Source organism: Sphaerodactylus townsendi, linkage group LG04, assembly GCF_021028975.2.
Source record: "Sphaerodactylus townsendi isolate TG3544 linkage group LG04, MPM_Stown_v2.3, whole genome shotgun sequence".
In the NCBI taxonomy this organism is placed as follows: domain Eukaryota; kingdom Metazoa; phylum Chordata; class Lepidosauria; order Squamata; family Sphaerodactylidae; genus Sphaerodactylus; species Sphaerodactylus townsendi.
The window spans coordinates 6,016,758-6,088,254 of record NC_059428.1 but is presented as its reverse complement, the minus strand read 5'-3'; the positions used below and the strand labels follow the sequence as shown (position 1 = coordinate 6,088,254).

At 48.6% G+C, this 71,497-nt stretch overlaps 1 protein-coding gene across 4 annotated transcripts; it reads right to left on the bottom strand.

Annotated features, from left to right (window-relative positions):
• Window positions 1-21,418: 21,418 nt before the first annotated feature.
• Window positions 21,419-47,592, bottom strand: TSKU (tsukushi, small leucine rich proteoglycan). Of its 4 annotated transcripts, XM_048493236.1 has the most exons (3): window positions 47,226-47,592; window positions 38,166-38,368; window positions 21,419-22,636 (listed from the first exon to the last, which is right to left on the bottom strand). In XM_048493236.1, the coding sequence occupies exon 3, from the start codon at window positions 22,625-22,627 to the stop codon at window positions 21,563-21,565; it is 1,065 nt and encodes a 354-aa protein (XP_048349193.1). In that variant the 5' UTR covers window positions 22,628-22,636; window positions 38,166-38,368; window positions 47,226-47,592; the 3' UTR covers window positions 21,419-21,562. The 4 variants fall into 4 exon arrangements, with proteins under 4 accessions (XP_048349193.1, XP_048349191.1, XP_048349192.1 ...); XM_048493234.1 differs by lacking the exon at window positions 38,166-38,368; XM_048493235.1 differs by lacking the exons at window positions 38,166-38,368; window positions 47,226-47,592 and adding an exon at window positions 44,308-44,425.
• Between the last annotated feature and the right edge of the window lie 23,905 nt (window positions 47,593-71,497).

Here is a 71,497-nt window from a genome sequence, read left to right as displayed (position 1 = left end):
AGCTGTTTGTCAAATCCTTGAATGAGGGGAACAAATTCACCACCCTGCTGTAATGTTGTTCAACTAAGGTAATAATTCATTTTGTCTATAGCTGCCAACTCCTGTCCTGGACCGGTAGCCAAAGAATAGAACAGGGTCCTATCTTTAGACAGACACCAAAAGAGAATCTTCTTTTCAGCTGATGGGACAGCAGAGCATTTAAAAATCTTAAAGTGCCTTACACTTTTGTCAATTAAAAATAACGATGTCTTGGCTAAAACTGTTAATAACGTGACTATGAAAGCGTCTCCGTATCGTAGCTGGTACTGCAATCCGACACCTTAACTGTAGGTTTCCACAGTGGATCTTTGTTGCCTTAATTTGCTATACTTATTCAGATTTCTGAAATCCTACTCCTAGTAAGAACATAAGAACATGCCTGCTGGATCAGACCAGAGTCCATCTAGTCCAGCACTCTGCTACTCGCAGTGGCCCACCAGGTGCCTTTGGGAGCTCACGTGCAGGATGTGAAAGCAATGGCCTGCTGCTGCTGCTGCTCCTGAGCACCTGGTCGGTTTAGGCATTTGCAATCTCAGATCAAGTGGGATCAAGATTGGTAGCCATAGATCGACTTCTCCTCCATAAATCTGTCCAAGCCCTTTTTAAAGCTATCCAGGTTAGTGGCCATCACCACCTCCTGTGGCAGCATATTCCAAACACCCATCACACGTTGCGTGAAGAAGTGTTTCCTTTTATTAGTCCTAATTCTTCCCCCCAGCATTTTCAATGAATGCCCCCTGGTTCTAGTATTGGGAGAAAGAGAGAAAAATGTCTTTCTGTCAACATTTTCTACCCCATGCATAATTTTATAGACTTCAATCATATCCCCCCTCAGATGTCTCCTCTCCAAACTAAAGAGTCCCAAACGCTGCAGCCTCTCCTCATAAGGAAGGTGCTCCAGTCCTTCAATCATCCTCGTTGCCCTTCTCTGCACTTTTTCTATCTCTTTGATATCCTTTTTGAGATGTGGCGACCAGAACTGAACACAGTACTCCAAGTGCGGTCGCACCACGGCTTTATATAAGAGCATGACAATCCTTGCAGTTTTATTATCAACTCCTTTCCTAATTATCCCCAGCATAGAGTTTGCCTTTTTCACATTGCTACATTGCTTATTAAATGACTTTTGGTATTGGCTGTACTGTGGGTTTGAATCTCAGGTCAAAAAGGCAGGCTATAAATATGATCTCGACCCTGGCAAGTATTTTGATGGGAGACCTCCGAGGGATACCAGGGGCCTGGCATAGCGGCAAACCATCTCTGAATGCCTCTTCCCTTGAAAATCCTACGGGGTTATAAACATCTATAAAGACAACAGAAGAACAGCTTACAAAGTTATTGGAACTTGCAGAGATGTCTAAAGTTGCTTGTTCAGAGAAAAGAACTCATTTCAATTTATTGATAATTGGAAACTCCTGATAAAGAGGTTTTTTTGGAAATTTTTAAAAAATTGATCGATGATTTGTACATGTGAGTAATAGAAGAATAAACAAATAGTTATAATAGGGAAAAGTGTGAAGTTGATTAGTAATCATCGTTGAGGATTAATTTTATAATTATAACTAGAGAACAAGCAGTAAACTTTGAAATGTGTTAATGCGTGGTGCAGAAGAAATCGGGACTCCTTTAGCCTTGGACGCCACCTTGGAATCCCACATAAAGAAAGGAAATGCCCGTGTGGCATGGGTTCTGTGGAAACAGTATCTCATATGCTGTTGGATTGTCCCTTTTATGAGATAGGTAGGAAGAAGCACATAATCCCCTTCCTGCATGGAAGTGAAGGCATTACAGATAAACAGAAGGTTATATATCTTTTAAACAGCCACAACTACGAGCTGTTGGAAGCGGTGGCTAAATTTTTAAATGGTGTTATTTTAACTCGTCAGAAATTGTAAAGTTGTAAAGGCTGTTATTATCTTGCTAAGCTAATCTTAAACAATCTATATGCCATTAAAGGTATTCGAAATCGAAATCGAAGAAATCGGGAGCGCTCTCTTTCCTCTTTGTCTTTTCTCTCTCTCTCTTTGTTTAATCTTTAAAGTCTTAATAGTAAAAAAGTTCCATAGCAAAAGAAAAGAAAACCCGGCAAGAGTTGCCATTAGTCAGCCGTGACTTGATAGCAAAGAATATAATAAAAGTAGCATGGGAAACAATAAATAAGGAGGACTCATCAGGTTTGGGGGACTGATGTTTCTTGCGGTGTGGTTTATTAATTTTCTCCCTAGCCAGTCATCTCTTCCAGATGGGAGCAATGCAGGGTCCTGTTATTCATAGAATCATAGAGTTGAAAGAGACTCCAAGGGCCATCAAGTCCAACCCCCTGCCATGCAGGAACACACAATCAAAGCACTCCTGGCAGGTGGCCATCCAGCCTCTGTTTCAAAACCTCCAAAGAAGGAGACTCCACCACACTCCGAGGTAGTTCATTCCACTGTCGAACAGCCTTTACAAAAACAGCAGAGTGCAGTTGGTATAAACGAAAATGGTGCAGCCGCAGGATGTTCGCATGGCGGGGCGTCCTGTGGACAGCACACGAATTGGCCGAGCCACAGGTCTTCGCATGGAGGCGCGGTGTGGGTTTTTTTGTTGCTGTTGGTCACCCATGCACACATGAGCCCCCACAGCCATGCTGACATCCTGCGAGATCGCGATACAACCCTGTGCACCTGTGTGGCTACGCAGACGTGAGCCGGAAATTTTTTAAAAACTGCAAGCACAGCCAAAGCAGAAGCGCCTCCTGCCCGGCCGTTCACTCGGCACCAGTTGACATTTTTGAAAATACTGGCTTGTTTAGCCATTCACAAAGGCGCCGGTTTGGGGGGAATAGGATGTTGCAGCTTCGTTTCAGCAGCAGTAGCTGTGTGAAGTCCCCCTCCCCCCCCAAAAAAACCCCCCCCAGTATTTTTACTGTCCTTACACCGCTGTTTTTGGCCCATGCGGAATCCACCTTGAATGAGAGGCCACAAAAGAATGCTCTGCAGAGGAAGGTAACGGCAAACCACCTGCTTCTCACTCGCCTTGCGGGGGTCACTGCAAATAAGTTATGCCAGTGGCCCTTTACACACACAAGAGGGTTTACCATAACAAAATGGTTCAGAAAGACGCTTTGGAAACTGTATAGGGCAGTGATAGCGAACCTTTTCGAGACCGAGTGCCCAAACTGCAACCCAAAACCCGCTTATTTATCGCAAAGTGCCAACACGGCAATTTAACCTGAATACTGAGGTTTTAGTTTAGAAAAAACGGTTGACTCCAAGGCGTGCGTTACTCAGGAGTAAGCTTGGTGGTAGCCAGTGGCTTTGATTTGAAGCAACCATGCAACTCTTCCAACGGGTGAATCACGCCCCTAGGAGGGTTTACTCAGAAGCAAGCCCCATTGCCAGCAACCGAGCTTACTCCCAGGTAAAGGATCGCGCTTTAGTTCTTTGCATGAAAACCAGTGGGGTTTAACAGCGCTTAACAGGGTTACCTACACTGCTTCCCCAAAACTAGGTCTTAGATTTAATGCTAATAATCGAGCCCAGTTGCCCAGGCCGGCCTAGATGTGTCGGGGAGGGGAGGGGGCACTCTGCGCGTGCCCACAGAGAGGACTCTGAGTGCCACCTCTGGCACCCGTGCCATAGGTTCGCCACCACTGGTATTGGGGCTGTAGACTCTACTACTCTATATCATACATGCCATCTGTTGCTGTGTATGTCCCTATGATGTAATTTCTGTGTCGTTTAACACGTCATGCTTAAATGCCTGTGTTTTGTTTCAGTGCTGTTTTCGATTTCAGCACAAGTTCAGGTTTGTTTGTTTGTTTGTTTGTTACATTTTTATCCCACCAAATCTCCTAGAGGACTCAGGGCGGCTTACAGTAAAAGCATAAGATGCGATATAGTACAGTAAATAATACAAAAATGTATACATTAAAAGGCTTTAAAACAAGTTGCAAGAAATAACATAAGAACATATGTGGAGACATAAAAAAACATATGTGCACATCGCATTCCCAACTTTCTTTTCTTTAAAGTAAATCTGTTGTGGAGGTACACATTTCTCCTCATATCTCTGCAGCAAGAGATACTAAAGTTCTACTTTTTAAAAAAAAAGCAAGCTGGGAACCTGATAACACATTAACCTGACCTAACATTCAGCTGCCAATTTCAAAGCACAAAACAAATCTTCTGATGTTTGGGGGAGGAAATTGTTCCTGTGGGGAAATCAGCCTCACAGGTTGTAGATATAATTAATATTGGCTTCATATGGGTACTTTTCTCTCAGTCTGAGTTGAAATATTTCAACTCAGATTGAGAGAAAAGTACCCATATGAAGCCAATATAAATTATATCTACAACCTGTTAATGATGACTCTTTATCGAAAAGCAGCAGATTAGAGCAATGCGTTTTCCTCCTTGTGTTTAAAAAAAAGAAGTGGACTTACGCCTGTGCACAATTTTGGACTTATTATTGAATACGTACAGAATACTTCTGCAATTGAGTGGATTCATATAAAATGTTGATGAACCAAGATGGACTGAATATATATTTATGTATATACATGTTTTCGCATTGATTGAATACTTACCTTAAGGATGTTGAACTGATGGGAGAGTATGAACTAAACACTTACCTGAATTAATACGGATGACCCTGAATCTATTTGTTATAATTGTTAAAAAATAAGTTGAACTTACCTGTTGGATGGAGTCGACAAGAAATGATTGTATTTATAACGAATGAAATATAAAAAATATGAACAATGATATAAACTCATGTATATAGATATACGTATTTGAAAAATTAGTTATAGCCAGAGTGCAACAGTAGCGGTAGTTCTATTATTAATATTTACTTTTGCACCCCTTTTCTTATGTGAGTCCTGTGGGGAAATGTCAGCCATATGGATAGAATGGGAATCTCAGAACTGCTGGGTACGTTTAGTTTGGTGAAGAGAAGATTAAGAGGTGACGTGATAGCCCTGTTTAGAGATTTGAAGGGATGTCATGTTAGTAAGGGAGAGACCTTGTTTTCTGCTACTGCAGAAATTAGGACCAGGAGTCATGGGTTCAAGGGGAAGGAAAAGAGATTCCACCTAAACATCAGGAAAAACTTCCTGACAGTCAGAGCTGTTCGACAGTGGAATGCACTACCTCAGAGTGTGATGGAATCTCCTCCTTTGGAGGTTTTTAAAGAGAGGCTGGATGGGCATCTGACAGGAGTGCTTTGATTGTGTGTTCCTGCATTGCAGGGGATTGGACTTGATGGCCCTTGGGGGGTCTCTTCCAATTCTATGATTCTTTGATTCCCAGCAGCTATCCAGACTTTGCCAGCATCTTTCCTGAAAATATTGGATAAAGCGTGTTTGGGAAAGATTGAGGAAAAGCCAGGGAAACCCCAGGAGATGCGTGAATGTACCATGATGCTGTGGGGCAGCAAGAAAAAAACACACACTGCTTCCTAAGAGCATTGAACTTGGAGCAAATGACTGGTGCAGAGGAGCCCAGAATCTTATAAATCTCCCAACATCACAGTAGCTGGTGAGGACAGATTCCAGTTGATCCAAGGAGAAACCAGTAGGGGGCAGCATGCTAACACCAATGAGATTTACCTCTGGAGAGGCTTTTTGGAACAAGCGTTCCAGGGGACGGGCAGGCAGCTCAAAGAAAGTCTGACTCAAAACCACCCTAATATCAGCGTTGGGAAAACAGGTGAACCTATTAGCCCTTGCCAGTTCCCGATGAATGAAATTTCTGCACGACGGCATAAAAACGAATCCCGCTTTCCTCTTTTACCAGAATGGAAGAAGCAAACGTTTATCTGGAGAACTGGATTGGTTTCCCTGCTCCCCCACATGAAGACTGCTGGTTGACCTTGGGCTAGTCACAGTTCTCTCCAAACTCTCTCAGCCCCACCAACATCTGTGGGGAGAAGGAAAGGAGTTTGTAAGCCGCTTGGCACTCCTTACAAGTAAGAAAAATGGGGTATGAATCCAAATACCACCTCCTCTTCATCCTGCATGTGCTTCTTCAAGCACTAACCAGTTTTTTTTAAAAACCCTGTACGTTTGTTTTCTTAAAAGATTTATATCCCATGTTCTGCAGAATGTTCCCAAGGCAGCTAACGATGAAAGTAAACCAATAAAAGTACAATTTACAATTAAAATGGTAACAACTTTTTGTTTAGTTACCTAAACAGCCTCAATAAAACCCATCATTGGTATTTTAAAGTGGCATCCCACAGTTTAAAATCCTCAGAAAAGCAGGGAGGGAACAGGGCACGGAGACTGAATCCACATAAAAACTTGAGCCAACAAAACCAATTTGACCTGACTCCTTAAAGCCAGCAACGTGGGCACCAACTGAGTGTCCTTTAAAAGCTGATTCCCGGTGTTGCTGTTTTCCTTTGTCAAAGAAAAGAAAAAGCACAGCTGAAGAAATGTTCTGTGGATGGGAGGTGAATTCATGATGGAACAGGCACCAGCCAATCAGTGCTGTGCAAAACCGGTTTTTGCTTCACACTCAACAATGCTACTTTAATCCTGAAAAGACAATGGTGCATTTCAACAGAACATGATTGTAGATCCAAAAACACTCCACCGGCCCCTGGTGGGGGTTCCAATGAAAGTACATCTTTACACCCCCTTCTTGATCTTCCTATCAGCTCTGTGGGAGCCATTCTCTTAGTTTTCTCGAATTCTCTGTGTCTTCCAGCTCTTTTGACTGTTTGCTGGAGTTGGCAGCTGCCAGAACCTTTGCATCTTCTGTTTCAGGGCACAAAAGAGGCCTAGTGTACTTTGGACATGCAAGATCTGTCTCTTTTCCAAGGCCAACCAGAAAGCTGAAAAACAAACAGAGATTGGGACCCCGACCAAGTTCAACATCTCTTACTCCCCACCTTTGGGGGGAAAAAAGTAAAAGAGAAGAAGAAGAGTTGGATTTATATCCCCCCCTTTCTCTCCTGTAGGAGACTCAAAGGGGTTTACAATCTCCTTTCTCTTCCCCCCTCACAACAAACACCCTGTGAGGTGGGTGGGGCTGAGAGATCTCCGAAGAACTGTGACTAGCCCAAGGTCACCCAGCTGGCATGTGTTGGAGTGCACAAGCTAATCTGGTTCACCAGACAAGTCTCCACAGCTTAATGTGGCAGAGCGGGGAATCAAACCCGGTTCCTCCAGATTAGAGTGCACCTGCTCTTAACCACTACACCACACTGGCTCTAAAAGAGGAATTCCTTCACCAGTCTTTGTCTAGATTCCTACGTTCACATGGTTGTCATCTTCTGCTGGTGATACCAGGGGACTGAATCGGGGCTGGCGGACAAGTTGGTGATCCAGTAGGCCCCGCATAGTCCTCAGAAGTACCCTGTTACAACTCATTCTGCATGCATTTGTGGGCATTTATTTATTTATTTATATCCTTTATTATATTTATAGTACCAACATATCAGCAACCGGCTCATTCAGTTGATCTAGTATTGGACTCTTGGCAAAGATGGCCTCTAACTCGAGCTAGGTGCAGTCTGTTTCCATCAGCAGTAGAAGAAGGACAGCAACTATCTATACAATTCAATGAAAGATTCTGTTCATACTGTTTAAATCAAGCAGAGACTGTTACTCATATGATCTTCTGTCCTAAATATGCAAGCGTCAAATATTTGCTGCCACAAGCTACATTTAATAAAGCACTAATTCGCTCAGCCAATTCCGGAATTGCCCTACTTCTAAACAGTAGAAAAACAGAGGTATTGGAAATGACTGCAAAATTTCTTCTGCGAGTGATTGCCATATTTATTTATGTATTATTTATTAATTTTATCGAATTTATATACCGTCCGAGCCCAAAGGGCTTAGGGCGGTGTCCAACATCATTCATAACATTGAAATCAATTGAAACAATTCCTACCCATAATTAAAAGAACCATATATTCCGGATCATCTTCAAGGTATGGGTATTGACCTTTAAGGCCTTACGCGGTCTCGTACCTTCGGAACCGCATTACCCCATAAGTCCCTTCTAGGCCTCTGCGTTCAGCAGAGGCCAATTTACTGCTAGTTCCCGGCCCCTCCATGATGCGGCTGGCCTCCACTCGGGCCAGGACTTTTACGGCCCTGGCCCCTGCCTGGTGGAACACTCTACCTCCAGCTATCCGGGCCCTGCAGGATCTCAGTGAGTTCCGCAGGGCCTGTAAGACGGAGTTGTTCCACCGGGCTTTTGGAGTGTCCGGCCGCTGATGTGCCCCCCTTCCCCTTCCCTCCCCTTTCCCCTCCCTCTACTTTAGTTTCCTGTGTTGAGGTCCCGTACCACCTATGGGACCCCCTTCTCCCCTTTTTGGGAGGGTTTTAATAAGGATTTTGTTACGGACGCTGTTTTTATATGCTGATTGTTCTGTTTTAAATGGTTTTAATGTTGTTTTAATCTGAGCCCTTCAGGAATAGGGTGGTATACTAAATTTAATAAATAAATAAAATAAAATAAAAAATAATCTGTTGTTCACTGCCCAAAGCCCTTCGGGGTGGGGCGGTATAAAAAACTCAAAAATAAATAAAAATATAAATGGCAGACGGCTTCAAACTCCCACCCCCTCCCCTTTCTTGCACTCACAGGAGGCCAGATGTTCACTATATAGCAGATTTTCAATGTTACCCCGGCTGGCCAAATGCCTGGTGGAACAGGTCCGTTTTACAGGCCCTGCGGAAACTCTGTATGTCCCGCAGGGCCCTGATCTGACCTGGGAGCTTGTTCCACCTAGTAGGGGCCAGGACTGTAAAAGCCCTGGCCGTTGTAGAGGCCAGCCAGACTGTTTTGGGGGCAGGGATCACCAGCAGGTCCGCCTCCGAAGAGCAGAGGGGCCTAGAGGGGTGATACAGGGAGAGAAGGTCCCTTAGATATACAAGTCCGAGACCGCGATATGTACTCAAGAACAACACAAGAGAACTTGATCCTGTTTTAATATCTGTCTATATTTGTCCTTGTTTTTATGCCCAGTAAAGGTTAGATGATGATATATCCTGCTCTTCTCCCCATTCGGGACTCAAATTGGCTTGGAACAGCTCCGTTTTCGCCCAACAACAACCCTGTGAGGTCAGCCAGGCCGACAGTTCGCAATGGACCCCAAGTCACCAGTGAACTCAGGAATCTGATACTCTATCCACTGTGCCATGCTGCCGCCCGAGTCCATCCAGAATCTGCAGTTAGAGACTACCCGCCAAAATAGAGTTCTCTGATTGCAAATCCAGATGTGTGATTTGTCTTCCAAAGCAGCTGTGAAAAAATCAGTCTGGATTGTTCTGGAACAGTCTGTTTCGTCCTACTTCTGCTCAAAAATGCCTTCCTGGGCATTTCTCCGTCTAGCTCTTGTAGTGCTACAAATTCTCTGTCTAGCCCTCGTTAGTGCTACAAACATAGAGGCATTCTCACTGCCGACAGAGCATCCAGACAGCATTTTATGACAGGGAAGTAGATAAATGCTCAAGTAGAACAACAGAAGTGACCCCGTTGCTTCTAATTCTGTCCCAAGATTATGCTGACTCCTCATTGCCGGCTTTTGTGATCCTCGTTCTCTTTCAAGGCGAAGCTCTTCTTCTGACTACCCTTTGGGGAGGAAAAAAAATCTTTAATTGATCTGATAAATCCCCACATGTTCCACATGACAAACTTCCCCCGTCCCTTCAAATGACAGCGGAGTCCTGTTCCCCACCCCAAAGGCTGCATGAAATCCGTTCCCATCACGCTTGCTTTTTAGACGCATGAAGTGGTTTCAAAACTCCTTCCCTCTGGAGTGTCTTAATGGGCGAGCAAATGCAAATCCTTTGGGAAATCAAAGGGGAGCGAAATCTTCCGCACGGTTCTTTTGTCACATAAGGGAGGAGGAGGAAGCAGCAGCAGCAGCGAAGAGGCAAACCGGCTCATTGAGTGATGGTGGGAAAGCACCAGCCGCCTCAAACGGCTGACAGTAAATGCAGGCAATTAGGGGAAAGATCGTAATGGTCTCTGTTGCATCCGGAAAGAAAAGAAGCAGAAATCTTTACTTTTTGCTAAAGGCGAACAGATTTTTGTTTCCCCGTCAGGTAAAGACCTGGACTCAAATTCCTCCTCTGCCACCAAGATAGCAATGTTGGTCTGCGGTAAAACAGTTCAAGATTCAAGATCAGTACCACCTTAGAGAAGAAGAAGAGTTTGGATTTATACCCCACCTTTCTCTCCTGTAAGGAGACTCAAGATGGCTAACAAGCTCCTTTCCCTTCCTCTCCCCGCTAGGCTTGGTAAATACCCTAGAAATTCGGTAAAATTCGGATTCGGATTTATTCGGGCATAAAATTATCTGCATGCCCAAATAAGATATTCAGACATACCCGAATATTCAAAAATATAAAAAAAAATTGGATCTGTTTGATTTTTAAATTTTTTAGGTGTTTTCACGTTTTGGCCTGCAGGGGGCTCATTTCTAAAGCTAGTGGCACCAAAATTTCAGGGTATCATTCATAGACTGTCCTGATGATAACCCCCGAGTTTGGTAAAGTTTGACTCAGGGGGACAAAAGTTAAGGACCCCCAAAGTGGGTGCCCCTATCCCCCATTGTTTCCAATGGGAGGTAACAAGAGATGGGGGCTACCCCTTTGAGGGAGATGGGAGAATTCCTGTGAAGTGGGTGGGGCTGACAGAGCTCTGAAGAAGAACTGTGAGTAGCCCAAGGTCACCCAGCTGGCGTGTGTTGGAGTGCACAAGCTAATCTAGTTCACCAGATAAGCGTCCACAGCTCACATGGCACAACGGGGAATCAAACCCGGTTCTGCAGATTAGAGTGCACCTGCTGTTAACCACTATGCCACACTAATTGAAGTCTATAAAATTATGCATGGGGTAGAAAATGTTGACAGAAATTGTTCTCTCTTTCTCACAATACTAGAAGCAGGGGGCATTCATTGAAAATGCTGGGGGAAAGAATTAGGACTAATAAAAGGAAACACTTCTTCACGCAACGTGTGATTGGTGTTTGGAATATGCTGCCACAGGTGGTGGTGATGGCCACTAACCTGGATTGCTTTAAAAAGGGCTTGGACAGATTTATGGAGGAGAAGTCGATCTATGGCTCCCAATCTTGATCCTCCTTGATCTCAGATTGCAAAGGCCTTAGCAGACCAGGTGCTCGGGAGCAGCAGCAGCAGAAGGCCATTGCTTTCACCTCCTGCCTGTGAGCTCCCAAAGGCACCTGGTGGGCCACTGCGAGTAGCAGAGTGCTGGACTAGATGGACTCTGGTCTGATCCAGCAGGCTAGTTCTTATGTTCTTACTGGCTCTCTTAACCACTATGCCACGCTGGCACCACGCTGTGAAGGAGATGATGGGGAATTTTTCAAAGTTTTTTCCTCCAGGTTTTTTTTTAGTTCCTAGTGACACGCAGCGTGTTTGATTGTGTGTTCCTGCATTGCAGGGAGCTGGACTTGATGGCCCTTGGGGTGTCTTCCAACTCTGTGATTCTATGACACATCTGATCACTCAGTGTCAACATTCTGTGGCGTTTCTCCCCTTCATTTTATGACCCATCATCCCATTGGTGCTGTGAGCCCCTACCTGTTTGCCGCAACACTGCCGAATCTTAAACGTGTGTTAAATCCAGACTGCATGAAATCTGAACTAGTTCTACATTCCCCCCCTCCACAAAGACAATTAAAATGAAAGAGGGGAGCGGCTTTTGGGTTCAGTTCCCTGGAGAATATTAATGCTGCCAGTAAATCATCTTTCCTGTGTTTGTGTGGGTAGATGATAGCATCCGAAAGAACCACTCGGGCGATTATCCAGGGAAAGCGTAACTTTACGAGTCCCATTTAGGGTGCCGGAAAGAGGGAATTCCTTTGGGAATTAAGAGAGGAACAAATGATTGCCAATGGAAGCGGAGGCAAGGCTGCCGTTGAAATTCTAGATGTACAATTGGTTAAGAACATAAGAAAGAGCCTTGTTGGGTCAGACCAGAGTCCATCTAGTCCAGCACTCTGCTACTCACGGTGGTCCACCAGGTGCCTTTGGGAGCTCACATCTGGAGGCATGGCTGGGGAGGTGTCTCCCTCCTAGCCGTTAGCCCAATTTCTCTGGTGGATGGGACAGCTGACTTAAGCCACCAAAACGCGGCATGGGTCTATTCTGCCCAATAGGGACTTCCTTGTGCTGGGGAGGCTTTTTGGCTTTTTAAGCTGCCCCACACTGCCAGGAAATCTCTACTGGAGTGGTGGGGCAGAGCCAGAGGTGGGATCCAGCAGGTTCTCACCAGTTCCCGAGAGTAGGTTACTAATTATTTGTGTGTGCCGAGAGGGGGTTACTCATTGGGTCTGCTTTTCCCTTAGAAATTCCATTAGGTCCAAAAATCATCAAGTCCGGTTGTTTCCTATGTGGCTGGTTAGCGAAGGTAGAAAACGGGACAATTCTCCCTGTTGGGCTGTTTTAAAAACATGTTTGAGAAATATGGTCAAGTTCCTTGTTGAAGGAAAGTCTCCTTCTTTTGATTTCTAGAAACAAAATTAAGTATTTGAAAGTATTAAGTATTTGACAGGCAGCCAATGAGAGGAGAAGTCGTTGTTTCTGTTGGCAGTAGACGAGAGGATTTGCTAGAATGAATTTAAATTAAGGACAGAAAGATACCAGCTGGAAATTAGGAACTTTTAAAGAGTTTTTTACAGTAACAGAGAAATTATTAATGGCTCGCCCTCGGAATGCCCGGCCACGCCCCCGTCGTGCCCCGCCCAGCCCCATTGGCGCTACGCCACTGTTTGAATCCCACCACCATGGGAACCTGTTACTAAAATTTTTGGATCCCACCACTGGGCAGAGCTGCATCATCACCCCTAAGTTTGGATGAGGTTGTCGGGTGGCCAGGTCGGTAGAGAACTACACCAAGCTGCCTCCCAGTGTTGAAGTGAAAGGAATTTGGTATCAATGTGAAAGAATTGAGGAGAGTCAACCCTTTGTCTCTCCTGACGTTTTTACCCCATGAAGCCCCCGGTCTGGTGCTTTCCTCTGAAGGACAAACTGTACATGGTGCGAAGTTTAGCTATAAAGGGGATCCTGTGTTTTTTGTCCTATTAGAGGCCATAAAGCAGCACAAATTCCAGAAACGGTATGGGGAGAAAAAACTCCTCTTCCTTTGTTCAGTGCCAGGATTGTTAGCTCCAGGTTGGGAAATACCTGGAGAGGTGAGAGTGAAGTCTGAGACCTTGGGGAAGAGGAGGGGCTACAATGGGATATAACGCCATGGAGCCCCCCCCCTTCCAAAATGGCCATTTTCTCCAGGTGAGTTGATCTCGGTTGCCCGGAGCTTAATTGTAATTATAAGAAATCTCCAGCCACCACCTGGAGGTTGGTGACAATATGCTGTGCCCACATCTCTGCTCTCTTCTGATTTTTTTCCCATAGAATCATAGAGATGGAAGAGACCAGAAGGGCCAACCAGTCCAACCCCCTGCAATGCAGGAACACACAATCAAAGCATCCTTGCCAGATGGTCATCCAGCTTCTGTTTAAAAGCCTCCAGAGAAGGAGACTCCATCACCCTCTGATATCCCCGTCCAACAGCCTTTTCCGTCATGAAGTTCTTCCTGATATTTAGGTGGAATCTCTTTTTCTGGATGTTGAACCCATCACTCCTTGTCCAAGTTTCTGGAGCAGAAGAAAACCAGCTTGCTCCCCCTTCAACGTGACATCCCTTCCAATATTTCAAGATGGCCATCGTGTCACCTCTTAACCTTCTTTTCTCCGGATTAAGACTTTAACAGATTGCCATCTTTCTCAAACACTTCTAATCCTCTTGCTATGTGATAGGAGCGCGTCAGTGTTCAAACACGCTTAGCCGCCACCGTTAACGTCTTCTTTGAACGCCGGGCCGAGGTTTTGGATGCGCCTCCAGAGTCTGTATCAACTAGACCACGATTTACCATGCAGAAGGGGGAAACATGTCAGTGCGAACTTAAATTGATTGAAAAAGAACAGGGACTCATAAAGGACTTTTGAAGGGGGCGTCGAGAGATTCCTAATGCTTGCATTAAAGCCGGCTCACTCATGTTCTGGCCTTCAGTGAGAAGGAGAAGGTTAATGATCCTGTTCGAAATCGGGGTTTCAGTTCCTGGTGCTGACAAATGCAATTATAAAGAAGTCAAAATCTCAGCCTTCTCTGGCTAAAAAGGACACCATTTTTATTTCTTGACAGTCGAGCAGATAAGAATCTGTCAAGTTTGGCAGACGGGACTGCTCCTGGCAGACGCGACCCCCAACGCCTCATCTCTTTTCAGTTGTGTGAATCCAAGGCGTGATTCAGTTATTTCCCAGCACCAAAACTTTCCCATAAGATGTACTCATTCTAATGTGATTTCTATTCCAGTAAATTAGCATGATGTGGACATGCAGACTTGACATTGACTGTATGTAGCAGCATGTCAGAGAAGAAGAGGAGTTTGGATTGATCCCCACCCTTCTCTCCTGTAAGGAGACTCAAGAGGGCTTACAAGCTCTACAAGGAGACTACAAGGAGACAATCACACACTCTCATATTGATTTAGAAGATGTGTGTGTGTGTGAAAAACTCCCTGAAAACAGAGAATCAGCACAACAAGCAATGAGTGGGTGTGCTGGTTTTCTACTTGCCTGGAGTTTTTCCATAAAAAGGAACAATCCGAGCTGGACTCTGCCACCTGCAGGGCTGAAGTGGTACAGTCCATTCTATGGTCTTCTGGCTCTACCATCACAGTTCCCATCTTGTTCTCATGCTCTGGTGGAGTCTGGTGTCAACCATTACAACACCAGAGGCAGAGAGAGAGAGTCCTGAATAGCGCAATACTGGAAAACTGGCCCAACTTTGTTTCAATTAAATCAGCAGTTTGAACAAGATGATAAAAATAATTCCTTGCAGTCCTAACAAGTCAACTGACCAGGGGACGAAACTTCCTCCTAATCTGGAGGAACCGAGTTTGATTCCCAGCTCTGCCGCCTGAGCTGTGGAGGCTTATCTGGGGAATTCAGATTAGCCTGTGCACTCCCACACACGCCAGCTGGGTGACCTGGGGCTAGTCACAGCTTTTCGGAGCTCTCTCAGCCCCACCTACCTCACAGGGTGTTTGTTGTGAGGGGGGAAGGGCAAGGAGATTGTAAGCCCCTTTGAGTCTCCTGCAGGAGAGAAAGGGGGGGATATAAATCCAAACTCCTCCTCCTCCTCCTCCCTCCCTCCTCCCTCTTCCTCTTCTCTTCTTCCTTTCCTCTTCTCTTCTCTTCTCTTCTCCTTCTTCTCTTCTTCTTCTTCTTCTTCTCTTCTTCTTCTTCTTCTCCTCCCTTCTTCTCCTCTTCTCCTCCTCCTCCTCCTTCTCTTCTTCTTCTTCTTCTTCTTCTTCTTCTTCTTCTTCTTCTTCTTCTTCTTTCTTCTTCTTCTTCTTCTTCTTCTTCTTCTTCTTCTTCTTCTTCTTCTTCTTCTTCTTCTTCTTCTTCTTCTTCTTCTTCTTCTTCTTCTTCTTCTTCTTCTTCTTCTTCTTCTTCTTTTTCTTCTTCTTCTTCTTCTTATTATTATTTCTGAGCTTCGAAAAGTTGTTTGGACCACAGGAATCAGCAGATGACATGGGAAGAGGCCTTATGTTGAACCAGTCCATCAAAGTGAGAACTATAGCTCCACATTTTTAGAAAGTCGGTGGAACAAAGTAGGGCTACACAATGCTCTGCGTTCACAATGCTCTGTGTTGCTCCACACTAATGGTCCACCACGTTCATGCTGAAGTATGTTGTACTGTCCTTAGGAATACCAGAAAAGCCCTGTCGGATCCCACTGAAGTATCATCTAATCCCACCTCCCAAGTTTAACAGGGCAACCCAATAATTCCAGGGAGCAGGGCACGAAGACCCAACCCTTCTCCGGTTGCCAGACCCACAAGTTCAGGGGCCCATAAATCCCTACTGCAGAATCAAGCAACAACTCATCCAGGGGATTCAAAAGCTCAGCAGTTTCCGCCAAGGAATTCGAAGATTTCCAGCCGTGAAGAGGCCCGTTAAAGGTCACTTGCAAAATTGCAGTTCACAGTGGACAGGGCTGGTTCCTGGAAGACCCTTCCGTGAAGCATCCGACGGCTCAAATATTTCCCAGCCTCTTATCAAAACAAAAACAAAGATGACCCAAATAAAAGAAATATATGTACACAAACTCAGTTACTAAACTGGGGATCTTTTTCCAGCTCTGTTTCATCACCAAACAAGAGAAGCCTGCCATATGAATATTAGCATTTGATGAGAAATGGATATAATATAAGGAGAAAAGGGGTGCCATTTGTGAATTGAAGGGCCTCTTTGATAGACATTTGCTGGAAGATCTTCTGGTTCAGTATCTGAAGGGTAGAAGCGAGTGAAGGTTTTCTAGCATCTTAACAAAGGAAAAACAAATGCTTCCCGAAATCCAGAAATCCAGAAAAACAAACGCTTCCCGAAATCCAGAAATCCAGAAAAACAAATGCTTCCCTAAAGCCAGAAATCCACAAATACAAATGCTTCCCGAAATCCAGAAAAACAAATGCTTCCCTAAATCCAGAAATCCAGAAAAACAAATGCTCCCCTAAATCCAGAAAAACAAATGCTTCCTGAAAATCCAGAAAAACAAATGCTTCCCTAAATCCAGAAATCCACAAATACAAATGCTTCCCTAAATCCAGAAAAACAAATGCTTCCCTAAATCCAGAAATCCAGAAATACAAATGCTTTCCTAAATCCAGAAATTTACGCAAACTCTGATTCTCTGATCACTAAGCCACAATGGCCTTTATATGCCATCGTGGTTCTCTTCCAGCTAATAAATCACCTAGCGCCTCCCCTTTCAAGCAGCCTCTCAAAATTCATTCCCCCCCCTCTTTTTTTTAATCGAAACCTTCCTAGTCCAACTTCTATTCTGGCTCATTTAGGCAGCCCGGAATCTGTTAAATCTGGCTCTTTTCCCTTTTCTCTCCCCCTACACACCTGTCTGTGTTAAGATTTCACACCTGAGTGAGGAACATGTTCTATTTTTACTACATCACCTGGCAGGTTTCAGGTGTAAAGGAGGAGAACATTTCACTTTGCCACAAAGTAAACGCCAGGCAGCAAATTCTGCAGAGTTATGTTTTCGTGGCTTAAGACCACGGAAGCCACTGTGCCGGGTCAGACCAGTGGTCCATTTCAATTAGTTTCTTCTTTTTTTGCCAGAGTAGTCAAAATGGGGCCCATAGCATCTTCTTGAGGAGCAGCAGTGGCGTAGGAGGTTAAGAGCTCGTGTATCTAATCTGGAGGAACCGGGTTTGATTCCCCGCTCTGCCGCCTGAGCTGTGGAGGCTTATCTGGGGAATTCAGATTAGCCTGTGCACTCCCCCACACGCCAGCTGGGTGACCTTGGGCGAGTCACAGCTTCTCGGAGCTCTCTCAGCCCCAACTACCTCACAGGGTGTTTGTGAGGGGGGAAGGGCAAGGAGATTGTCAGCCCCTTTGAGTCTCCTGCAGGAGAGAAAGGGGGGATATAAATCCAAACTCTTCTTCTCTTCTTCTCCTTCTTGTGTGATGTAGTGGTTACTGTTGGCCCTAAGACTTGGGATGACCAGATTCGAATCCCCCACTTGACCATTGGAGACTGCCTGGCAACCCTGGGACCCATTGCAATCTTCTCAGCCTAACTTTTTTTACAAGGTTGTTACTATTATTATTATTATTATTATTATTATTATTATTTGACTTAGTAGCACGCCACCCCTTGTTGTGAGGATTAAGGGGCGAAGAGGGGAGTGAGATGAAAAGCCAATCTGGGTCCTCATTCAGGGAGGAAAGTGGGATATCCATTCAAGAAACATATTCTGAGGTTGACTGTCCCTGAACGTGGAGGTTCTATTGCCAAAACGACTTGTCTCATTACAGCATTCACAAGAGAAGCTGATCAACTCTGGAAAGAGGGGACTCCCTCCCCAGTCACCCAACACCCTTCCTTACAAAAAATCCAAACTTCACATACACGCTACAAGGGTCAGTGCTATCAGTCACAGACCAGGAAAGGGATTTGGGCATCTTAGTTGATAGTTCCATGGGAATGTCAACTCAATGCATGGCAGCTGTGAAAAAGGCAAACTCTATGCTGGGGATCATTAAGAAAGGAGTTGATAATAAAGCTCCAAGGATTGTCATGCCCTTATATAAAGCCGTGGTGCGACCGCACTTGGAGTACTGTGTTCAGTTCTGGTCACCACATCTCAAAAAGGATATCGAAGAGATAGAAAAAGTGCAGAGAAGGGCAACGAGGATGATTGAGGGACTGGAGCACCTTCCTTATGGGGAGAGGCTGCAGCGTTTGGGACTCTTTAGTTTGGAGAGGAGACGTCTGAGGGGGATATGATTGAGGTCTATAAAATTATGCATGGGGTAGAAAATGTTGACAGAGAGAAATTTTTCTCTCTTTCTCACCATACTAGAACCAGGGGGCATCCATTGGAAATGCTGGGGGGAAGAATTAGGACTAATAAAAGGAAACACTTCTTCACGCAACGTATGATTGGTGTTTGGAATATGCTGCCACGGGAGGTGGTGATGGCCACTAACCTGGATAGCTTTAAAAGGGGCTTGGATAGATTTATGGAGGAGAAGTCAATTTATGGCTACCAATCTTGATCTTCTTTGATCTGAGATTGCAAATGCCTTAGCAGACCAGGTGCTCAGGAGCAGCAGCAGCAGAAGGCCATTGCTTTCACCTCCTGCATGTGAGCTCCCAAAGGCACCTGGTGGGCCACTGCGAGTAGCAGAGAGCTGGACTAGATGGACTCTGGTCTCATCCAGCTGGCTTGTTCTTATATTCTTACACAGCATCAAAGAATAACGAGTTCTCTAGATTTGCTTCAAGACAGGAGTCCTGTTGGCAGGCATGCCCATGGCAAAAAACAGGGGACCCTGTTTCCGGCCAGTGTCCTACCAATCAGCCCCTTTGGGGGGTCATAGACTGCACAGGCTAAGATGGATGCCAAATCCCACATCTGGAATTTGATTCCAATTGAAGGGTTCTGCCTGGGCACGTTCCTCAGTCCCTATCAATATGCATCACAGCCAGCAACACCTTTTCTGCAGCATCGACCGGTGCCATCTGATAACAATGGCCACAACCCTGGGAAAGCGGCCCACACCTGCTCTCTAGCTCACAAAGGATGTGCAACCAGGCTTAACACAATCCACCTTCCTGAGTCCTATTCTTTTCTGGCTAATCCCATCACGCCCTTCCCGCCCCACTACTGGAGAACCGTTCAACCTTACTCCGGATTGGAACACTCCAGAGTTGTAAATTCATCAGCTCTATCTAAATCTAATCAAACACCGGACCATCCCCGGCTCTGACTCACCTGAGCTGGCATCCTCTGTATTGTTCTCTCCTGAGAACCGGAATCCCACTTTGTTCTAGGATGATGTTCTCTTAACATTGCCAGGGTTACAAAAAATAAATGATGCCTGATTTGAATTGATAGCATGTCTGCAGTTTCTGGAAGGAAGAGGTTGTTTACTCAGAACTGTTCCCTCGGGGGGCCCTTCCGCACATGCAGAATAATGCCCTTTCAATTCACTTTCGCAATTGTTTGCAAGTGGATTTTGCTATTCCGCACAGTCAAATCTAGCTGCAAAGTGCACTGAAAGTGGATTGAAAGTGCATTATTCTGCAGGTGTGGAAGGGCCCTGGAACTAACCCCTCCACTCCTGTACCTCTTCAACTGCTTTTCAAGATGCTAACTACCTCTTGACTGCTTCTTCTTGTTTTCCTGATGTAATGGTGTGTAGAAGCAAAATTGTTGTTCTTTCTTCAGAAGTATATTTCTTCATCCCTCTCCAATGGCCGGAGGGTCAAATTTTCCTACATCTAGCCTGCTCAAACAGCATTTCCTTGCATAACTGACTTTGGTTAGGTGGCACGGTGCACCCTATAAGTCTGATTTTTTTTTCCTTTTAACTTATAAAAAGAAATTGTGTATATTTTTGGTATCAAAGGATAAAACATTGAAATTATACAATACTATACATATTTTATGCATTTCTGAGTTGCCGACCTTTTTCTGTGTCACCTGTCGACCTTCGTGTGTCATCTGAGCCTTCCGCAAAACTCCCCCAAATTTCCCATTTAATTTCTCATGTCGACCTGCGATATATCCAAACCGTGGTGGGGAAAGTCACGATGTAGAAGGGATTCAGAATGCAGCAGCCAGGTTGCTTACTGGCAGTTCGAGCAGGGATCGAATTACACCGATCCTATACCATCTGCACTGGCTGCCGATTGAGTTCCGGATTATGTTTAAAGTGTTGGTTCAGACCTGCATACCTCAGGGACCGCCTCTCCCCATATTGCCCCGGTAGGCCCCTCCGCTCCTCGGAGGAGGACCTACTCGTGATCCCTGGCCCCAAAATGATCAGGCTGGCCTCGACGAGGGGCAGGGCCTTTTCAGCCCTGGCCCCTACCTGGTGGAACAGGCTCTGTCATGCCCCCACAGAGCCTTTAGTTATTTCCCTTTTAAGATTCCGTTTCCCTGTAGTTAGTATGGGTTTTGCCTCATTGTTAAGTCTTTTCTGGGATGGTGTTTTAGTTAGTCCCTGCCCCTTTAAGACTTTTTCCCAGCAGACAATTCTCCTTTCCCCACCCAGAAGCCCTCTGTGTTAGTTATTCAGTTAATCTATGAGGTGCTAAGGGTGAGGATCTCCGCACTGTTCATAACGTCTATGTAAACTATATAGGTCCAGACAAGACCATAGGTTTATATGGTGGTCTAAAAAGAGAACAAGCCAAGTTCGTCTATAGCAAGAGCAAGTATTCCAGAGCTACAAGGAAGCAAGGGACTGTCTACCAGCCAACAGCAGCCAGAGAAGAGACAAGTTTACAGCTTCCTACAGCCTGAGGATAAGCAAGTACTGTTTAGTTAACCCTGGGAGGAGTTAGGGTCTTGTTTCTTCCTTTGAATAAAGCCATTTTAAGAACTGTAGAAACTGGCTTGCATTCCCCCTTTTTGTCCCAACCAAGAACAGGGCACCTCAATCAAAGACGCTTGGGGGGGGGGGGGCAGAACAGGCTCCCTAGGGAGATCAGGGCCCTGCGGGACTTACAGAGTTTCCTCAGGGCCTGCAAGATGGACCTGTTCCGTCAGGCATTTGGCCAGCCTGGTTAAAAATACATCTACTGTGTCATCTGGCCTCCCGTGGGCACAAGGGGGGGAGGGGATAGCCAGACGCCATCCATATTTTTAATGGGTTCTGTTTTTAAGTAATTGGTATTTAAATTATGTTTTAATGTATGTTTTAACCTGTTGTGAACTGCCCTGAGCCCTCAGGGGGAGGGCGGTATATAAAACTAATAATAAATAAAAAAAATAACTGTACAATGAAATCAAACACGAAGCCACCATCTTCATCAATCATTGTAATCAAGGATTGGAATATACAAAATATATATAAATTAACAATATATATATTTTTACAGAAGGCACATTGGACGCTTTTGTTTGTCTGTGCGTGTTCTAGTCCAGGGGTTCATACATTCTTCTCAGCCTGTCATAAGGTGTACGGCGCTATCGCAACTGACCCTTGACTGTCGTGGCAACTTAGGGTCTCTTTCTTGGGCAGCCCCGTTTGTCTGTGGTACTGGCCTTCGCGGATTGTCTTCAAGCACTTAATGTTTTTCCCCAGAGCGATACTTTTGATGGAAGGCAGGTATTTCAACATGGCTTTTGATAAGGAAGCGGCAACACCTGTGCTCGACAGGTTGAGCTCTTGCAAAGCACTTAAGCTGTAAAACACTTCGGCCTCCAAGGATTTAAGGTTCGGGTTGCTGGATAGGTCAAGCACTTGGAGAGCCGGTAGATCTTTGAAACTGTACGGTGAGATCACTGATAGATCGTGAAGACCACTGAGCGACAAATGGGTTAAATCCTTCAGTCCGGAGAACGCATGCTTCTTGATTGCGGACACTGGGTTTCCATCGAGGTTTAAATACCGAAGAGGTATCCCTTGAAGGTTTGGGACGCTCTTGAGCCTGTTTCCAGACAGGCTCAAACTCTGAATATTGGGAATGGCTTTGTCCTGCGGCCTTAAAATCACGCTTATCAAATTGTTCGAGAGATCCACGTTGATCGGTTTCCCTTGACCTTTTGACGCAAAGACGCCCATCGATATTTCCAAGAGGAGGTTGTTACTCAAATCAACGTCCCCCAGAGGTAATCCGGAGAAGCACTCGTCTGGAAGGGTGACCAAAGAGTTGTAACTCAGATCCAACGTTTCGAGATATCTGAGCCTAGAGAACGTGGCGGAGGTGACCCTTGAGATCCGATTGTTGCTGAGGTCGAGGCTGACCAGCGTGGTGTAGCCGGGGCCCGTCAGCATGGACTCGTTGATGGATTCCAGTTTGTTTGATGATAAATCCAGGTAGGTGGTGTCCAATGGGATGGGCACAGGGACGATATGGGACCCGATGTTGCTGCAGTCCACCTTGGTTAGGCTAAAGCTGTCGAAGAGACCGAAACTCTCCACTTCACAGTGGCATCCTGGGAAGCAGGTCCTTGACGTGCCGATGGCAGGAAAAAGCAGCAACAGCAGGTGAAACCAAGTGGGGAAAGGCATCGTGGGAATCTGAAACACACACAAAAGAGATGGGAAAAAGAGGTCAAGGACCATCATAGAATCATAGAGTAGGAAGAGATCACATGGGCTATCAAGTCCCACCCGCTGCCATGCAGGAACATACGATCAAAGCGCTCCCGACATATGTTCATCCAGCCTCTGTTTAAAAACCTCCAAAGAAGGAGATATTTTGTTTCTGGAATGCCAGTGATGTGTTAATAATAATAATAAGAGTTTGGATTTATATCCCCCCTTTCTCTCCTGTAGGAGACTCAAAGGGGCTGACAATCTCCTTGCCCTTCCCCCCTCACAACAAACACCCTGTGAGGTGGGTGGGGCTGAGAGAGCTCCGAGAAGCTGTGACTAGCCCAAGGTCACCCAGCTGGCATGTGTGGGAGTGTACAGGCTAATCTGAATTCCCCAGATAAGCCTCCACAGCTCAGGCGGTAGAGCAGGGAATCAAACCCGGTTCCTCCAGATTAGATACACGAGCTCTTAACCTCCTACACCACCTTCTACTTTTAGTTTCCAAACCACATTCCAACCGTGGCATGCATCACCTGTGCATTTCATTCCATGTTTATCCTACCCTGCCTCCAAAAAAGCTGTGGGTAGAGTATATATAGAGTTCTCCATTTCATCCTCACAACAACCCTTTAAGGTAGGTTGAGCAAATGGTCCAAGGTCAGCCAGTGAGTTCCAAGCACGGAGGAGATTTGAACTGGGCAACCTCTATGCTACACCCCCCCCCTGCTATAATGCAGCTTTAATACCGGTCATCCTTCCCACCCCCTTAGGTTACTGGCTCACCTTGATATACTACAATGAAATCTGATCAATGCTCATTGATTCGCTTGACTGTAACACTGCAATAAATAAACACTGATTGAATAAAGAAGCTTATGAGAAAACTAAACACACAAACCGAAGGATTTGTTGAACTGTGAACACATGCACCCATTTTGGAATTAAATTTAGAATTTCTGCGGGCTGCGGCAGGTCGAACGGCGCAGGGGACAAAACACTCATGGGAAAATCTGTGCTGCCCTGCTAGGAAAGGTGGTTACCATAGAGCAGTGGTGGCGAACCTTTGGCACTCCAGATGTTGTGGACTACAATTCCCATCAGCCCCTGCCAATTGGCCATGCTAGCAGGGGCTGATGGGAATTGTAGTCCATAACATCTGGAGTGCCAAAGGTTCACCACCATGGCCATAGAGCCACATTGGAAAAAAGGCCCTCCACTCCAAATGAACTGCTTCAGAATACAAAGGGATGGGGGTAGGCTGGCTATCTTTTACACACACACCGCCCCCCATAATAATTTAAAGGCACAGGGAGAAAAAAACATGAAAGTTTGTGGGGGGGGGGGGGAATGTAAATACATATAATAGTGTCCTATCAGATCAAAACTTCTGTTACCGACGCAACGACGTAAAACGATCATTTGTAACTTATCGTACTATTTGGCATGCTTATGGAAGTTAGAAGTATAAATACCTTCCTTTTCCGAGGGAAAAACTGCTGATCTATTTGCTGACTTAGTCTCTGCCATCTGTTTTCTATTACAACTTAGTATTGTACAGTTGTTGGGCGTGTACAGTATTGTTGTTTTAATTTTTGTATGATTCTTTGTTTTAAACGTTTCGATGAATTGTTATTAATCTGTTGTGACCCGCCCTGAGCCCTGTTGGGATAGGGCGGGATATAAATTTGAAGGCAAATAAATAAAATACTTGGGAAAACTCCCCACCAAAAAAGTTTTTCCCAATTTTTCCACCAAAAAGATTGAAAAAGTCCTCCATCTTTTTCATGCTGTACATTTTAGGTGCCGCACGTTTTGTCTAAAGAAGCCTTTTACTCGTTCTGAAAGATAAAACTGAGTTTTCTTTAAGGGCTCCCCCAAATTTTCCATCCCAAAAATTGAAGAAAAGGGGAGAAAACATTATTCCCATTGAATTTTTCTATGTTTCCCCTGGCCTTCACTTCTTTGCCCCCTCACCATCCACAGCCTAGCTTTCTCACCAGTTGCGCATTTTCAATGCATTGGCAATTGGGGCTGAAACTTAACAAAGGGGCTTTTCCCCACTACAGAAGGGAGCTAAGGTCGACTCGGTTCCCTTCAGTGGAGGGCGATTCCAGGCTGTCCCCACAGCAACTGAGTTGGCCCCCTGGAACCGAGCTAAGTGGGCGGGATCATCTTGGTGCCTGTTTCGCTCCTCAATCGTGATTGGCGCTTGTGTTACGGCGGGAAACGGGAACATACTTGTTTTTTACAGTTTTTACAGTTACATGCGCTTTCTGCCTGCCATGACTCTCCTGTTCTGCACATGCCACAAAAGCGGCTCGTGATTGGTTGAACGGATGAGGTGTCATTTCGATGCTTCCCCACTTCGTTGCGGTATCGACCTTGTTCTGGCATAAAAGTGTAGTTCATAACTGCGACAAGGATGTCGCAGTGGGGATTCACTGAGGCGAACCTAGGTAGAAACCAGTTCAATTCTGTCAGTGGGGAAAGCCCCAAAGAATGGGATCAAACCCAGAGAAGATGATAAATCTTCTCTAAACACTGAGAAAACAAACATCCTGTCTCTTCAAGCCCCACCTGGGTTCTCCCCAGCTTTTAATCAAATGACTGAAACGGCCTGCACATTTCTAACCCCCTCTCTGATTTTTCCTTTATTGCCAAACCCTAAAAATGTGGTTGTGGTGGGTTTTCCAGGCTGCGTGGCCGTGGTCTGGTGGATCTTGTTCCTAACATTTCACCTGCATCCGTGGCTGGCATCTTCAGAGGTGTCTCACAGAGAGAAGCGTGTTACGCACTGTGTCCAGTGAGAAGGGAATATTTAGGGGATTTTGCTATTCTGCACAGTAAAATCCAGTCGCAAAGTGCATTAAAAGTGGATTGAAAGTGCATTATTCTGCCCGTGTGGAAGGGGTCTTAATTTCCAAACCACGTTCCAGTTTGTGCATTTCATTCCATTTTTATCCTACTCCAAAGATTATTCTGAGCTCTTTGAAAACAGGCCATTTTTGCCTGTGTTGGGAGGCATAAATTTGAAATTGTATTACTGTTTTGTAGTTAGTTTTATAGTGATTGTATGAGATGCTGTTTCACAAATGGCTGTGAAGTGCCTCGAGCCCGAATGGGGAGGGTTGGTATAGAGATTTAATAATAATAATAATAATAAAACAATAGTAACTCCTTTGGTTACCTCAGAGGTGTCCAACTCTGATGCTTGAGATGTTCATGGACTACAATTACCATCAGCCCCTGCTGGCATGGTCAGTAGGGTCTGATGGGAATCACGGTCCATGAATGTCCGAAGCGCCAGAGTTGGACACCCCGGGTTACCTACTCCCGTATGTGGATGTGAAGGACCATAAGAACATAAGAACATAAGAACAAGCCAGCTGGATCAGACCAGAGTCCATCTAGTCCAGCTCTCTGCTACTCGCAGTGGCCCACCAGGTGCCTTTGGGAGCTCACATGCAGGATGTGAAAGCAATGGCCTTCTGCTGCTGCTGCTCCTGAGCACCTGGTCTGCTAAGGCATTTGCAATCTCAGATCAAAGAGGATCAAGATTGGTAGCCATAAATCGACTTCTCCTCCATAAATCTGTCCAAGCCCCTTTTAAAGCTATCCAGGTTAGTGGCCATCCCCACCTCCTGTGGCAGCATATTCCAAACACCAATCACACGTTGCGTGAAGAAGTGTTTCCTTTTATCAGTCCTAATTCTTCCCCCCAGCATTTTCAATGCATGCCCCCTGGTTCTAGTATTGTGAGAAAGGGAGAAAAATTTCTCTCTGTCAACATTTTCTACCCCATGCATAATTTTATAGACTTCAATCATATCCCCCCTCAGACGTCTCCTCTCCAAACCAGAGTCCCAAATGCTGCAGCCTCTCCTCATAAGGAAGGTGCTCCAGTCCCTCGATCATCCTCATTGCCCTTCTCTGCACTTTTTCTATCTAAAGAATTTTTTGGTTTGATTTGGGGGGGGGGTCTGCCATTTCTAAAACGGTGACCTCCATTCAGAAATGAACAAGGCGTGCTTCAGACTTTCCAGCAACCACACATGGCTCATTCTCGCACCAAGAGTGAATGGGTTTTTTTTTTTAAATCCCTGCAACGCCATTAAGACTTATAACCTTTGGAAAAGGCCGATGACTCTCTAATGAAAGCCGTGGTCTCCCACCGTAGATTTATAGCTGCTGCCGTTCGAAAAACGGCTGGAAATGTGACCAATGTGGGCAACGGGGGATAAATTCCAGAGGCTCGGGAGAAGAGAAAGATCGTTACGGCGCTTCTGTTTTTCAACAGGCGATACTGATGCCCACCCAACAGGGAACGAATCCGGGCAAGATAAATCAAAACACAGAGCGGGTGTCGTTTTAATTGCTTTGCTTTGCAGCTCGAAAAGCCGGCTGCCTCCCTGAGACCAGTTTGCCGTTTGTCAAGTTTTAATAGACTCCTGGTTTTTCCTATCTCTCCGCCCCCCCCCCCCAGCCCTGATTAATCTGTCTACCTGTGTTTCGGTCGGGCCTCGCTGCAACGCCACGCAGAATTGCTGCTGCTGTTGTTGTCCGACGGGGGACCACTTAGAAAAAGAGATGCCAAATTCCAAACGGTCAGAACGAGAGCACAGAGCAATTTCTCCGTCAGTCTCGCCCGCTTCCACACCCAGACTTTTTTACACACAAGGGAAGTCAGATAGAGCGGCGAAAGATCTGACAGAATTAAAGCAGCGGTTTTTTTTAATGTAGAAGAGGAGGAGGAGGAGGAGGAGGAAGAGCAGTAGTAGTTTGGATTTAGATCCCACCTTTCTCTCTAGTAAGGAGACTCAGGATGGCTTACAATCTCCTTTCCCTTCCTCTCCCCACAGCAAACACCTTGTGAGGTAGGTGGGGCTGAGAGAGTTCCAAAGAACTGTGACTAGCTCAACGTCACCCAGCAGGAATGTAGGAGTGTGGAAACACATCTAATTCACCAGAGAATCCTTTGCTACTTAGGTGGAGGGGTGGGGAATCAAACCCGGTTCTCCAGATTAGAATCCACCTGTTCTTAACCACTACGCCACGCTGAGTTAAAGCGGGGGAAAGCTTTTGCATTCCTGGCTAGAACAAATTAGGTTCCAAAATCTTGCCGAGTTTGACGGAAGGTAACTGTACAGCCTACTGGGGGTGGGAGGAGAGAATGAGGAGGTGGTTTGGCTATAATGTGTTTGGAATATGCTGCCACAGGAGGTGGTGATGGCCACTAACCTGGATAGCTTTAAAAGGGGCTTGGACAGATTTATGGAGGAGAAGTCGATTTATGGCTACCAATCTTGATCCTCTTTGATCTGAGATTGCAAATGCCTTAACAGTCCAGGTGCTCGGGAGCAACAGCCGCAGAAGGCCATTGCTTTCACATCCTGCACGTGAGCTCCCAAAGGCACCTGGTGGGCCACTGCGAGTAGCAGAGTGCTGGACTAGATGGACTCTGGTCTGATCCAGCTGGCTTGTTCTTATGTTCTTATGATCTTATAATGCAGACCTGGGGGTGGCATGTGGGCAGGCTCAAATGCAGGGCCTGGGGCATCTGTCCCTGTTGCCCACTGGCTAAGACTGGCCCCCTAGTTTGACTTTATGTGAGGCTGTTTTATGTTTTCTTGGGTATCTGGGATCTTTTCTGCACAAAGCATACGCTCTGCTCCTGACCGACAGCATCGTTCAGAGAATCATAGAGTTGGAGGAAACCACCAGGGCCATCAAGTCCAACCCTCCGCAATGCAGGAACACAATCAAAGCATTCCCAATATATGATCATGTGTCCTAGTCTCTGAGACAGCAGAAAACAAGCTGGCTCCCTCTTTGATATGGCGTCCCTTCAAATATTTAAACATCGCTATCGCGTCTCCCCTTAACCTTCGCTTCTCCAGACTAAACATCCCCAGCTCCCTAAGCCTCTCTTCGTAGGGCATGGATTCCAGACCTTTGACCATTTTGGTTGCCCTCCTCTGGACCCGTTCCAGCTTGTCAATATCCTTCTTAAATTGTGGTGCCCAGAACTGCACACAGTTCTCTAGGTGAGGTCTGACCAATGCAGAGTGCGGGTGGCACAATTACTTCCCTCGATCTAGACCAGTGATGGCGAACCTATGGCACGGGTGCCAGAGGTGGCACTCAGAGCCCTCTCTGTGGGCACACACAAACAGAGTTCATCATGTGGAAGGGAAATCCCCCCCCCCCACACACACATCTAGGCTGGCCTGGGCCGCTGGGCTTGATTATTAGCATTAAACCTAAGACCTAGTTTTGGGGAAGCAGTGTAGGTAATCCTGTTAAGCGCTGTTAAACCCCACTGATTTTCATGCAAAGAACTAAAACACGATCCTTTACCTGGGAGCAAGCTCGGTTGCTGGCAATGGGGCTTGCTTCTGAGTAAACCCTCCTAGGGTCGTGATTCACCCATTCGAAGAGTTGCATGGTTGCTTCAAAGCAAAGCCAACAACTACCATCAAGCTTACTCCCGAGTCATGCATGCCTCCGAGCCAACCATTTTTTCTAAACTAAAACCTCAGTATTCAGGTTAAATTGCCATGTTGGCACTTTGCGATAAATAAGTGGGTTTTGGGTTGCAGTTTGGGCACTCGGTCTCGAAAAGGTTCGCCATCACTGATCTAGACACTAGACTCTTATTGATGCAGCGCAGAATCGCATTGGCTTTCTTGGCCGCCGCATCACACTGCTGGCTCGTGTTCAGTTTATGGTTTACTAAGACTCCCAGATCCCTTTCACGTGCAGTGTTGTCAAGCCAGGTGCATTTCACTTTTTCTGCCTAAGTGTAGAAAGACGACAGAGTGGACTGGGATGATTGTGGATTGCACCTCAAAATGAACTATTTTGCTGCGTTTCTAGGAAGGCTGCATCACCCAGAGTTGCTATGGGCCTGCGCTTCACCAATCCTTTGGTGGCGGTTTGTCAACGCCTGAAAAGAGAGCAGCTGTTATCGATGGAAACGGAGCAACACCAAGCTAGAGATAAGAAGGGGAAACCAGCATGCTTTGATCAGCAACATGATAAGCTTGTCTGTAATAACTGCCAAATTTTGCTTGTTCTAATAAATAGGTTCACAAACAGGTCCACTGGGCCTAAACCGCTCATTGAAAGGAGGTGGCCTGATGCAACTCTGCATGCTCTGTTGTTCCAGTCTAGCCTTCCTGCATTTCCCCCTCTGAATAGGGAATTCTTCCACGTTGCTTCAGCAGGGACCATTTGATCATTCAGTCCGTCTTGCTGCTGAGCTGTGGAAAAATACTCATGGGATCTGCCTGCTGCCTCTCTGTAGAAGATCCCACTCCCGGCTTGCATACTTTTACCTGGGAGGTGTACTCAAAAAAGAGACATCCCCCGAGGACTCCCTGCTCTCTCCCAGCAATCCTTGTGTCGTGGTGGCACGGCTGATGCCAAAGCAGTCCATCAAATCTACGACGGCCGAGCAGAAGGCTTTCTGGACCCCAGCCCGGCCTGCTTTCGAAAAACACTTGGCTAGTGCCAATAAAGATTTTGGCAGGCACCATAGCACCCCTGGGGCCAACACACTGGAGACCCCTGTGGTAACTTATGGACCACTCCATATTCATGGGGCCAAATCACGTAAACTTCTTTCTCCCCTTCAAGGAGAAACAGTCATGCCACTGGAGCCTCTGGGATATAGCAACGCCTGCAATTATGCTATGTTACGACCAGTGGTGGGATCCAAAAATTTTAGTAACAGGTTCCCATGGTGGTGGGATTCAAACTGTGGTGTAGCGCCAATGGGGCTGGGCGGGGCACGACGGGGGCATGGCCGGGCATTCCGGGGGCGGGGCATTCCTGGACGGGGCTGTGGCAAGGACGCAGCCACTGCGCCAATCCTTGGGCGGGAAACGAATGCACGCAGGCGCAGGCTGCCACGCACGCCGGTGCACCTCCTGCTAGACTGTTTCAAGTTCTGCGTGCTACTGCTGAGAGGAGGGACGTAACTAAGACAAAAATCACGTGGCAAAACCACCCATTAGTAACCCCCTCTCGGCACACACAAATAATTAGTATCCTACTCTCGGGAACCTGTGAGAACCTGCTGGATCCCACCTCTGGTTACGACCACGCTTAGAGGGCGGTCCACAAGCACCCCTTCTGGGACCACAAGAACTTCAGCCTCACCAAGCTGAGCCATGACGCTGCTTACGCCTGCGTTCCGCAGCTCTTTAAATGTGTCCCAAAGAAGCAGTTCCGCCCTGTGGCAGAAACAGCAAGATCTTGGCTAGCAACCTCCGCTGGAGTTTTTCCAAGCAGGCAGAGCCAGGGGAAATCCTCAACGGCCGATAAATCGCAGCGATGTCACGCTTTGCCTGATTTCCCCCTATTTCCTCCCTCCTCCACCCTCTCCAGTTTTCAGTGTGATTCCAGCCACCCGAGGGGTGGGGCGGGATCCCCTCCGAAGACAAATCAACCCTCCAAGAGTACATAGAAAGTCGGCCTCCGGCGGAGGGAGGAAACGGGGCTCAGTCGCAGCGCTTAATAAGCCCCACATGTCCGCTCTGGGGCAGCGTAAATACAACAAGCCCCCCCCTTCCTTCCGGTCTCCACGTTTGCACCGTTTGACTCCTCTGACTTTTTTTGTTTTGTTTTTGCATTTCTGCCTCCTCTCCCTCTTGCCCCAGCGTCAGGTTTCTCTTTTGGAAGCGCAGTCGCTCAACATCTGCAGCCAACGGGGAGGAGGGAACTCCAGCTGTCCAGAGGAAGAGGGCCGTCCTTCTCATCCGCCCTCTGCAACCCTCGAGGGCCAGATGATTTCTCTGTATTCACCTTCCTATTTATGAAGCGTTTAAGAAGAAGAAGAGCTTGGATTTATACCCCCCCCCTTTTCTCCCCTGCAAGGAGACTCAAAAGGGCTTACAATCTCCTTGCCCTTCCCCCCACAACAAACACCCTGTGAGGTAGGTGGGGCTGAAGAAGAAGAAGAAGAAGAAGAAGAAGAAGAAGAAGAAGAAGAAGAAGAAGAAGAAGAAGAAGAAGAAGAAGAAGAAGAAGAAGAAGAAGAAGAAGAAGAAGAAGAGGAAGAGGAGGAGGAGGAGTTTGGATTTATATCCCCCCTTTCTCTCCTATAGGAGACTCAAAGGGGTTTACAATCTCCTTGCCCTTCCCCCCCCCCAACAAACACCCTGTGAGGTAGGTGGGGCTGAGAGAGCTCTGAGAAGCTGTGACTAGCCCAAGGTCACCCAGCTGGCGTGTGTGGGAGTGTCCAGGCTAATCTGAATTCCCCAGATAAGCCTCCACAGCTCAGGCAGCAGAGCAGAGAATCAAATCCGGTTCCTCCAGATTAGATACACGAGCTCTTAACCTCCTACGCCACTGCTGCTCCTTGAAAGGAGAGAGAGAGCTCCAAAGAACTGTGACTAGCCCAAGGTCATCCAGCTGGTACAAGCTAATCTGGTTCCCCGGATAAGCCTCCACAGCTCAAGTGGCAGAGCGGGGAATCAAACCTGGTTCTCCAGATTAGAGTGCACCTGCTCTTAACCACGACGCCACGCTGGCTCTCAAGGGGTCTTTTCCGTGCAATAGGTTTTTTGTGCAGAGCATGCGCATGGGTTCCGTGCGACCCTTTTGCCTCCTCTAAGGTTTGCAAATTCTGCTATGAGAGGGTTACTGGTACGTTCCCTGGATCTACTTCCTGCAGGGGTCATTTTGTGGCTGCACCAGCTTCCCTGCATCAGAATTCCAAGTGCGCCTACAGGGGTCATAAAGTTTTCAAGGCAAGAGATGAACTGAGGTGGTTTGCCACTGCTTGCCTCTACAAAGCAACACCAGATTTTCTTGGTGGTCTCCCATCCATGCACTAATCAGGGCCAACTCTGATGAGCTTTAAAGATCTGATAAGGCTAGCCAGCCAGGTCAGGGCAAAAGACATACAAAGGTAGTTTGCCATTGCCTTCCTCTGTAGAGAACCTCTGAACTTCCATGGTGGTCATCCATCCAAGTACTAACCAGGGCCAACTCTGCTTAGTTTCCAAGATCTGATGAGACAGGGCTAGCCTGGGCCATCCACATCAGGGCAAAAGACATACAAAGGTAGTTTGCCATTGCCTGCCTCTGTAGAGAACCTCTGAACTTCCATGGTGGTCATCCATCAAAGTACTAATCAGGGCCAACCCTACTCAGCTTCTGGGATCTGATGAGATCAGAGCAGCCTAGACCATCCAGGTCAGGGTAGGAGACGCACAGGGGTAGTTTGCCATTGTCTGCCTCTGAATACCATTCCTGGACTTGCTTGGTGGTCTCCCACCCAAGTACTAAGTAGGACCAACCCTGCTTAGCTCCGAGATCTGATAAGATTGGGCCAGCCTGGGCCATCCACATCAGGGCAAAAGACATACAAAGGTAGTTTGCCACTGCCTGCCTCTGTAGAGAACAACTGAACTTCCATGGTGGTCACCCATTCAAGTACTAACCAGCGCCAACCCTGCTTAGCTTCTGGGATCTGATGAGATCAGGGCAGCCTAGACCATCCAGGTCAGGGTAGGAGACGCACAGGGGTAGTTTGCCATTGTCTGCCTCTGAATACCATTCCTGGACTTGCTTGATGGTCTCCCACCCAACCTAGCTTAGCTTCCGAGATCCAACGTCAGGCTAGACTGGGCCATCCCGACGACAGCCTTCTACAAAGCAGGCGGCAGGTTTCGCCGATGAGTATTAAAAGGAAAACAACACGCCCGATATCAGCTTCTCTCTAACTAGCTAACCACACGCTCCAGTCTGTCGGAAGCAGGATTATTCTAGCAGATGGCAAAAGAAGGAGAGAAAAAAACAAAACCCCAGTGAGATGGCATAAACATGGACGCCGTTTCCAGCCAAGGCTTTGAGGACATGATGGGAAAGAATTGAATCTGGAAGCCTGGCCCCTTTCCACGGGGAAAAATGGCCTGGCTTGTTCTGTAAACAGTGGGGGATCTTTGGAAGGACCACCCCATCACTGAGAACTTCAGCGTTGTTAGGCAGGTGCTGAGCGGAGGCTGAAAAAGCCTACGGCATAAGCGGGCACCCGGCTACTCATCCTCTCACCCCCATTTGGCAGAAAAGGGCAGGTAACAGGATGCCACAGACGCCAGCGTGTATTTTTCCCCCTGCTTCCCTGACCATTTATTTATTTGCTTGTTTACTTCAGCATGGTGTAGTGCAGTGTTTCCCAACCTTTTCGAGGTCAGGGTACCCTTGACCTCACTCTTCATATCTCACGGTACCCCTGCCGCCACCCTCCACCTTCCCCTCCCATTGCCCCTGCTTGCCACACCCCCCACCTTCCCCTCCCAGGGTGAAAGGGAAGCACTGGGGGTGGGGGTGGCTGCTGACCTTGTGGCAGGCCCTACCCCATTGGCCAGCTCCATGTCCTTGCTGGCGCCGGTGGGAGACACCACAAAAATGAAGGGGGAGGGGCAGTTGTGTTGCCGCGGTACCCCTGGGACATGCTCACGGCACCCCAGGGTACCATGGTACCCTGGTTGAGAATGGCTGGTGTAGTGGTTGAGAGAGGTGAACTCTAATCTGGAGAACCGGGTTTGAATTTCCACTCCCGCACATGAAGCCTGCTGGGTGACCTTGGGCCAGTCAGAGTTCTCTCCGATCTCTCTCAGCCCCACCTAAACTCACAAGGAGTCTGTTGCGAGGAAAGGAAGGGAAAAGGAGTTTGTAAGATGTTAAACAGTACTGGCAGGAGAACTGACCCTTGCGGTGTATAGAGGTTAAATAATATTGGCGAGAGAATCGCCCCTTGTGGGACTCCACACACCAACGAATAGCGGGGGGAGGTTCTCTCGCCATTGGCTACCCTCTGCCCCTGCAGACGTGAGCACAGACACTGCATGCCAGTGATGGCGAACCTTTTTGAGACCGAGTGCCCAAATTGCTACTCAAAACCCACTTATTTATCGCAAAGTGCCAACACGGCAATTTAATCTGAATACTGAGGTTTTCGTTTAGGAAAAACGGTTGGCTCCGAGGCATGCGTTACTCGGGAGTAAGCTTGATGGTAGCCATTGGCTTTGCTTTGAAGCAACCGTGCAACTCTTCGAACGGGTGAATCGCGACCCTAGGAAAGTTTACTCAGAAGCAAGCCCCACTGCCAGCCACCGAGCTTATTCCCAGGTAAAGGATCACTCTTTAGTTCTTTGCATGAAAATCAGTGGGGTTTAACAGCGCTTAACAGGGTTACCTACACTGCTTCCCCAGAACTAGTAACTTTAATGCTAATAATTGAGCCCAGTGGCCCAGGCCAGCCTAGATGTGTGGGGGGGGGGGGGCGATCCCCCCACATGATGAGTTCTGTTTGTGCGTGCCCACAGAGAGGGCTCTGAGTGCCACCTCTGGCACCCGTGCCAGAGGTTCGCCACCACTGCTGCATGCTGTCCCGAGAATTGGCATGCCAGCAAGATGGCTGGCCAAGATGCCGCAGCCGACCAAGCCCAACGCTGCCGACAGATCTAATACCAGCAGCGCAGATCCGCCCGGGTCCAAGCATCTCCGGAGGTCATCTGTGAGGGCGTTCAAAGCTGTTTCCACCCCATGTCCAATTTGATGGTGCTACTGGGAAGTGCCTGTTGCCACCCTGTAGGATTTTCAAGGCAAGACATGTTTGGAGATAGCCACGTTTAAATATTTGAAGGGATGTCATGTCAAAGAGGGAGCAAGCTTATTTTCTGCTGTTTCAGAGACAAGGACCAGGAGTCACGGGTTCAAGGTGAAGGAAAAGAGATTCCACCTAAACATCAGGAAAAAACTTCCTGACCGTCAGGGCTGTTCGACAGTGGGATTCACTGCCTCGGAGAGTGGTGGAGTCTCCTTCTTTGGAGGTTTTTAAACAAAGGCTGGATCAGCATATGCCGGGAGCGCTTTGATTGTGTGTTCCTGCATGGCAGGGTTTTGGACTTGATGGCCCTTCTGGTCTCTTCCAACTCTATGATTCTATGGAGATAGTTTGCCACTGCCTGCCTCTTCATGGGCTGAGAGAGTTCCGAAAGAACTATGGCTGGCCGAGGGTCACCTAGCAGGCTTCACACGGAAGAAGAAGAAGCTTGGATTTATACCCTGTTTTCTCAACCATAAGGAGTCTCAAAGCGGCTTACAAACTCCTTCCCTTCCTCTCCCCATAACAGACACCTTGAGAGGTGGAAAGGGCTGAGAGAGTTCGGAGAGAACTGCGACTGGCCCAAGGTCACTAAACAGGCTTCATGTGAAAGAAGAGCTTGGATTTATACCCCGATTTTCTCAGTCATAAGGAGTCTCAGGCCCCTTCCGCACATGCAGAATAATGCACGTTCAATCCACTTTCAGTGCACTTCGCAGCTTGTGTGGAATAGCCCAGAATCCACTTGCAAACAATTGTGAAAGTGGACTGAGAGTGCATTATTCCGCATGTGCGGAAGGGGCCTCAAGGCAGCGTACAAACTCCTTCCCTTCCTCTCCCCACAACAGACACCTTAAGAGGTGGGAGGGGCTAAGAGAGTTCATAGAGAGCTGTGACTAGCCCAAGGTCATCCAGCAGGCTTCATGTGCAGGAACAGCATATGCCTCTGCCCAGAGGGGAGGGCAGAAGGAACTGCCGGCTGCCAGCTGAGAGCCCAGCTGGTGGTGGGCAGGGGAGGGCAGGGCAGGGGAGCCTGACTAGCCCAAGGTCATCCAGCAGGCTTCATGTGCAAGAACGGGAAGTCAAAGCTGGCTCGCCATCTTAGAGTCCGCCGCTTTTAACCATTCCACCATGCTGGCTCAGCACTTCAGTTGAGGAACTGTTGCAACAGAGGAGGAAAGGGGAAGAAGGACAGTTGACAGTTGGAAACACCAGCCGAGACAAGAAAGCTGTTTCCACTGGCCCGGCCCCCAACAAGAACTGCCTCAACCTCAGAATGGTTCACTTTTCCTATCAGCAATGGTCGATTTTGGAGGGCGAGCGCAGACATACATCGTTGTATAGGGAGGGGGACTGAAAAGGTTTTAAAGACATTTCAGGCGATGTGTGCCAAAAGGGCCACTGTGACCAACCAGTTCCTCGGAGGGTCCAGCCACAGGGCCTAGAGGAGTGATGGCGAACCTTTTAGAGACCGGGTGCCCAAACTGCAGCCCAAAACTCACTTATTTATCGCAAAGAGCCAGCACGGCAATTTAACCTGAATGCTGAGGGTTCAGTTTAGAAAAAAACAATAATTCACACATTAACATCTTTTGTCTTAAAAGAAAAATACAATAACAGAGCTTTCAATGATACAAACAACGTTTTATTGAAAGGTAAAAGTTTGCATTTGGCATGCTTTTGAACAATTAATGTGATTTTTGCTGTTGTATGCATGCTGATAATTTGTCTAACCTTGGCTCATGCTTTGTATGTTTGAGAGCAACACATGTAGAACTCAGGTCATCTGTTAGTCTGTTTCTGGTGTCAGATTTGAAGGGGGAGGGGGAGATGACGGCACGCGTGCCCACAGAGTGGGCTCTGAGTGCCGCCTTGGGCATGCGTGCCATAGGTTCGCCATCACGGGCCTAGAGGCCATGACCTTGCTGGGTCAGACTTAGAATCATAGAGTTGGAAGAGACCTCAAAGGCCATCAAGTCCAACCCCCTGCCACGCAGGAACACACAATCAAAGCACTCCTGGCAGACGGCCATTGCACCTCTGTTTAAAAACCTCCAAAGGAAGAGACTTCACCACACTCCGAGGTAGTGCATTATTCCACTGTCCAACAGCCCTGACGGTCAGGAAGTTCTTCCTAATGTTTAGGTGGAATCCCTTTTCCTGCACCTTGAATCCATGACTCCTGGTCCTAGTCTCTGGAGCGGCAGAAAACAAACTTGCTCCCTCTTTGACATGGCATCCCTTCAAATATTTAAACATGGCTACCCTGTTTCCCCGAATATAAGACATCCCCGGAAAATAAGACATAGTAGAGGTTTTGCTAAAGTGTGAAATATAAGGCATCCCCCGAAAGTAAGACGTAGCAAAGTTTTTGTTTGGAAGCATGCCCGACGAACAGAACACAGAGAAATAAGACATCCCCTGAAAATAAGACATAGCACATCTTTGGGAGCAAAAATTAATATCACTGTCTTATTTTCGGGGAAACACGGTACGTCCCCCCTCGATCTAGACACTATAATCTAGATCTTCCACATCACCTGATCTTTTTAACAGGAAATACTGGGAACACCTTCTCCATCCCACAGAGATGCTCTACCATTGAGCCACACCAGTTCAAGCCCCACTGGAACCCTAGGAAACAAGTTATGCTTTAGCTTCACAGCTGGCTCACCGAAGCCGGTTTGAGTTTCATCAGCAGGAAAGAAGACAAGATTTTACAACAAGTCCTCTTGAAAACCACTTTCTCCTAACAGCGGCAGCGACGTTCAAATGGGCTCCACACTGCCAGCACCCACCCAGACCCATCCACAGTGAAAATGTTTTTTTTAAAAAACCCTCAACAACTTATCAGGCTGCCCTCAGCCGGCCAGCTTCCCCAAACACACTTACTTTCCAGGAAACCTCTTGAAGACCAGTCTACCAAGATGCCTCCCCTGCCGGGTCGCTCAGGAAGATCCTGGGCATTGTAAAAACCGAGGTGCTCCGAAATTATCTGCGCTTCCACGAAAACTCACAGAGGGATCGGGCTGGGAGAGGAAACATGCCGAGAAGCGACGCGGTCCTCTCCTGCCTTTGGCTCGCAACCGGCCAGTCTGACAATGTAAAAAGAAAAAAGGAATAGCTGTCTTAACCCGGGAGTCTGCGCACTGCTGCTATGCTCCCTCCTCCTCCTCTCCGACTGACTTAACAAGGAGGCGAGGAGAAATTGTGGAGGAGGGAAGCCGAAAGGACCAGCCAAGGGAGAGAGGGAAAAGTCTGAAGTTTCGGAGAAGGCTGGCAGCGGGCAGGGATTGCAGCGTGGCAGGCGGAGGGGCCCGGGATCCCTCTGAAACCTCGAGCGCTCGGTTTCCGAGCTCCCCAGAGAGCCAGCTTGCAAAACGCCGCCGCCTCTTCTGCCGGTGCGCTCTTTGGAGTTCCGTCCAGCTATTGCGACAGCAGGTTGGGAGTCGATTCCCCTTCTCTGTTCCGAATCCAGCTCCGACAGTTGTGTGTGGGTGCGTGCCAGGAATCTTCCCCACTCATACGCCCTCAAGCCACAACTGACTTACGGCGACCTTGGCGAGGCGGCTGAGGAGATGTGGTTTGCCCTCACCTGCCTCGGCAGAGTCTTTTGGGGTGTTTTCCCATCCAATTCCTAGCCCTGCTTAGCTTCCAAGATCTGATAAGACTGGGGTAGAACATGGCTCACTTCCTTCCTGGTTGAGATCTTGGGTAATGGTAGTTTCCTGTGCAAACACCTGGTTATTTATGACCCATGGGATGACATCACATCACAACATTTGCTAGGTAGACTGTGTTTCATACAATCATAGAATCCTAGAGTTGGAAGAGACCCCAAGGGCCATCCAGTCCAACCCCCTGCCATGCCGGAACACACGATCAAAGCACTCCTGACAGATGGCCAGCCAGCCTCTCTTTAAAAACCTCCACAGAAGGAGACTCTACCACACTCCAAGGTAGCGCATTCCACTGTCAAACAGCCCCGACTGTCAGGAAGTTTTTTCCTGATGTTTAGGTGGAATCTCTTTTCCTTCACCTCAAACCCATGACTCCTGGTCTTGGTCTCCAGAGCCGCAGAAAACAAGCTTGCTCCCTCACCAACGTGACGTCCCTTCAAATATCTAAACATGGCTATCATGTCACCTCTTAGCCTTCTCTTCACCAAATTAAACATGTCCAGCCCCCTAAGGCAGATTCCGCACAGGCTAAAAACAATGGTGTGAAAACGGTGTAAACTGTTTTACACCGTTTGAAATCATTTTGCACCGTTTTCACAAGCAGGGCAACGAAGTGGCTTCCCATGAATCAAGCATTCCCACACGTCCCAGAATCCTTTGCTCTCGATTCAAGCAGGGCAACGAAGTGGCTTCACATAAATCAAGCATCCCCACACGTCCCAGAATCCTTTGCTCTCGATTCAAGCAGGGCAACGAAGTGGCTTCACATGAATCAAGCATTCCCACACGTCCCAGAATCCTTTGCTCTTGATTCAAGCAGGGCAACGAAGTGGCTTCACGTGAATCAAGCATTCCCACACGACCCAGAATCCTTTGCTCTCGATTCAAGCAGGGCCACGAAGTGGCTTCACATGAATCAAGCATTCCCACACGTCCCAGAATCCTTTGCTCTCGATTCAAGCAGGGCAACGAAGTGGCTTCACATGAATCAAGCATTCCCACACGACCCAGAATCCTTTGCTCTCGATTCAAGCAGGGCAACGAAGTGGCTTCACGTGAATCAAGCATTCCCACACGTCCCAGAATCCTTTGCTCTCGATTCAAGCAGGGCCACGAAGTGGCTTCACATAAATCAAGCATCCCCACACGTCCCAGAATCCTTTGCTCTCGATTCAAGCAGGGCAACGAAGTGGCTTCACATGAATCAAGCATTCCCACACGACCCAGAATCCTTTGCTCTCGATTCAAGCAGGGCAACGAAGTGGCTTCACATGAATCAAGCATTCCCACACGACCCAGAATCCTTTGCTCTCGATTCAAGCAGGGCCACGAAGTGGCTTCACATGAATCAAGCATTCCCACACGTCCCAGAATCCTTTGCTCTCGATTCAAGCAGGGCCACGAAGTGGCTTCACATGAATCAAGCATTCCCACACGTCCCAGAATCCTTTGCTCTTGATTCAAGCAGGGCAACGAAGTGGCTTCACGTGAATCAAGCATTCCCACACGTCCCAGAATCCTTTGCTCTCGATTCAAGCAGGGCCACGAAGTGGCTTCACATAAATCAAGCATCCCCACACGTCCCAGAATCCTTTGCTCTCGATTCAAGCAGGGCAACGAAGTGGCTTCACATGAATCAAGCATTCCCACACGTCCCAGAATCCTTTGCTCTCGATTCAAGCAGGGCAACGAAGTGGCTTCACATGAATCAAGCATTCCCACACGACCCAGAATCCTTTGCTCTCGATTCAAGCAGGGCCACGAAGTGGCTTCACATGAATCAAGCATTCCCACACGTCCCAGAATCCTTTGCTCTCGATTCAAGCAGGGCAACGAAGTGGCTTCACATGAATCAAGCATTCCTGACCAGAATCCTTTGCTCTCGATTCAAGCAGGGCCAGGGGTAGCTTCACATGAATCAGAAACGTTCCCACCGCGACCCAGAATCCTTTGCTCTCGATTCAAAGCAGGGCCACGAAGTGGCTTCACATGAATCAAGCATTCCCTACGTTAGAATCACTTTTGCTCTCGATTCAAGCAGGGCCACGAAGTGGCTTCACATGAATCAAGCATTCCCACACGTCCCAGAATCCTTTGCTCTCGATTCAAGCAGGGCAACGAAGAGGCTTCACACGAATCAAGCCGAGAGGGGGTTACTAATTGGGTCGACTCTTGAAAGGTTCTACTCCAAAAATCTCGTTGGTCCCTATGGAGTACTGGATTCAAATCCTGGGTTATACACAACCGCTCAAGCTAACACCACTCCATAACTCTTGCTCTTTGGGCAGCGCATGACCGCCATCTATGCCACTATCAACGCACAATTTTTTTGAGGACAAGGGACCTGGAGAAAGATCCTGTAAAATATTACATGGAGTTTCTTGTGACACCAAAAAACCATTTTATTGAGCTTGGGTGGACTGGCTCCCTCTTCACGGGACTTTCAAAGCATATCTGAAGTGAAGAAGAAGAAGGAAGAGGAGTTTGGATTTAAACCCTATTTTCCCCTACTTTCAATGAGTCTTAAGCGACTTACGATCACTTTGCCTTGACAGACGCCTTGAGGAGTAGGTGGGGCCGAGAGCGTTTGGAGAGAACCACGAAGGGCACAAGGTCAGCCAGCAGGCTTCATGTGTAGGAGTGGGGGAATCAAACCTGGTTCTCTAGACACAAACCACACTTAACCACTCCCCTAAGCTGGCTCTCTAAAGATAGGAATACAAAGATGACAAATTTATAAACGGTGTGACCAAAACACAGGTCTCCGAAAAACTTTTCCGGGGGGGGGGGGCTTTCTTGCTCCACTACACAGGGACCAAGACTGAAAATACACACACACACACACCCTTTCAGACAGGATGGCAAATGCAGGTAGCAAGACTCTACAGCAGTGTTTCCCAACCTTTTCGACATTGCAGTACCCTTGACCTCACTCTTCATATCTTACGGTACCCTGTGGGTGGTACAGCCCTGCCACCCCCACCTTCCTCTCCCAGTGCCCCTGCCTGCCACCCCCAAGAGGCATATCTAGGGAAAATGAACCCTGAGGCAAAATCTGAGTTTTCCACACACTGCCCATGGGCTCCATTTTCCCTAGATATGGGGGGAGATCAAAGCCATCTGCCGATCTCACGGAGGTGCGCCCAGGTCTACCGCTGGGCAGGCTGGAAGAGGCCGAGTCAGCATGCTGGCACGGGCTCCGGAGGGCCGGTGGCTCGTGGGGCCCAGTCCACCACCCCGCAAATGCCCTTGCCCCGCCTTCCAATGGGTGAATCACGACCCTAGGAGGGTTTACTCAGAAGCAAGCCCCATTGTCAGCAACCGAGCTTATTCCCAGGTAAAGGATTGCGCTTTAGTTCTTCGCATGAAAATCAGTGGGGTTTAACAGCGCTTAATAGGGTTACCTACACTGCTTCCCCAAAACTAGGTCTTAGGTTTAATGCTAATAATCAATTAGCTAATGCTAACAATAATGCTAATAATCAAGCCCAGTGGCCCAATAATGCTAATAATCAAGCCCAGTGGCCCAAGGCAGCCTAGATGTGTATGGGGACACTCTGTTTGCACGTGCCCACAGAGAGGGCTCTGGCACCCGTGCCATAGGTTCGCCACCACTGCTATATGGGCAGCAAAACATAATGGCTGAAAAGGGTTAAAATAATTCTGCTTCGCTATAGGGGTGCCAGCTCTGTGTTGGGAGATAACTACAGATGTTGGCAGTGGAGCCTGGAAAGGAGAGAAACTTTAGTGGGATCGAATGCCATAGAATCCAACAGAGTCCGAAGTGGCCGCTTTCTCCAGGGAACCTGATTTCCGTAACCTCAGTTGTAATTTCAGATCTCCGGCCCCCGTTTGCAGACTGGCAACTCTAGCTCCCGAGTTATACCCACCGCTTGAACCAATGGCTACAATTGCATTAGAGAATCTAGGCCAGGTGTACGTTTCGGAGCGGGCAGGATAACGTTTCAGGCGATTCAGTCAAAAAGAAAAAGAAAAACAAACAAACAAACGCACACGCACACACACACACCCCATGCACACCGGTCGAACGCTTCAGCTCCTCTTCCATTTTCCACACCTCCCTTCGGACTGGGCGATGACTAATAAACATTTCACGATTTTCCTGGCGGGGCCGAGAAACCGACCCGACTTTTTAAACTTCCTGTGGAGACGTTACTTCTCCCTCGGCTGAAATTTGGCTGCAACCTTCCAGCCTGCTTTCTCCACCTCCTCCTCCTCCAGTTACAAACTCTGGAGACGCACGCCTGAGGAACAGGACGCCGCAGTCCTGTTTCAGAGGATGTTCGAGCTTGCAGCCGGGCGGGCGCTTACTGATAAGTAAAACCACTGGTTCCTGGAGGATCTGCTCCCGTGTAAACATGCCCCAGCCAAGGTGATGGGGAAGCATAGGACAGAACGACAGGAAATACTTTTCTGTGTATTTGAGAGCAGGACCATATCCACAGCACTGGTTGTCGTGGGCTTTCCGGGCTGCGTGGCCGTGGTCTGGTGGAACTTGTTCCTGATGCTTCGCCTGCATCTTCAGAGGTGTATCAAAGAGAGAAGTTTGTTACGCACTGTGTCCAGTGAGAAGGGAATGTTGAGTGGGGGATATATTGTCCATGTCCCAGGCGAAACGTTAGGAGGAAGAAGAAGAAGAAGAAGAAGAAGAAGAAGAGGAGGAGGAGGAGGAGGAGGAAGAAGAAGAAGAAGAAGAGGAGGAGTTTGGATTTATATCCCCCCTTTCTCTCCTGCAGGAGACTCAAAGGGGCTTACAATCTCCTGGCCCTTCCCCCCTCACAACAAACACCCTGTGAGGTGGGTGGGGCTGAGAGAGCTCCAAAGAGCTGTGACTAGCCCAAGGTCACCCAGCTGGCATGTGTGGGAGTGCACAGGCTAATCTGAATTCCCCAGATAAGCCTCCACAGCTCAGGCGGCAGAGCTGGGAATCAAACCTGGTTCCTCCAGGTTAGATACACGAGCTCTTAACCTCCTACGCCACTGCTGCGTAGGAGGTTAAGAGCTACCAGACCACGGCCACAAGACCACAGACCACGGCCATACAGCCCAGGAAGCCCGCACCTACCAGTTGAGTCTGGCCGTGAAAGCCTTCGGTTGGATCCAGTCGGATCCAATTTCCCCTTTTTTTGTGTTGCAGAATCGGGAGGGATCTACAGCAAACTTTGCACCAAAGCGAAGGAGAGCTTTCCGCCACACCAACGGCCAGTTCATGCCTGGACTGGTCCCGCAGAAGTCACCTTTGACCTCTCGCAAGCTTTGCCTTCAAAGCCGGTCCGCCCACCCACCCACCCCTCTCCTTTTCCCAGATTCCCTCTAATCCCATCACCACTTACCAGGAAAGGAGAGATGTCAGGAAGAGCCGGCTGCTCACGCACACCTTTTCCTGGAGACGGTTTGCATGTTTGGGAGGAGAGGATTAGAAAGAGGAAAAAGAAAAGGGGTGGGGGGTGGGGAGAGGAGCCGAAGGGAGGGGAGGGGACGGAAAAGCCCAGAAGAGGGTAATGCAGAAGGAAGGGGGGGGGGAGAAGAGTCCAGAGGGCAGTGCTTGAAATCTGAAGCCGGGGCCCGGGGAAATCCAGCTGTGAATCAGACCGCTGGCAGCCTCAAGCATCGGCTCTTTGCTGGGAGAGTGGCGGGGAGGGGAGCTGAGCAGCTCACAAAGAAGAGCAGGAAAAATAAATAAGTCAGCAAGAGAGGCATGACTTTAAGGGGGGGGGGAGCTTTTCACGCAGTGGCAAAAGTCTCCGAGCGGGGAGGTTCACACATGCACTGAAACTCTGGTTTGCCACCCTCGATCGCCGGTGGCTTGCAGTAGTGGGATCTGAGATCACAGAATCGTAGAGTTGGAAGAGACCCCAAAGGCCATCCAGTCCAACCCCCTGCCATGCAGGGACACAACGATCAAACAACCCCGACGTAGGATTATCTAGCCTCCGTTTAAAAACCTCCAAAGGAGACTCCACCACTCGCCGAGGCGGTAAATTGCACAGCCCTGACGGTCAGGAAGTTCTTCCTAATGTTTGGGTGGAATCTCTTTTCCGACACCTTGAATCCATGACTCCTGGTCCCGGTCTCTGAGGCAGCAGAAAACAAGCTTGCTCCCTCTTCAACGTGGCATCCCTTCAAATATTTAAACATTGATATCATGTCCCCTCTTAACTTTCTCTTCACCAGCTTAAACATCCCCAGCTCCCTAAGTCTCTCCTCGTAGGGCAGTGATGGCGAACCTATGGCACGGGTGCCAGAGGTGGCACTCAGAGCCCTCTCTGTGGGCACGCGCAAACAGAGTGCCCCCTCCACACATCTAGGCTGGCCTGGGCCGCTGGGCTCAATTATTAGCATTAAACCTAAGACCTAGTTTTGGGGAAGCAGTGTAGGTAACCCTGTTAAGAGCTGTTAAACTAAAGCGCAATCCTTTACCTGGGAGTAAGCTCGGTTGCTGGCAATGGGGCTTGCTTCTGAGTAAACCCTCCTAGGGTCGTGATTCACCCGTTAAAAGAGTTGAACGGTTGCTTCAAAGCAAAGCCATCGATTACCACCAAGCTTACTCCTGAGTAACGCACGCCTCGGAGCCAACCGTTTTTTCTGAACTAAAACCTCAGTATTCAGGTTAAATTACCGTGTTGACACTTTGCGATAAATAAGTGGGTTTTGGGTTGCAGTTTGGGCACTCGGTCTCGAAAAGGTTCGCCATCGCTGTCGTAGGGAATGAATTCCAGACCTTTCCCCATTGTGGTTGCCCTCCTCTGGACGCGTTCCAACTTCTCAAATTGCGGTGCCCAGAACTGTACACGTTACTCTAGGTGAGGTCTGAGCAACGCAAAGTAGCGTGGCACAATTACTTCCCTCGAAATAATTGTAATTGTCTCCAAACAGGGAGGTTCACACACACACACACCTCTCTCTGGTTTGCCACCCTCCGTCGCTGGTGGCTGGAAGAAGTGGATCTGAGAGGCTAGGCAAAAGTTTGGTCCGGAGCGGTGTCAGGTCCGGGACGGCCTGTTCGCACATGCCCGGCAGCTCCAGATGTTGTGGTCACCCTCCAGCGACCAGCAGGCACCAGTGAATCACACCAACGGGTCGATAATGCCTGCAGTGTGCAAACTCCAATCGATGCCCACTTGATATGCCCGCTTTCCACGTTCTGGGTGCACAAGAGCCGACCTAACGTCGGAACCAGCCCCGACCCAGGTCAGGGGACGCAAGCCGGGCTTGACCCGCACGCTGCAAAAAAAACCCCAAGCCGTCTCTTCCGCTCCCGACTAGGCTGGCTGGAAAGGCCCTTCGCCGTCCACAACTTTGCAAAGTTATTGGAAATGATGGATGTCTTTTCTTGGGTGTGTGTGTGTCTGTGTGTGTGTGTGTGTCCTGACTGCCTCCTTTCCGGGCTCTCTGGTGAAGAAACTGGCTGCAGGCAGACTCCCTCCCACTGACTAACTGGATTTCAGTTCCTCTGCAGAGCGACCCTTTAAGTTGCAAATCACACACACACACACACACACACGTGTGCACACACACACAAGCCAATAGAGGAAACCTGCTTCTTTTGCAGAAAAAGGGTTTAGAAAGGGATCGGACATTTTCTCCCCAATTCTTTTATCAAGGGAATCAATAGACCAGGTCAGGTTTAGAGGGTTGCCAACTCTGGAGATGGGAGTGGAACCCGGGGAGGGGCACAGTTTTGGCAGGGGGCTCCAGAAGGGCACGGTGCCCCCCAGTCCCCCTTCCAGCCCAGATCTCCGTCCTCTGGAGCGCTCCGGGCCCTGCCGGGAGGTTGGCAACCTCATTTGACGCAGAACCACGGTTTCTGCGCGCGCACGTTTTATACTCTCGGATTATTGTATTCTTTGTGACGTCTAGGCATGCAACCCGCCACGAGTCCCCTGGGAGACTGGCGAGGCAGGCTTGTGACATATAAATAATGAACATACATACACGTGTCTATCGGAACGTCTGAACGCCGGCAGCGGCTGGCTCCCCCTTCCTTTTGCAACCAGGTGGAGGAGGGGGTTTTCAGGAAGCGCCATCAAGGCCGCCTCTGATTTATACGTTACCTTTTTCCTCTCTTTTGCAGAAGTTGGGCTTTTTTTACAATCCGGGGAGCGGGGGCGGTGATGGAATCTTCACAAACACCCCCCCCCCCCAAAAAAAAAAGCCTTCGCAACGCTGCCGATCAATTGCTTCCAACGTTTGCACAGGGAAAAGTCGGACAGGGCCAAAAACAAAAAGTTTAGCCAAGAAAGACACTCACCTGGTCTTGCAGCGGACGAACAGCTCTTCGCTGCCCCCCCTCCCCCCCCCTTTCTTTCTCTTGCAGCAGCAATCCGGGCTCGGTGCAAAAAAAAAAAAAAGCAATAGGGTTTTTTTTGGGGGGGGGGGGTTGCGTGCGTGCAAAAGGACGGCTCCCCCTCCTCCCCCCTCGCTCGCTCGCGATCCGCTGGTCTCCGGTCCGGGGGCGCTCCCTTTGCACGCGATCCTCTGCCAAGGCCGCTTTATAAACCCGCCCGCGGCCCGAGGGGGGCGGCCAGCAAGCCCCGCCGACCGCCTCGCCTGCGCCGCCTTCCAGCTCGGCCGGCCAGCCCCGGATCCCCTCCTTGCAGCCGGCCGGCCGCCTCCTCCTCCTCCTCCTCCTCCTCCGCCCCGCGGGGAGCGTCGCGCAAGTGCGCAGTCCAGACTCTCTCCAACCCCCCCCCCATCACCATGGAAGGAGGGGCTTGGCTCCCCCCCTCGGCTGAGAGAAAGCAGTGGCTCCTCCTCTTCACCCCAGAGCAGGGGGGGGGCGGGGTGGGGGGTGTCTACAGAGGCAGGGCGAAAGAAGGGAACTTCCCGGGGAAGTCTGGCCTGCGGGGTTGCCAGTCTCCAGGGAGGGCCTGGAGATCTCCCGGAACGGCAACTGATCCCCATGTCAGGGAGGGGGTCAGTTTCCCCTGGAGAAAAAAAAAATGGCTGCTGCAGAAGGTTGGGGGGGGGGGGTGAGGTCTCGAATCCATGCCTTGTGAGGAGAGACTTAGACCTGGCTCTTTCAGATGCAGTTGCCAACCTCCAGGGGGAGCCTGCAGATCTCCAGCAACGTTCCACTGGGACGTCGGCAACCATATTTTGAAGAGCCCCAAACAGCGTCCCTTTGGGGTCTGCCGAGAGGAAGCATTCAGAAACCAGCTGCCTCTTGGTTAGAGCAATGTGATGCGGCAGCCAAGAAAGCCAATGCGATTCTGGGATGCATCAATAAGAGTCTAGTGTCTAGGAGCAGCAGTGGCGTAGGAGGTTAACAGCTCGTGTATCTAATCTGGAGGAACCGGGTTTGATTCTCTGCTCTGCCGCCTGAGCTGTGGAGGCTTCTCTGGGGAATTCAGATTAGCCTGGGCACGCCCACACATGCCAGCTGGGTGACCTTGGGCTAGTCACAGCTTCTCGGAGCTCTCTCAGCCCCACCTACCTCACAGGGTGTTTGTTGTGAGGGGGGAAGGGCAAGGAGATTGTCAGCCCCTTTGAGTCTCCTACAGGAGAGAAAGGGGGGATATAAATCCAAACTCTTCTTCTTCTTCCTCTTCTTCTAGATCAAGGGAAGTAATTGTGCCACTCTACTCGGTATTGGTTAGACCTCACCTCGAGTACTGTGTTCAGTTCCGGGCACGTCAGTTTAAGAAGGATATTGACAAGCTGGAACGTGACCAGAGGAGGGCGACCAAAATAGTCAAAGGCAATGGTGGGATTCAAATAACTTAACAACCAGTTCTGGGGGTGGGATTCAAATAATTTAACAAGCACCACTTTAACAACGGGTTCGGCCGAAGCGGTGCGAACCTGCTGAATCCCACCACTGGTCAAAGGTCTCGAACCCATGCCTTGTGAGGAGAGACTTAAAAAGCTGGGTATTTAGTCTAGAGAAGAGAAGGTTAAGGGGGGGGGGCATGATAGCCATGTTTAGATATTTGAAGGGATGTCACATTGAGGAGGAAGCAAGCTTGTTTTCTTTTGCCTCAGGGACTAGGACATGGAGGAATGGATTCAAAGTGCAGGAAAAGAGATTCCACCCAAACATTATGAAGAACTTCCTGACTGTCAGGGCTGTTCGATGGTGGAATTCACTGCCTCAGAGAATGGCGGAGTCTCCTTCTTTGGAGGTTTTTAAACAGAGGCTGGATGAACATATGTCGGGAGTGCTTTGATTGTGTGTTCCAGCATTGCAGGGGGTTGGACTTGATGGCCCTTGGAGTCTCTTCCAATTCTATGATTCTATGGCCCCTGTGTAAGACAGGATGCAGGGCTAGATGGACCTCTGGTCTAATCCTTCTTCTGATGTTCTTATGCTTCCATTATGGGAGGATGCTTGTCTGGGAACCTTCTAGCCCTTTGGAGGACCTCTCAAATGTTCTGTAACGTGCCAGCCATATTTGCCTTAGTGGGATGCCCACAGAAGATAAAATGGGCCGCTGAATCGCAACCAACTCATGGCGACGCCAGACAAGAAATGAGCAGGAGGAGGGAGGGGGCTGGCCGGCCACGCGCTCAGGTGTCAAACTCGCAGCCCTCCAGATGTTATGGACTACAGTTCCCATAATCCCCTGCCAACATGATGCTGGCAGGGGATGATGGGAACTGTAGTCCATAACATATGGAGGGCCACGAGTTCGACACCTACACGCTTGGTAGTCTCCTCTTTAAGTACCAACCCTACTTAGCTTCAATCTCTAATATGACCGGTCTGGTTTGGGCCCAGGCTGTTGGGGCAGCCATGTGGTTCCCTCTACCTCTTCTTAAAATGGCACAAAAGCACGCTAAAAAATTATAAATGACTGCAAAATATAGAGTGCTGTGTGGTTTTCGGACTGTATGGCCGTGTTCTAGCAGCATTCTCTCCTGACTGTGGCTGGCATCTTCAGACCACACAGCACCCTAGTGATTCCGGCCGTAAAAGCCTTCGACAATACACTGCAAAATATAGTTGCAGACCTCCAGCCTAACCACTTCGCCACCCCTGCAGTGGGCCTTAAGGAATCAACACAGGGAAAATGTAGGAGAGCGTGAAAGCGTGCAACAAAGCGAACCAACGTGTGAAAAAGTGAACGGGTTTCGTTTTTGAGCGATGCTGAGAAGGCGAAAGGGTAAACTTAGCTACGCCGATGCCGCCGCTGGGACGGAACGCTGCCATTGTGTGCATTCTCAGTTATGAGCTATAAAACCTCACCACAACAAAGGGAGCTAATTCACACTATAATTTCCCCTCTTCCTACCCAGAATGCCAAAGGCTTCTTCATTCATCTTACACACCCCTGTCTGTACTCTATTGTTGTGCACCGCGCTGGGGGGGGGGGCGGGGGGGGGCTACGATTGAATCTTTCTCCAAGCGGAAGAAAAGTAGATATTTACTCGTTTACAGGTGCAGCTGCAAATGCGATCAGAGATGCTGTTGGGAGTGTGCTCGCAAACGCAGCAACAAATGCGACTGTCAATGAGCTCGGCTCAGATACATGAAAATGCCGCTCACCCCCCTGTGAGGTAGACAAAATATATACACTGCCACACAGTCACGCCACACTGTGCCACGGGAGTGGATTCCGCCCAGGCCAAATGTAAAGGGATGATATAAACATGATATAGACATGATATAAACTGTTTTTTTGGGGGGGGGACACTTCACACAGGTCCCATTCCCAAAATGAGTTTTGCCTGTTTTATTTCGCATAGCCCGGGATTTTTGAAAATTGCTAAAGCAGCGATCCTTTTGCACAGTCCTGGAGGCATTCCCGCATGAACACAACAGGAAGGAGACGCTTTATTTCCCTCCCTCCCACCCGTTCACTTCCACGCCATCCACTGGCGGGGAGGATTTGCCCACCTGCCATTTTGTGCAGGTCGCACGCAGGTCGGGGGCTGATTCTCTGAGCGCCCGACCAGGTACAGTGTCTCCCAAGCACATTTTCTCCCAGGGCAGTGAGTATGACTGATCTACCGCAAACCGCTCATTATAGCCACGCTGTTGCAGGAAGGTCCCTTTTTCCTTTGTTCTTCTTTTATGTGTTGCACATGCGCAGCTACACAGGTGCAGCCAATATTATTATTATTATTATTATTATTATTATTATTATTATTATTATTATTTATTATTATACTACACATAACAACACAGCACAAGTGTCTGGAATTCATCTCTGAATATCGAGTCCTTCCCAAGGACCTAGGATATTAGAGGTATTTGCGTAGAATATGTGCAGTTCCTAGAAGTGCTGCTTTCTGCACTTTCATCATCATCATCATCATCATCATCATCATCATCACCACCACCACCACCACCACCACCACCACCACCACCACCACCACCACCACCACCACCACCACCATCATCATCATCATCATCATCATTATTATTATTATTATTATTATTATTATTATTATTATACTACACATAACAACACAGCACAAGTGTCTGGAATTCATCTCTGAATATCGAGTCCTTCCCAAGGACCTAGGATATTAGAGGTATTTGTGTAGAATGTGTGCAGTTCCTAGAAGTGCTGCTTTCTGCACTTTCATCATCATCATCATCATCATCATCATCATCATCATCATCATCATCATCATCATCATCATTATTATTATTATTATTATTATTATTATTATTATTATTATTATTATTATACACATAACAACACAGCACAAGTGTCTGGAATTCATCTCTGAATATTGAGTCCTTCCCAAGGACCTAGGATATTAGAGGTATTTGCGTAGAATATGTGCAGTTCCTAGAAGTGCTGCTTTCTGCACTTTCATCATCATCATCATCATCACCATCATCATCATCATCATCATCATCATCATCATCATCATCATCATCATCATCATCATTATTATTATTATTATTATTATTATTATTGTAGTGATGCACTGCTGACCCAGCAGCACCGTGGTAGAACGTTGGGACGCCAACAGACCTACGGCCTTGCTGGTCGCACCGCACCCTTAATTCCTCATCCCCCCCCCATGAGTCAATGGTCATGAATCCTGCTCTGGCTCAATCACCGGGCGCAGGGACAATGGTCTTGCCCCAGGTGAGGATTAGGCTCAGACGCCACGCCCTTCCTCCAAGACGTGAGCCAGATGAGATCATGCATCACATGATGATCTCCCCGACCTTCCCCGCTTCCGGAACTCCCCGGTCCTCCTCCTCTTAATAGAATAACAATAAAAGGTGCCAGAACCGCAGACGGAGATCGCTTAGGAACACGGACTGTCTCCCCGCTGCTGGCGATCTCCACCAGATGCCATTCTCCGCCTCGCCTCGTTTTGGCGCTTCGACCACGCAATTTTAATTACAAGCTGGTGCCGAACCCGAATCCTCTAACCTCCACCCTGCTCACCGCTTGGGGAAGGGGGTCAGCGATACCGGAAGTCCGCTGGATCGGCGCATCCAGGGACCACCGTTTTCGCATCGCTTTCGTCCTTCTGGATCGGGCGCGAGATCCAGAGACACGCCAGCCCTAGGACACTCTCGTCCGGACGGAACACCGGTGAGTATGGGGAGCTAGTAAAAGCAGGGCTTATGACAAGCATCGCTGGATCTAACTGAAAGCTGCTTAACGGAAATGCGCAGGGTCCCCGTGAAGAGAAGCTGGAGCTGCGCAAATTGGTTGAGGAGATTGAAGCTCAATGTCCATGGTACCCAGAGGGGACATTAAATCTTATGACTGGGAAAACATCGGGCGACTCTTTCGCGACAGAGCCTCGCGACCGATGTCGCTGCTACTGACGGGAGACAATCGTTTTGTCGCCATCAGCCTGCAGACCTATAATGCCCTTTGCTGTAGGTCACTCCTTTCGACATCTTTCACCTTCAATTTCAACCCCGAATTTTCTATCCACTCAATTCATTGGACGCCTGTCCCTCCTTCTCTGCCCCCCCTCGCCTTCTTCACCCACCTCCAAACTTCCTCTCATACTCAGCCTCCCCCCTTCTTGCTCCTCGCTTCTTCATTTTCTCCGGCCAATGCATCAGACCTCCGCCAGCCATCGCACGGCGCGTAGTTTCAAAACCTCGCAGAGAAATCCGATAGCCACGATCTGCAGAAGAAAGAAACTCCTGACGGAAGACGATGCCAAAGAGATTCTTGCATTGTAGCCCCGGCCCACTTCACAGATACTGAGGGGAGGGTGATGCCATTCGGGCGGGTTGTCGAAAATCGCCTCTTTAAGCTATAACATCCTCACTGAGCTCCGCAAAGCGAGCGCGAGACGAGGGAATCACTAGCCCCTACGGAGAGGCATGCTAGAGGCAATCGCGAGGAATCACCTCCACGGTTCCGACGACTGAAAACCACCTTCATGCTCCTGAGCCCAGCAATTACTCCTAGATCTGGGAAAGCGTTCCAGCAATGGTCAGGAGCCGCCCGCGCTCTTACACAGCCGCCAGCTTACTGCTTCGACGCTGCCAACCTCCCCAACCATCAGATTTCATTGTCCTGCCTGAGGCCACTCCTACGGTCGCCTTCTGAGTGTTTAAGGCATTTGCGGTGGTCAAAGTCCCCAATGCCGCCAGCCAACCCAGAGTTTTCCTCCATCCGCAAAACCCCAAGAGCCCTATGCCGATTTTGTGAACAGGCTCCAGCCAAGAGGCAGGTAGATAGCCAGGAGGTTCAAACGTAGCTCCTCATGCCGCAAAGAGAACGCTTTCCACGGAGTGCCGCGAGGGCAATCACGGCTCAGCAAAAATCCTGAACTGGCCGACATGCTTAATAAGGCTGCCAGACATCGATCCTCCGCTTCACCAAGCCAGCCTCCTCGGCCGCAGCACTTCCCACCGGGCGGAGGCAGCCCTCCCAGGATGACTGCTTTAACTGCAGACCCGACACTTCCTCAAGGAGTGTAGGCAGCCCGGTGGGGCTCTACAACCCCTCGATGGAGGAGGGTCCTCCCTCAGGAGAAGGCCACCTAAAACCCGCGCCCACGCTACAAAAGGCTTCCACTGGAGAAAACGACTGCCCGCCGGAAACTCCCCGCCTCGGCGCCTCCCCAGCCCAGACCAAGGAGGAGAGTACTAGAGCAGACCCAAAACACCAAGGCCCCTGCCAAAACCACCCCCCTCCTCGCAGGCATCTCGCCGCATGCACCTTGCAGCCCATCTCCTTGTTCCCCACGCAGGTTCTTGTCGCCTAACCCAGTATGACAAGTTTCATCCCTACCGACTATTGGGCTGGTGTTGCCAGTACCTCCGCCGAACAGGGACTGTTCATCGCCCCGGAGTGATCGACTCCACGCACTGCTGACCTGGTATCCATCTCCAGGTCTGGACAAACATCCCACAGGAGTTATTCGTCGGAGCTAAAGGCGCCAGTTGATTCTTCTGTCTCATGCGCTGCCCGCTGCCGCACCCAATAAAGGCAAGCCCCAGCAGCCAACATGGCGTTAGCCTACAACACCGCCGCCGAGCGTGGAGACGCTTCTATCGGGAGCTCCCGCCCATGGCCTGGAGCTCTATAGAAGGATAAGTTCAAGTGGCCTGGTGGACACCGCTGATGTTACCGCCATCAGAGCAGCCGAGTGGCCCTCGACCAGTGGCCGACCGAGACATGCCCGCACATTCGGGGTGGAGACAAACCGCTGACGGAAGCATCCGGCCCGCCACACGGTCAACAGCCCAGGACTCGAAGCTGCAGCTCGACGGTCCGCCTCTAATGCTTTAGACATCCATGTCAATTCTGGGAAGGACCTCATGAGTCAGGTCAAACGACTCTGGTTCCGGGATGGGTAGCCGCCTACAGATCATTGATCCCAATCTTGCCTTCCGAAAAATTATTTTCTAATTCCGTGAAGAAAATTCGTTTCCCTCTCCCTCCCTTTCTCCTTCTGTTTTTTCGGATCAGTAGAGGCGTGGAGGCCAATTGGCTGACTAGCCTCCCTGGATAGGTCTGGCCCGACCCTGGTACCGCAGCACTGCTGTGACAGGCCCCAACTTAAGGGGTTGCTGCAAACACAGATCCACTCATGATTTGGTGTGGGTGGTGTTTGCTTACGCCGGGGCCGGCACGCCTTTAGGAGCGGCCCCGGCTACGCAATTCCTCAAGATAATTCGGGGTCGTACTTTTAGCACCATCCAGCTTCCTGCATTAGCCACCAAGGTCACGGTAAGTGCAACCTTGCAAAGAACCCCCCTTTCCTGTGTGTGTGCGGTGAATTTGCTTCTAATTGCCTGATTGCCTCATTACCGGATGCACCTATCCCCCAAAGGTGCCTTCCCAAAGCCCCTTGTGTTGCTGATTAAGCAGATACCACAACTCTGGTGACCTCGCCTGTTCCTCCCCTCGAGGTTTCCTCGACCTTGACGCGCACCCTGATGACTCTCTGAAGCCAATTCCCACCAGAGTCAGCCACCTCCTGCCCTCCCTGTCAAAACAACTAAAGAAAAAGAGGGAGTAGGGCGGCCCCCCAGGAGATTGCATGCATTAAAAGCAACTCACAGGCTGCAAAACAAGCCTTCTTCCTTCTTATATTAAATCTAAACACTAAATCCTCGATCCCGACTCCGCCATCCGCCCCAGAACTGAGCCTGGCGATTCGCCCCCCCCCCCCCCCGTGAACTCCGGGAAAAGGGGGTGTGTTTCAGTCCCTCTTCCTACAGGTCTCTCGAGGACTCCATCGCCAGACAGGCCAGCCCAGCGAGCCGCCAGGAGGAAACTAACCCCATCCCGGAGATGGAACACATCTCTAAAGGATTCCGCCTACGTTCAACAGGAACGCCGCCACAACTTCAAAGACCACGACCTGGGAGACGCCAAGGCGCACTCACCAGCCAAGCTCCTAGAGTCGCTGGCGCCAGCAGGACCACCCCTCGAGACACCTCGAGAACCCTTCTGTGCCGCCTTCATGACCATCATCACCGCCAACCTCGCGACCACCATCCTTGCCTGCTCTGCTGCCTCCTGCCGATGGCGATCGCCACCCCTGACGAAGCCACTCAGACCAACATCTGGGAGCAGTTTACGTCACGCCAACGCCTCATCTTTTCTGCCTGGGCCAGTACTCAGGAGTCGGGAGCCTGCTCTGCCTGCTCCCCGCCTGCTCGAGACTTCCAGTAGCGGAGTCCGGGCTGTTCCTTCATGAATGCCTCATCCATCAGATAATTTATGAGCTACCGACTGGGGACCCGTCGTCCAAAACCTCGCTGGCGCCTTCCTTGTCATCACCAAGACTGCCGCTAACCACGACCTAACACCTGCGCCTCGGCATCACCGGGCGCAGCTGCTGGAACCGCACTACCCATTCATCGCTCCGCCAGTTGGAACTGTACACACACGGAGGGACATTCCCCCCATGTTCGAAACATCCTTGCTCCCAGGGCTGGTTCTGACCTGCGGGAGAGAACGCTTAATTATATTCCCCGCCCGACTCCGCTGAACTCTTTTGTTGCCTCAGTCGACTTCACCATCGTCTCTACCCCAGGCTCCACCCCCGAGCCCGACGCCGCCCAGCTTCTGCTCGGGACTCCCTCCTGTCGGAGCGACATGGGGTCGCCTCTCTCCCAAGCGAGTTCGCCTCCTCAAGAATCCTAGTGGGAGTCCCCGACTCGCTTCTTACAATGCTAAGACTATTGGCCGCTGGCCTGTGCCCCGCGGTCCATCAACTCTACCTCCACCGCCTGGGATGCCCTGGCCTCCGAGCAGCAGGAACTTCGTCCAAGCTTAATTCTAGACAATCAGGCCGCTTATTGATTACTTGTTGTTGTTACATCACCAAGGTTGTGAGAATGTACATAATATGTGTTGTTTTAATTCCTTCTGATAATTCCCAGTTGATTCACATGAAAGTGCGTGAGCTGCAAGAAGTTGTATCTAATCTGAAGTATGATGTTTTGTCTTCATTGGTGGTCAGCCTTCTGGAGCTATTGCCAGGAGGATGGTTGAGTGCTATTGTACAGCTCTGCATTGGTTTAATCTGTGTGCCTCGTTACTGATCTTGTTTCGTCAATGCGTGTCTATTATTGCCTGTAACGTGTAAGAAGCCCCTCACTTCCTTTACCCCGCAGCCAAGTTCTAATGTTACACAAGCAGCTTGGTCAGCTTGACCAGATGCATGGAGGGAGACAAGCGGCCCTTTAAATCGCCTCTTCTTAGCATTTCGTCCCCTTTTCTAAAAGTAAAAAAGGAGGAGAGATGTAGTGATACTGGGTTGACCCAGCAGCACCGGGTGTGGTAGAACGTTGGGACGCTAACGACTCCACGGCCTTGTTGGTTCTGATCAGCACTCCCCACTCCTCATCCCCCCCCATGAGTCACGGGTCATGAACTGCCTGGCTCAATCATCGGGCTTAGGGACAATGGTCTTGCCCCCAGGTGAGGATTAGGCTCAGACGCTACGCCTCCAAGACGTAGCCAGATGAGATTCTCCTATGCATCACATGATGATCTCCCCGACTCGGCCTGAACTCCCCCCTCGTCCTCCCTCCTCCTACACTTCAATAGAATAACAATAAAAGGTGCCAGGAACCGCAGACGGAGACTCAAGAGGAACACGACCTCCGTCTCCCCGGGCTGCCATGATCTCCACCAGATGTCTCCGCCTCTGCCTCGCTTCTGGCGCTTGACCACGCGGGCTCCACTACAATTATACATAACAACACAGCACAAGGTCTGGAATTCATCTCTGAATATCGAGTCCTTCCCAAGGACCTAGGATATTAGAGGTATTTGCGTAGAATATGTGCAGTTCCTAGAAGTGCTGCTTTCTGCACTTTCATCATCATCATCATCATCATCATCATCATCATCATCATCATCACCACCACCACCATCATCATCATCATCATCATCATCATCATCATCATCATCATCATCATTATTATTATTATTATTATTATTATTATTATTATTATTATTATTATTATTATTATTATACACATAACAACACAGCACAAGTGTCTGGAATTCATCTCTGAATATCGAGTCCTTCCCAAGGACCTAGGATATTAGAGGTATTTGCGTAGAATATGTGCAGTTCCTAGAAGTGCTGCTTTCTGCACTTTCATCATCATCATCATCATCATCATCATCATCATCATCATCATCATCATCATCATCATCATCATCATCATTATTATTATTATTATTATTATTATTATTATTATTATTATTATTATTATATTTGATTTAATATACCGCCACATCCCCGAAGGGCTCTGGGCAGTGTACAACATAAAACAGTATATATAAAATCATCGTAAATACAGTTTCCATAAATACAATTAAAAACAGCAGTTGTTTCCCAAGATAGGCATCTCACAAAAAACCTTATTTAAACTTAAACTTAACCCTCCTAGAAGGAAGGAGGGGGGGGGAGAATAATGGGTCCTGATGACATTGGGGACCCATGAAATATTGTGAGACGATGACACAGTCCTTAAAATATATTGCTCCCAGATCATACAAGGCTGTACATTCAATATAGATGAAACAAGACTGGGATGATAACGGTCCCTGCGATCTGCTCCAGCCATCACTCCGGCTGAGCATTCTGTATCAGCTTCCGGACAGTCTTCAAGGGCAGCCCCACATACAATGTATTGCAGTAATCTAATCTAGCTAGGCGAATGAAAGCCAGCGTGGTGTATAGAACTAGGATCTGGGAGACCCTAGTTCAAATCCCTACTTTGCCATAGAAGTTTTCTGGGGTGGGGGTGGGGGAATTTGGACCAGTCACTTGTTCTAACCTACCATACAGGGTTGTTGTGAGAAGAGAACAACATAAGCCCAGTGGCGTATCCGGGGAAAATGTAGCCCGGTTCAAAATATGAATTTTCTGCCCACCCCTGCATATGGGCGGCCACCCTCCCCCACCACAACCAAGCAACTTCCACCCATTTGACTAAATGACTGCCACTTGGGGACATTTGACATTTGACCCCATATGTTCCCCTGGTTGGTACGCCCCTGCGTGAGCCACTTTGGGTCTCCACTGGGAGAAAGATTAGGGTTTGAATTATTGTATTCAGACTCTCCAGATAAAGTTATGGATCACAGCCTTGTTATCCCCCCTGCCAGCATCATGCTGGCAGGGGATGATGGGAACTGTAGTCTGTAACATCTGGAGGGCCGCGAGTTTGACACCTATGGTTTAAACGAACTAAATAAACATTCAAATGAAATGAAGTTAGTGCATAAAGGGTAAGCAGAGGTTTTGAAAGAGAGATCTTCAGGCCGTTATTAAACAGCGTCTTGCTGTTATGTCTGAGGCAAGACTGTGTGTTGAGTCAAGTCTGGGTCACCTCATTTCCTAATGTTTGTGGTGGCAGGCGATGCAGTCCTTTTGCCGTTGTTACAAACATTGGCATTTCACACCCGCTTTGCGGGAGAACTCAAGCGATGAGTAACATTTGTGGTGTTGCGAAAAGGACACGCCACACTATCGTACTCGACCCCACCCTAATGGCATCTCTCACAGACACGACAAAATCTATCCCAGACACACCCAGCCCTTCGGCTCATAATCCCCCGGGGACAAAGGAACCAAAAAGTCAGCAGGCAACCGTTGCAACATCTGCTCAAAAAAATCACTTAGAGTGGTTTGTTCAAGGTGGCAACTGTGCTAATGTAACCTCTATCTGTGGGTTCTGTGGGGCAGAACTTGGAAGGAGTTGCAAAGAACTAAATTTAAAACAAAATGGTTTACTTCCTTAACAAATAACACTTTTAACATTAACATTTACAATTTACTGTCCTTTTAGGTTGCATTTAAAGTCCTTATCTTGACAATCTACTGATAAATGCCAAGTCCAATTCTTCCTGCTGGTGGTTGGCTTATGAAGACTTCAGAGGCTTGGTGAATGGGATCCAAGATGATGAAGGTCCCCAAAAGAACTCCCATCAACTACATACATAGCAAGCCCTGGAACAACAAATTCTAACATTTGCAAATATAGCAAAAATAAACAACTCCCTTCCCACTAGTTCCCAACAACTTTGCAGTTACCTGAAACAAGGTGTGAAGAGCTTATAAAGAATTAAATCAAGGTCGCAGCCTGGTAGCCTGGCTTCCTCCAACTTCACCAGTTTTTGCAGCCTTCTGCTGCTTTGAGTCTCCACCCCTTTCTGGGTCATCCCATTCTTACACAGGGGTTACACTAAGACGAATGGAAGATGGGGGACCTTGTCTGAGGTCCCTTCCGCACGTGCAGAATAACGCACATCCAGTCCACTTTTCACAATTGTTTGCAAGGGGATTTTGCTATTCCGCACAGTGCTCGCCAGGTTTAATGTTATGCCTTCTGCCTTGTTACATGGCAGATTTAATAAGCAAGAAAAGGCTAAAAGATTGTGCCCGTGTAACGATGGCTCAGTTGAATCTCTGGCCCACCAATTACTACACTGTCTCAGATTCAAGGAAATCAGATCCAAGTATGTGAATCTCACTCCTTTACATTTACCCGATCTCCCCCCCGATTTATTTAGATGACACTACTTGTTGGACAACCCTGATCCTCTCTGTATGATAGTGGCAGACTTTCTCTTGGAAATTACTAAATGCCAGTAGATTTCCTTCGTCCTAACATGTATATCCTGTATTGTATATGCTTTTTAATCTGTTTTTATTATTGTTGTACTGCTGTCTATGCCAATAAAGGCTTGATTCATATTCCCCACTCAAATCCAGCTGCAAAGTGCATTGAAAGTGGATTGAAAGTACATTATTCTGCATGTGTGGAAGGGGCCTGAGTCTTCATAAGGACTGGCCGTTTGAATTTCTCTGCCCAAAAAAAATATGTGGGCAAATTTGGGGATGTTTCCGAGATTGCTCACTAGGGACCTGCAGTCAGCAAGGGCAGAGTGTTAGGTCTTGGATCAATGAATGGACTCTGTATTGTTGATCAGCAATGTTTATTGGAAGGCAACAAAGCACCCAGTTCTGGCAAACCTGACTTTTGCTATCCCCTTTATCCAGAAACCATCCCCCCTCCCGTTTTTCCAAAGAACGTAAGGAAAACTTATTTTGGAGCCCCTCCCAAGGTCGGCGACAGATAGAGATAAAAGCCCCTGCCCTCCTGCCCCCACAGACCACTGGAAACGTCCTGTTTCCCGTGAAAGCAAGAGTGTCAGAGGTGGGCCTAGTTATCTACCGAGCATGTGAAGCCATAAAGAACAGATCAAGGAAAGAATGTCCCCTTACAGCAGTGGCAACATATAGCAGGCTGGTTACATACATCTTGTAGCGATTACCTTGAGACAGGAATGCATCTCAATCAATTAGATACAATCACCGGCAGTATATTTTGTAACAACTACATTGAGCTAGGAACGCATATCAGTCACTAGAAGAAGAAGAAGAAGAAGAAGAAGAGGAGGAGGAGGAGGAGGAGGAGGAGTTTGGATTTATATCCCCCCTTTCTCTCCTGCAGGAGACTCAAAGGGGCTTACAATCTCCTTGCCCTTCCCCCCTCACAACAAACACCCTGCGAGGTGGGTGGGGCTGAGAGAGCTCCAAGAAGCTGTGACTAGCCCAAGGTCACCCAGCTGGCGTGTGTGGGAGTGCCCAGGCTAATCTGAAATCCCCAGAGAAGCCTCCACAGCTCAGGCGGCGGAGCTGGGAATCAAACCCGGTTCCTCCAGATTAGATACACGAGCTCTTAACCTCCTATGCCACAGCTGCTCCTAGGCACAACCCCTGACACATAGACAGCTTTCAAGGGGCAGTAGGCGTAATCATGGAGAACTGGAAAATCCTTGGCTACTGGCTGTAGTGCCTAAAGGGCAGAGCAGGTCCTCCAGATTACAGTGCACCTGTTCTTAACCACTACACCACACTGAAGTCCCTCCACTCCCCCGACTCCCCTCAGCCCCCTCCTCAGACTCCACCCCTAAAATCTCCAGTTCCCAACACAGAGCCGTAAACCCTAGACCCTCACCCTTTCCCACTGCAGGTGCATGGTACATTTGTGAAGTGGCACAGTAAATCCAGTGGTAGGATACAAAATTTTTAGTAACAGGTTCCCATGGTGGTGGGATTCAAACTGTGCATGTGAGCGCCACGGGGGGCTGGGCTGGGCATGACGGGCCGCGGGCTCGGGCATTCCGGGCGGGCATTCTGGGCGGCTGTGGCAAGGACGAAGCCGCTGCCGTCCTTAAGCAAACCAATGCACGCAGGCGCAGGCTGCCACGATGACGGCTGCACCTCCTGCTAGACTGTTTTTCCAGTCTCTGCTTACTGCTGAGAGTGAGGGGCTGCAATCAAAGGCCAAAATCACGCGGCAAAAAAAAATCCCCACCAGTGACCCCTCTCGCACACACACAAATCATTAGTACCCTGCTCTCGGGAACTCTGTGTGGAGAACCTGCTGGACCCTCTGAGTAAATCTTAGACTGAAGACAGCAGGAGGCGCGGGTCTACCCTCAAGGGCGGCAGCCTCCCTCCCTCCCTCCCTCTCCTCCCACTTCCACTTACTCTTTAGAAAACTCGAAAGCAGGGTCTTCCTGGGAATGTCAGAGCCCTTCTAACAGAACAGGGGAAGGTGCCTGTTCTCCAGCTCTGCTTCCATTTCCTAAAAGTAAGTTTGGGGCTGGGGCCGCTGTGGGGAATCACCCCACCCCCTGCATGCCTCACCTGCCCCCACACACTTACTTTAGAGAACTGAACAGGCTGCAGAACAGGCCTTCCTGTTCGGGTGGGAACTACATTTCCCAGGAGACAGGGGATTTTATGCTCCCAGGTGACCCAAATTGGTACTCGGGTAAGGCATCATGCACCCCTCCCCGGGGAATCCTTGGTCCGCCAGAAGACAGTAATCTGTCTTCCAGCATTGCACACTTACAACTGGACACTTGGGCCCGTTCCGGACATGCAGAATAATGCACTTTCAATGCGCTTGCAGTGTACTTTGAAGCTGAATTTTACTGTGCGAAATTGCAACATCCACTTGCAAACAATTGTAAAAGTGGATTGAATGAGCATTATTCTGCATGTCTGGAAGGGGGCTTGGACTATACAAAGCTAACCTGTCTGGTCTGTTTTAAGGCTGCCAAATTTCAAGGTGACACATAATGGGCGGCCGTGTGGTATCAGAAGGATCAAAACCTCAGAGCACATCATGAGGCTTGTTGTGACCACAATGTAATAATCTCGCATCAAGTTATGTATTAAACACAGAGCTGGGGAAAAGTCAGGTTGTTAGTGACTAATGATCCAATAGCTTAAGCAACAGTTTTAGCTTCCAGAGCTGTAACACCACTGTGAATTAGAAGAAGAAGAAGAAGAAGAAGAAGAAGAAGAAGAAGAAGAAGAAGAACAAGAACAAGAACAAGAACAAGAACAAGAAGAAGTGGAGGAGGAGGAGGAGAAGAAGAAGAACAACAACAACAACAAGAAGAACAAGAACAAGAAGAACAAGAACAGGAGGAGGAGGAGGAGAAGGAGGAGGAGGAGGAGGATAAAAGGAGAAGGAAAAGAAGAAGAAGAACAAGAAGAAGTGGAGGAGGAGGAGGAGGAGGAGAAGAAGGAGGAGGAGGAGGAGGAGGAGGAAAGGAGAAGGAGAAGGAGAAGGAAAAGAAGAAGAGGAGGAGGAGGAGGAGAAGGAGAAGAAGAAGAAGAAGAAGAAAAGGAGAAGGAAGAAGAGAAGAAGAGGAGGAGGAGGAGAAGGAGAAGAAGAAGAGGAGGAGGAGGTGGAGAAGGAGAAGAAGAAGAAAAGGAGAAGGAGAAGAGGAGGAGAAGTAGTAGTAGTAGTAGTAGTAGTAGTAGTAGTAGTAGTAGTAGTAGTAGTAGTAGTAGTAGTTTGGATTCATACCCTGCCTTTCTTTCCTGCAAAGAGACTCCAAAGGTGTTCAATGTATTGTCGAAGGCTTTCACGGCCCGAATACTAAAGGAGCCTGGTGTAGCGGTTGCAGAATTTAGTATTTTTTTCCGATGCTGCTTGTATCTGTATTGGCATCTTCTGTGAGATCCTCTGAAGATGCCAGCCACAGATGCAGGCGAAACGTCAGGAGAGAATGCTGCTAGAACACGGCCATACAGCCCGGAAACCACACAGCACCCAAGACTCCAAAGGGCTTACAAACTTCCTCTCCCCTGGAAATTTGGGGATGGAGCTTAGGGAGAACTGGAACCACCATGGTGTACAATGCCATAGGCCCCACGCTCCAAAGCAGCCATTTCTCCAGGGGGGGGGGGTTAATCTCTGCAGTCTAGAGATGATCTGTAATTCAGGGAGATATTCAAGTTCCACCTGGAGGCTGACATGCTTACTGGGGTTTCTACTTCTGATGGACGGCACTCCCCAAATATGAATAGCCCATAAAATAATGGACAGGTATCAAACAAGCCTGACTGGGCCTTGGATAATGCCTGCCGACAGGCCTCTAAGCTCAGGATAAAGCAATGTTCATACAGGGGAGGGGGCAGGCAACCCCCTATATGGAATTTCTCCTGGGTTCTCCCCCTGCCATTCCACACCACAGCTTGACAGGCTGGTGGAGAAAAAAATGGAGGGCTCTGTGAGTATCACACTGCTGTGCAATATCACTTCCTGCAGAAAACTGGAAGCGATGTTATTGTGTTGGTGGAACCAGAGGTTGGATCCAGCAGGTTCTCACCAGTTCCCGAGAGGGGGTGACTAATTGGGTCTGCTTTTCTGTTAGAAATTCCATTAGGTCCAAAAATCATCAAGTCCTGTTGTTTCCTATGTGGTTGGTTAGCGAAGGTAGAAAACGGGATAATCCTCCCTGTTGGGCTGTTTTAAAAACATGTTTTAGAAATAGGGTAAAGTTCCTTGTTTAAGGAAAGTCTCCTTCTTTTGATGTCTAGAAACAAAATTAAGTATTTGAAAGTATTATTTGACAGGCAGTCAATTAGAGGAGAAATAGTTGTTTCTGTTGGCAGTAGACGATAGGACTTGCTAGAATGAGTTTAAATTATGGACAGAAAGATACCAGCTGGAAATTGGGAACTTTTTTTTACAGTAACAGAGAAATTATTAATGCCCCGCCCCTGGAATGCCCGCCCTCGCCCCTGTTGTGCCCCGCCCAGCCCCATTGGAGTTACACCACTGTTTGAATCCCACCATCATAAGAACCTGTTACTAAAAATTTTGGATCCCACTCTAGGATTCTCCTAGAGTGGGTCCCACGCTCTAGGATTCTCCAACACTTTGGCATCACTTCTGGTTTGGCACTGGAAGTGAAGTTGCACGTCGGCCTGGCACCAAAGGGATTGTCTCAGCTCCCCCATTCTCAATGCAGCCTTGCGTTCAAATAGCAGGGCTAGGAGTCATGTTCACAAATCTGGGTTGAGAAATTCCTATAGATATGAAGATGGAGCCAGAGGAAGGCGGGGTTTGTAAAAGGAAGGGACCTCCAAAGCAGCCATTTTCTTCATGGAAACTGATCTCTATAGACTGAAGAGCAGCTGTAGTTCTGGGATATAATTATGGGAGGACTGTGGGGTGAGGCAGCCTCCCAGAAGAAAAAATTAAAAACTAAAATAAGGCTTCATCAACTTTCTGGAAGTTCTGACCATAGAGTTTTGGGCAGTTCCTAGAGCTACCCTTTGTCAATTGTCCCTGGAAGTGATGTCATGGTGTTGGCGATGTGGCTGCCGTTGTTCCCATCCCCATGTGTCTGCCCCAGTCCTCCCTCGGAATGTGCTACATTTGTGTTGACTGTACACACAAAACATTTTACAGGCTCGTGTTTCAAGCTGTGTTTTGAAACGTGATTCCGTCCAACTTGGAATTTTGACATCAGGCAGAGTTTTACTCCGAAAACCAAAGTTTCCATCCCTCTGTTTTGCATTATGCATGGCAAAACGCCTCGAGAGGACATCGAGGGGCTGACATTTTGCGTGACGGCTGGCAGGGTCACGGAAATGGAAATGAGGCAATTTGGGATTCAGTCCTTAATTACTGAAATTTTGTCCAGCGTAGAAAATTTGATGAGCGGCAGAAGGAGAAACTCTGCGGGTTTTCTCTTTCCCCACAGAGAAGTTCTCTGAGATTTTTCCTAATAAGTTCTTACATTTAAGGGCGAGTTGCCAGCATGGCCGTGTCAAACTTTATGGCCTGTGCTAGAGATTTTATGGGTGGAAAAGAGCATTATCATAAGGCTGTCTGACCTCATCTACGAGACAAGCTGTAGAGTTTTCACTCGTTTGTAAGGAGCTGGCTGAATTGGGCCCCAATAACGTGGCTTTGTCGATTCGGTCTCAAAAAACAGCAATAGGGGGGTTAGATTATCCAAGGAGGAATTAAATTGTGGGAGTCACTGCCAGTAGATGTAGTGATGGTCACATGAACAGATGACCCTAGAGCAGGGGTAGGGAACCTGCGGCTCTCCAGATGTTCAGGAACTACAATTCCCATCAGCCCCTACCAGCATGGCCAATTGGTTCCCTACCCCTGCCCTAGAGCCCCTACCAGCATGGCAGGTTCCCTACCCCTGCCCTAGAGCAAGGTGACCAGACGTCCCGCTTTTGGCGGGACAGTCCCGCTTAAACCAATTTGTTTTGTAACTGTCCCGATTTTTTGAAGGCTGCTGCACTGCCTTCTGGGGCGCTCCCCTTTTCCCGCCCTGTCACAGGGTGGGGAACAGGGGAGCGCCCCAGAAGGCAGTGCTGCAGCCTCCCGCGCATGTGGCTGCAGGAGCACACTGCCTTTTGGGGCGCTCCCCGGTGGCGGGAAACAGGGGAGCGCCCCAGAAGGCAGTGCAGCAGCTTCCCGTGCTGCCGCACTGCCTTCTGGGCCACTCCCGTTTCCGGGGAGCGCCCCCAAACCGGGAGCGCCCCCAAAAGGCAGTGCACTCCTGCGCCGGGGGTGTGTGTGTGTGTGTGTCCCGGTTTAAAAAGGTGAAAATCTGGTCACCTTACCCTAGAGGGGTATTTCATGGAAAAGAAATCCAGCCATGGCTACTATCCAGGTCCAGCAGGGGTCTGCAACCTGTGGCTCTCCAGATGTTCATAGACTACAAATCGCAATTGGCCATGCTGGCAGGGGCTGATGGGAATTGTAGTCCACGAACATCTGGAGAGCCGCAGGTGCAGACCCCTGATCCAGGGTAATGACATGGAACTGCCATATTCTGATGCAGCAAACCTCTGAAAACCAAGGGAAAGCCTTGTCCTCTATATAGGGTTACAACGTCCAGACCAAGAGGTATGTTTTTTCAGAATTAATCCTTGATGCTCCCCAAATTGGGAGCCCTTATGATAAATGCACTCACTCTTACTCATCTTTTCTGTACCTATTTGCATCGTTAAACTGTTTTAGGAAAGAATTAAAATTTTCGAATGGGGGCGAAAGGGCAGCTAACGGCAATATGTACAATAGCGCTGCAAACAAACTTTGTCAAAATACCCCGATTCAAATACAAGATCTAGAAACAAACATAGTGGTGGTGCTGCTGTAACCCCCATGCTCAGAATGGGTTGACCCAGAAAGGGGTGGAGACTCAAAGCAGCAGAAGGCTGCAGAGCTCATAGTTTGGAGACAAGGCTACCAGACTCGGACCTTGGTTGTATAAGCCCTTAACACCTTGTTAAGGTAACTGAAATGTTGTTGGGAACTAGTGGGAAGGTAGTTGTTTATTTTTGCTATGTTGTTTCAGGGTTTCTTTTTGTGGTTGTAGTGGGTGAGAGTTCTCCTGGAAACCTTCATCATGTTGAATCCTGTTCATCAAGCCCTTGGAGTCTTCAGGAGCCAACCCACTTGCAAAGAAGAATTGGACTTGGCAGTATCAGTAGACTGTAAATATAAGGACTTGACAATCCAACCTGAACAGGACCTTGAAGTGTGACGTTAAATGTTGATGATTGATGTTAATGTGTTAAGAAAGTAAACCATTTTGTTTTTAGAATTTGTTGTTGCAAACTCATTCCAAGTTCTGCCCCACAGAACCCACAGTTAGAGGTTACACTTCGAATCAGAGGCCCCTTCCGCACACGCAAAATAATGCGTTTTCAAACCACTTTCACAACTGTTTGCAAGTGGGTTTTGCTATTCCGCACAGCTTCAAAGAGCACTGAAAGCAGTTTGAAAGTGCATTATTCTGCATGTGCGGAATGAGCCAGATACTCAAACAAACTTCCCCAGCTAAAACATAATATCAACAGAGGCCAGGGAGCAGAACAAACCAGCCAACGGGCTGCTTCCAAAGGCAGGGTCTATGGCATTGAAATCCCTCCCTCCCCAAACCCTATTTCCCACCAACTCTGGTCCTTGCTCAGTTCAAAATCATAGCTCTCCGGGTGGCAATGCATATATCCGTGCGGTGTAACATATTCTATGCCCCTTCTGTTTGCACACACTACAGATCTGCCCTGCCATTGTTCAGGGTAAGTTGTTCCAAATTGCCTTTGTCAATATTTGCTTAAGCGAGCCTTGAACTTTGCGCCCTGGAAGGTAAACATTCGCCGTGCTATCACAGAGTTCGCAGCCTGGTTATAAAATTAACCTGTTGGGATGTGTACATGAGGAATGGGCAAATTTGGCATATCAGATCATATCTTACCTGTGTTATGCCGCTTGCACTGGCTTCCAATCGAGTTCCGAATCATTTTCAAGGTGTTGGTACTGACCTTTAAGGCCTTACGCGGTCTGGGGCCCTCGTACCTGCGGGACCGTCTGGCCTCATATGTCCCTATTCGGCCTCTGCTAAACGCTGGTGATCCCCGGCCCCTCCATGATGCGGCTGGTCTCTACTCGGGCCAGGGCTTTTACGGCCCTGGGCCCTGCCTGGTGGAACGCTCTTCCTCCAGCTGTCCGGGCCCTGCGGGACCTAAATGAGTTCCGCAGGGCCTGTAAGACTGGGCTTTCGGAGAGGCCAGCCGCTGATGTGTGCCCCCCTGTCCCGCCTTCTTTTTAGGGGATTTTAAGCTGTTGGACGCCACCTGTTGTTTGTAATGGAAGTATAATCAGAGCGCTGTGTTTTAAACGCTAAAATGTATGGAATTTATTTATCTATTTCATTGTTTTGTGTAATTATGTGTGAACCGCCCTGAGCCCTCTGGGAGAGGGTGGTATATAAGACTAATTAATAATAATAACAACAACAACAACACAGTCCTAGATGCTTGGGAAGTGTCCGACGTGTGATGTAATACAAAATCCAGCATATTGATCTTGTTTGCTGTGTATAACTGTTTTTTACCCCGCTTGTCGTTGGGGAATTTCCACGGTTCTTCGCTGTCCTGTTTTATTCTCACAACGACCTTGCAGCGTAGGCTAGGCCAAGAAGCAGCATTCTTCACGACAGAGAGACAATTTGCACCGAAGTCCTGGTCTGAAACCGTAACTGGTAGCTACACTACAATGGCTCTTGCACTGAAATAGGGCTTGGGTTGCCAACTGTGGGGTGGGAAATTCCTGGAGGTTAGGGGGTGGAGCCTGTGAAGATTGGGACTTCAGTGCAGTGTGATGCCCTCCAAAGCAGTAATTTTCTCTGGGGGAGCTGATCTTTGCAGTCTGGGGATCAGTCATAATTCCAGGTTCCCTTTAGAGATTGTTCACCCTAAATAGGGCTGTGCTTAATCGTTTCCCATTTCAGTTTTGGGGCTGAATAAACCTCATGAAAACCTCAGTGGTGGGAAGGTTCTCTTTTGCACAATCCTATTAGCGGCTTCAAAATCATCTTCTCTTCCAATAACGTTGCTTAAGGTTGACACCTTTAGGTTAAGAAATTCCTGAAAGTTTGAGGGTGAATCCTAAGGAGCGGTAGAACATAGGGAGGAAAGCGATCTCAGTGGCATATAATCAGAGGTGGGATCCAGCAGGTTCTCACCAGTTCCCGAGAGTGGGTTAGTAATTATTTGTGTGTGCCGAGAGGGGGTTACTAATTGGGCCTGCTTTTCCATTAGAAATCCCATGAGGTCCAAAAATCATAAAGTCCTGTTGTTTCCTATGTGGCTGGTTAGCGAAGGTAGAAAACGGGATAATTCTCCCTGTTGGGCTGTTTTAAAAACATGTTTTAGAAATATGGTCAAGTTCCTTGTTTAAGGAAAGTCTCCTTCTTTTGATTTCTAGAAACAAAACTAAGTATTTGACAGTATTAAGTATTTGACAGGCAGTCAATTAGAGGAGAAGTAGTTGTTTTATTGGCAGTAGATGATAGGACTTGCTATAATGAGTTTAAATTACGGACAGAAAGATACCAGCTGGAAATTAGGAACTTTTTTTTACAGTAAGAGTTTTTTGCAGTAACAGAGAAATTATTAATGCCCCGCCTCCGGAATGCCCGGCCACGCCCCCGTCGTGCCCCGCCCAGCCCCATTGGCGCTACGCCACTGTTTGAATCCCACCACCATGGGAACCTGTTACTAAAATTTTTGGATCCCACCACTGCATATAATCAGTGGTGGGATTCAGCCGGTTCTCACCGGTTCGGGTGAACCGGTGGCTAAAGGCTGAGTCCCACCCTGCCCAGGCACACTGGCCTTCCCTTCCCTTTCCTTGTCAGGCCGCCGCCTCCCCCCGCCCAACATAAAAAAGCAGCCAGGTAAATGGGGGGGGGGTGACAAGCGGCGCGGGGGGGGGGGGGGGCAGGAGGCAAACCGACAGTTAACTTGTTAGAATCACAGCACTACACATAATGTCATAGAGCCCAGCCTCCAAAGCAGCCATTTTTACTGGGGGAACTGATCTCTCGCAGTCTGCAGATATGTTGCAATTCCAGCCCCCCTTCCATGCAGATCTCCCCTCCTCCATTCTATCTTCACAACAGCCCTGCAGGGTGGGCACCGAGGACTAGCCTCAGGGCCTCCTTTGTGACCCACAAATCTTCAGGGCCTTGAATCCAACCATTACATCTTGCTGAGTCTCGATTAAAGTTAACTCTGCAGAAAACAACCCGAAAAGCTTTCCCAACCCTTCCCCCCCCCCCCCCGCCTTTCCCTCTTCCGCAGAAGAGCTGGAGGACGGAATATTATCACAAAGGAGTCAGACGCAGAGAGAAAGAGAGAGAGAGGTTTTTCAAGATAAAAAGCCAACAGATTTGTTTTTCTTATGCACACAAAGAACTCCCCGGAGGATTCTTAGCCTGCCAGCAAAATTACTGATCCTTTCCAGCTCTCCCGGTCTAATTGCAACCAGCATCTTAAAGAAACAGATTCCCAGCTCTCTGCTTTTACTAAAAGGCACAGAAGTGGCTCCAGCTACATCAGGCTGAAGATTCATAGAGTCCAGCATCCAGCCTTCGAGCCCAAATGGGCAGATGCCCCTGGAAACTCCCAAGGGAGGCAGGAAGGGAATTGGTAAATTCCTGTGCCTTGTGGCTTGCTTCTGCTTTGCCCTGTTCAGGATAAAGATGACAGGAGATTTGCGAATTCATCTGCCATTTCCTGGACCGTCTTTGTTCGAGAATGTGCCGATTGAGTTCTACTGTTTACCTGGGTCGTTTTCCCACTTACCTGCTGCTGCGCGCTACTCTCTCCAAGTAGCGCGGGGTCCCCCGGCACTCCCCACTACAGGGACGGCGACAACGCAGCCGCCCCGACGCTGCTGCTGTTGCGCCCCTTCAGCACACGTGGCGCTCCTCAAAACGGCGCTTTTTGATGATCCCGCGCAGAGTG

Excerpts from the sequence above, each read along its gene's own strand:
- TSKU (XM_048493233.1), bottom strand. The coding sequence starts at position 43,064 with ATGTTTATTAGTCATCGCCCAGTCCGAAGGGAGGTGTGGAAAATGGAA. Across the intron at positions 22,637-42,983 it reads GTTCGACCGGTGTGCATGGG|ATTCCCACGATGCCTTTCCC; the intron begins GTGTGTGTGTGT and ends TGTGTGTTTCAG.